General features: G+C 36.4%; 1 pseudogene; it reads left to right on the top strand.

Moving 5' to 3' along the window:
- The first annotated feature begins 37,255 nt into the window (after positions 1 to 37,255).
- LOC119253670 (U4 spliceosomal RNA) lies at positions 37,256 to 37,364 on the top strand (annotated as a pseudogene).
- Positions 37,365 to 72,089: the final 34,725 nt, after the last annotated feature.

Below are 72,089 nucleotides of genomic sequence, written 5' to 3'. Positions count from 1 at the left end.
GTAGAGTGATCCAATCCTCACTGAGCACTCAAAGGGACAGGCTAAAATCAGGCAGGCTAAAATCAGTATGCTAGAAGCTAGAAGCTAGTATGCTAAAAGCTAGAAGCTAGAAGGCATGTCATTACAGGCATGTCATTACACAGTCCCATGGATGCATTCCCCTATAAATGAGTTTGTGTGTGTGTGTGTGTGTGTGTGTGTGTGTGTATAAGTGTTAGCACTATTTTATGGCAAACGACCAGAGTAGAGAAATGTTTTTTGACAAATTTTTTACCCACCCTATTTGAATATGTTCATTATGTCACTTTCCCTTTGAAATTCTAATTTCATTTACTTAAAACTAACAGTAATTATTTCAAAGTATCTTTGCCTAAATTGTGATTTCACTCAGGAATTTAATCACAACTAGATGTTGCCTAACATAATATATGTAACATTCAAAAATATCTTTATCATTTTCCTTTTTTTCTCATTATTTCTGGGAAGAGACATAAGAATAAAGAATAGATCCCATCACCTCTTATAGAAAAACTTTGATCTTGGTCTCAGAATGACTGGCAAATGTACCATTTTATATAAGGTATCAGTCACCTGAAGAATAACAAGTCCTGAATCAGGAAAGAAAAGACACATTAGCTCAACTAACACATTAAGAATTTTTTTTAAAGATTTATTTATTTATGCATACAAGAACCAGGGTACAGGCCAGATGTGTGGGAGAGTGAGAGGATTCACCAGAGACAGAGTGGGGAAGAGAACGGGCAGATTGACTAAAATACACTGCTGAGGGGAGCAGCCGGGAGACAGGAGAGGTCTGCCACAACATGTGGGTGTTTCCCTGGCCGGCAGGAATTGAACCCGTGCTGCAGAGGCTGCAGACAGCTTCACTGCTCTGCATTCAACTCCCTGTGCCACCAGGGGAGGCCCAACACATTAAGAAATTTTAACATGTCAAGTAATGGGTAGGCATTAATTCATGGGGGTGTTTTCACTACAATTAATACTTCTGAGTCACACTAAATTAAGACACAAAGGAACAGAATGCAACTGCATCTTTTGATTAATTAGCTGAATATACCTGAACAATCACTAAACTTTTTAATCTGCTATTTTCTTCATTCATTAAAGGAAGGTTCATTGAGATCTGCTACATGTTATGACACCAGAAATTCAGAGAACAACAGAAAAACAAAGTCCCTGCCCTCATGAAACTTATATGCAAGTATATAAAACTTGGCTTGCCCATCTCAAAGTGCCATGACAATTAAAATGTTAATTCATGTGATATGTTTTTTTTTTTTTATAAATTTTATTGTTATATTCCCCATACAATTGCAGCCCCCCCATTCTGACCCCAATCCCTCCCCTCCCGCCCCTGCCCCCCTAAAAGTGTCTCTGGTTCATAGTTTTTTGTTGATTTTGATTTTCACTTTCTTATAGTTATTCATTTTCCTGGTCCCTTATTTAAGTTTTCTAGATTCCTGCTATGAGTGAGACCATCCGGTATTTTTCTTTTTCTTTTTGGCTTATTTCGCTGAGCATGATCCCTTCCAGCGCCATCCATGTTGCTGCAAATTGCATGTGTTTATCTTTTTTGAATTCTGAGTAATATTCCATGGTATATATGTACCACATCTTCTTGATCCAGTCATCTACTTTTGGGCATTTGGGTTGTTTCCAAAGCTTAGCTATTGTAAACAGTGCTGCTATAAACATAGGGGTGCAGGTGCTCTTTGGAATTGATGTTTCTGTGTCCTTTGGGTAAATACCTAGGAGTGGAATTGCTGGATCCTATGGAAGCTCTATGTTTAGTAGGTCCAGAAATCTCCACACAGCTTTCCACAGTGGTTGGACCAGTTTGCACTCCCACCAACAGTGCAGAAGAGTTCCTTTTTCTCCACACCCTCGCCAACATTTGTTGTTGCTAGTTTTTTTAATATGTGCCATTCTCACTGGTGTGAGATGGTATCTCATGGTAGTTTTGATTTGCATTTCCCTGATTACAAGTGATGTTGAACATTTTTTCATATGCCTGTTGGCCATATGCAATTCCTCTTCAGAGAAGTTTCTTTTTAGCTCTTCTGCCCATTTTTGACTGGATTATTTTCTTTGTTGTTGTTGAGTCTCATCAGCTCTTTGCAGATTTTTGTGATCAGTCCTTTATCATTAGTGTTGGGTGCAAAAATGTTCTCCCAGTTGGTGGGGTTTCTCTTTGTTTTTGTTATTGTCTCTTTTGCTGTGCAGAAGCTCTTTAATTTGATGTAGTCCCAGCTGTTTATCTTCGCCTTCACTATCACTGCTTTGGGTGATGTGTCTGTAAAGATGTCTTTGATGTGCAAATCACGTAGTGTTTCACCTATATTTCCTTCTATATATTTTATGGTTTCAGGTCTTATGTCTAATTCTTTAATCCATTTTGAGTTGATTTTTGTGTATGGTGTGAGGTAGTGGTCAAGCTTCATTCTTTTGCATGTAGCGACCCAGTTTTCCCAGCACCATTTATTGAACAAACTTTCTTTGCTCCAATGCATAGTCTTTGCTCCTTTGTCAAAGATTAGTTGACCATAAATCTGTGGGTTTATTTCTGGATTTTCTATTCGATTCCATTGGTCTGTATGTCTGTTCTTGTTCCAATACCATGCAGTTTTGATGATTATGGCTTTGTAGTATAGTTTGAAGTCTGGGAGTGTGATGCCTCCATTCCCTTCTTTTTTTTTCAGGAGAGCTTTGGCTATTCGGGGTTTTTTGTGATTCCATATGAATTTCATCAATAATTGTTCTATTTCTTTGAAGAATGACATTGAAATTTTGATTGGAATAGCATTGAATCTGTATATTGCTTTTGGAAGGATGGCCATTTTAATAATGTTTATTCTTCCAATCCATGAGCAGGGGATATCTCTCCATTTCTTTGTGTCTTCTTCTATTTCTTTTAACAGTGTTTTATAGTTTTCTTTGTATAGGTCCTTTACCTCTTTTGTTAGATTTATTCCCAAATATTTGATTTTTTTTTGTTTCAATAACGAAAGGGATGGTTTTTTTGATTTCTTCTTCTTCAGATTTATTGTTTGTGTATAGGAAGGCTACTGACTTTTGCGTGTTGATTTTGTATCCTGCCACTTTACTGAACTGATTGATGAGTTGAATTAGCTTTTCTGTGGAGTTTTTGGGGTTCTCTATGTATAATATCATATCGTCTGCAAATAGTGATAGTTTGACTTCTTCTTTTCCTATTTGGATTCCTTGGATGTCTTTCTCTTGTCTTATTGCCCTGGCTAGGACTTCCAGTATTATATTGAAAAGCAGTGGTGAGAGTGGACATCCTTGTCTTGTTCCAGATCTTAATGGAATTGCTTTCAGCTTTTCACCATTGAGAATGATACTGGCTGTTGGCTTGTCATAGATGGCCTTTATGATGTTAAGGTATGTTCCATGATATGTTTTTTTTTAAATATTAAGGACCACAGGGCTATAATAATAGTAAATATATCATTAATAATATTGTGAAATGGTGGATAAGGAATCAGGTTTTTGAATAATAAATAGGAGATTTCTGGCATGAGACAAAATAGGGAAAGAAAATAAGGAAAAGGAAAGAGCCAAAGAAAAGACCTTTTAAATATTCCAGGGTTTTCTGAGAGCAAGAAATAGTTTTCTGTTTTTCTTATGTGTTAAATGCAAAGGTTTTGAGGTTGTGATAAATAAGAGAGCATGACATCAGCACAATGATAGAATAGGAAATTCTAGCCTGTGTGCCTCAACAGAAATACTGCTTTAACAACCAACCAAGGATGAAAAGTCCCTATGAGAGTTTCAGAGTCCAACCAAGAGAGTCTATACCAACCCAGTGGAGCACAAAATCTGAGAACAACCACAGTGAAAAGACTAAAAGGAGTTTTACTTTACCAGCATTACCTCTCACCCAACCAGCAAAGTTCAAATGCCCATGGCCCATGATTTCTCCACAGATACAAATACACATGAATACATCAGACCAAAATCCAGCAGAGAAATTAAGACTAATGGCAAAGAATTAGGCATCAACAACAATAAAGCATTAATTGAAACTTTAAGAATTAATGGCATTGCCCAAGCAAGCATAGAGATTACCAAAAAAAGAGTTTCATGTGAAATATGTGGCAAGTATGATTTGAACCACTATGTATAGTGTAGTCTGCTCTTGTCTGGTAAACCAAGTTCTTAGTATTGTCACCTTTTACCTCACTTGGTATAGCTCCTTTCTCTGCTATAGTGAAGAGGGTAAGTTTAAGATTGTCTTAAAAAGGGATAATGGAGAAGATAATGAGAGAAGGCCTCAACTAGATTTTAAATTGTATACGTAGGTGATTATGTCTCTTCTCTCCTCCAGTCTGAGGCTATAGAAAACAGTCCTGAAATTATACATACTAATCATTTTGTGTTGACTAGTTCTTGAGTCTGTTTTGAAAATGGAGGAAGTACATAAATGAAAGAATAGCAATGAAATATACAATTACAGTCTGTGTACATGATCTTGGGGGAAAAAGCAATAATAATGATAATTTATTCATTTGTTATCCAACAATAATCTTTACTCATTAAACAAGTGTTTATTGAGAACCTACCTCATGTTAAATGCTTAGCACTACAGAAGGAAATATAACCTGACTTTGGCCTTTGAGGAATTAACATCTAGAAGGAAGGGATTATTAACAATAGACTGTTCTACTAAATACATCAAATTCAAGAGACAAGAGAATCTGAAGATTTTGGTAAAAGAAAGGGCAGAAAAGACAGTTACACTTTCAAATAATTTTGTCTATATTTACTCTAATCAGAAAAATTAAACATGTCAAGATAATTTATTTAATGCACATGAAAGAATGTGCTGTTTAAGTAGCATCCACTTCAAACATGGGTTGGTTGGATGAGGTGAATTTTAAACCTCTTCAAACAAGTAAACTCATCGTGGAGTTCTTGATGACAAGATACTCAGTCCATTTTCCAAAAAGTGAAATCTTTTCCTTCACTTTGAATGTATACATTTTTCTCATGCTATTATTTTGAATCAAATAATCCATAACAAATGACTGTTGCTAATTTTTGTTTTTTTAATGACAAGTCTTAATTCTTTTATTTATGAAGTCTTCTTCCAGCATCCTAGATTAGTAATTTCAAACTCTGTCTTTAAATAAAAGCATCTCTTTCCTTTCTGTCCTCTAGCATCTCCTAAAAAGAAATCTTTTTAAAGTCTCATGATATTTAATTTCTCATTAATTTTCAATTCCTCACTATTAAGTGTTATGTGTATGATATTCAAGCTCATAGTATTCGACTGAACTTTTAATAAATCCTTTCTAGTAGTCCCACTTAAAAAAATAATTACAAGCTTTAGAAATATCTGCATAGTCATTTACATATCATTTAATCATTGTTTTCAATTTTCTGGGATTTTTCACCCTTACTTCCTTATGTCCTTCTCCTTTTAAGTATTTATAAAGTTTCATTGCTTAGATATGAAGTCATTTAAGATTTATTTTTCTTTTCAACTTACTCTTTTTCTATATCCACATGTTTGCCATATTTTAGAAATCCATAATAATGGACCAAACATTGACGGTGAGCATAGTTTTATGGTTCAGCAAAACTAAATATTTGCCAATTTCATGAGAGTTGAGCTAACTCATTGTTTTCAGCATGATCAGGGAAGAGCAGCTGCAAGTGAAATATTTTATCTGAAAGAAAACAGAAGGATTTGTCAAGGTGCAATAATTTCATGTCTAGTGCTTCATTAGACATATGCACTCAGAGTAAATGTGCCCTTCTTTGGCCAAAACATCATTAAAGAAAATATAAAACATACAAAATACTGTCAACCTTAGTACTTACAATAATATCAACACAAACAAGAAAACAAAATTAAAAAAAAAAAAACTAATTTTGAATAACCATTATTGAGATTGTCCATCTGAGCTCTGGTTGCTAAAAGATCAACATCTATATTAAAAGGATACTATAAACAAAAGTTAATTGTCAATGCTTAAAACATCTCTTTTTTATATCTTTCTGTTTCAGTTGTAAGTTCTGTCACTATATAAGCAGATGATTCATTGCAATTGTGACACTGTTTTATTTGAACAATCAACAGTAATGATGTGCTGTGAATAATACAACTGAAAATTGTTTTGGTGTAAATTCTTAACAAGATATTTTTGCCATGTTCCAAAAGGATCAAATTTTGTGTCAAATTATACTGCTTTTCTGCAAAATCTCTTCAAGGGTGGAGGCTATTTGAATATCACCATAGTTAACACTTTCCAATTCAGCACAAAACACAATCCCTTCATCTTTTTATAGGTAGCATGTAACTGTCTTTGTAAATGTAACTGTCTTTCAACGTATGTATCAGATAAAATTGATTCCTCAGAGAGGGGGTTCTAGCTGTGTGTAACTCCACAATTGGAGAACGTATCAACCTAAGTCTAAAGTTTTTGTGGAAGGACATGTCTCAAAAAGTGGTTTTAACACAATGCAAGGACTCTATACTTAGTGTTAGGAAACCTGATTTTTAGTCTCAACTTTGTTAGTGTCTTCCTTATATGACATTTGATATGTCAACTCCATTCTGAATTTCTTTTTTCATCTGATAGAGAGATTTGACCAGTGGTTCCCAACTTGGCTGGAGATTAAAATTACTTGGAAAGATTTTTAAAATATAGATGCTCCCAATCTCCCCCAGACAAGTTAAATCAGAATTTTTGTAGGTGGGGCTGAAGCATTAGTATTCCTGTGCTGCTCATGTGATTATAATATGCATCCAACAATCATTTTCAACTTTAAAATGCTCTGACATTTTAGAAAACTTGCCATTTGAGAACCCAAGCATGTGTTTCAAATGAGTTCTGGAGAGAGAATTTCCAATGTTAGGTGTTGGTGTTTGTTCTATCAGTTGCATTCATAATGTAGGCTGACAAGGGGAAAAAAAAAACACCAAGAAAAAAATTAACAGGGAAGGTAGACAGGCCATGCAAACGAGAGCTCAATTACAGAAGAGCTGTCTCCAGGAGACCAAAGTCATGCTCTTTAACATTCTAAGTGATTGGTTTGTGCAGTGAACCAAATCTGAGCAGTTCCAATGTTTGAAAATGTAATGACTTAAATAGAAATACTAATATACCCTTCAAGGTCATGAAACAGTTCCTTGGCCTTAGGAAACATGTAACTTCTGTGAGCTCATGTAGGTCAATTTGATGAAACCCTTATAACCTTAAGATGCATCTTGCTCTTTCCTCTGCATTAAAATATGTTAATACCAACTTTAGAATCAAATTGATATATTTTTTAAAATCTGCCTTTTTCAAAATTTCTTTTCATTTGCAGAATTACCAAGAAATTGTTCAAATTACCATATTTTCTAACTCTGAATAAAATTAAGCAAAGGGCTGAAGTACGAAAAGGTCATCAAAACAAGAGACTATAAAAGAAATCTGAGAATTGCTATGCACTGCTAATGATAGCCTAAAATTTAATTTAAAGTGAGCCCTGAAATTGTGTACTGGTTAGGAATTGAGTTTCAATCCTCGTTCACACATTGAAAGAATTTTCTGTATTGGCTATCTCTAAACAAATTTGTGGAAGGGGAGGAATCAAGGAACAACCCACTAAGAATTTGCTCATGTCAAGTTCTTTTTTCACTTAAAAGGGCAGGCTGTTAAATATCACATACAAATGTGGTTTATGAAACATGGCCAATACGGCATATCACATACAAAGTGTACAGTAGATTATAGATCTAAAGACATAGGTCAGACTAGCAAAATTAATATTAATAAAATTCCAAACAATTGTTGCTAAATTATGCCCATTATTTCAAATCTAAAACCCATTTTTAAAAAGATAAATATTCTCTAAAATCCCTTGTCACCCAAGTATGAAATACACATCATATTCATTCACAATATCTCAATTTGGATGCTTATTTTTCTGTTGGGAGAATTAAAAAATTCTCTACTGAAGTAACATTTCATTGAGCCTTATAATGCTGTATATGATTCAGAGGTATGGGATCACACTTCTTCAGATGTATATTACCACACCATACCCTCCACCAAGTATTCACAATTCCCCCACCACAGAATTAAATAGTACAGTGAATCAGTTTTCTTCTGAATTCTTTGAGAGCCATCTTTTCTTCTCTAAGATGAGATAGTCAAACTCTTATTTGGAGTGTAATCTGCATGAAATAATCAATTGCTCTAAGATTTATTATTAATCTCTCACTAGCACTGTTAACAACATCCATTGACTTGTGAAACTTTTCATAAAAATCCTTGTGGACTACATGTAATAATGCAAAAAACTGCTAAAATGCCTGGTGCAATTTTTAAAGTTAGCTGTAAACCTACACTGCCAACAAACCATAGCTGGCATTCCCATCTGTAGCAGAAGCAGTGACCTCAAAAGAGAGAATATCTTTTTCCATAAAATCATTTTTAGGGGTTTTAAATATGGATAAACCCTTCGTACATTATAAGTAATTTTTAAAATAACATTTCCTCAGAGGGTTTTTCATTCCACATGAACCTTTCAAATGCAGGCAGTAAAGCCTCATTATCCAAAGGAAGCTTCATCCACTTGTAATGAAAATTCATTTTGACTACAGTTCATTTCACAGCTAATTTTTGACACCTTTTGCCAGCTCATAGATTATTCCTCAAACAGTATCTTTGCTCAGTAGAAGAGAAAAACTTATTTCAGCTGAATTACTTTGGTCAGCATACCAAGAACATCTTGTATAGTTGGTAAAATTAATTTTTGCTCAATACTGTGAAGGCTATCATTTGTGATCATGTATGCACATGTATGAAACAAGTAGAAAATTGAATTTTTATTAGAAGAATATTTTAAATCATTTCCAGGGACAATGATGGCTTTTTCAAACTTTTGGGATAAATTGGGAAATAGTATTATATATGCTTGCTATGGTTGTCAACATCCTTCTTTGTAAAATACTTATTTCATTTTACTTTTTTAAAGATTAATTTATTTTGCATACAAGAACTGAGGTTTAGACCACAGGTGGCGGGGGGAGTGAAAGGATTCACCAAAGAGAATGGGGAGCAGAACAGGCATATCCACTGAAAATACACTGCTCAGGGGAGCAGCAGGTGAGACAGGAGAGGTCTGCTGTGCCATGTGGGTTAGCTCCCTGGCTGGCCAGGATCCAAGTGCAGTGGCTGCTGATAGCTTCATAGTTCTGAGACTTAACCCCTAAGCACCACCAGAGAGGCCCCTTATTCAATTTTAAACAATATAATTGTTTCATTAGGAAATAATATGAGGAGCCCAGTGGTCAAGTGTTCGTTTGTACACCAGTCTACAATATTCCATTTCAAACAATGTGATACTATTCTCATTAAAAATCAATATCCTTGACACCCCACCCCTCGTTTGCTAAAAAGTGCTCTTTCAATAGACCTCTTGTTTTCAAGCATAACAGTCTCCAAATACTTCTTCATCTATATCCAGGCTGCTCCTCTGGTACTCTAAATTAAAAAAAAAAAAAAATCCTTAAGTCAGGGGCCTCCCCAGTGGCGCAGCGGGTTGAGCACAGTGCTGTGCAGCTGTCCGCAGCCTCTGCAGCATGGGTTGGATCCCGGCCGGCCAGGGAGATTCCCACATGGCAAGGCCGACCTCTCCTGTCGTGCCCCTTGCTCCCCTCAGTGGTGTATTTCGGTCTATCTGCCTGTTCTGCTCCCCACTCTGTCTCTGGTGAATCCTCTCACCCCCCGCCACACCTCTGACCTGTACCCCAGCTCTTGTATAAAAATAAATAAATCTTAAAAAAAAAAATCCTCAAGTTAGGATCTCAGATTCCTTTACCCTAACATCTTTACATTCCTAACATCCTTTTGTTGACCTATTCAAATCTTCCCTTCTTTCCCCTTTTATATCCAGTCACATCATACTCTGTAACACATAAAAAGCTCTTATTTCTGTTGTGTGGCACTGCTAGTTAACCCTGGTTAAAGTTCACCCAACCAGGCAGAATAGTCTCAGCTCATGTGCTCACTTGTGAATCTGAAAGAAAAACTTCAGACTCCTCCTAAGGAACTCTGCTAATTTTCTTAGTCTACTCACTGTTATTTCTCTAGACCATAACTGTCTTTATTCCAACATCTACCCCTGAACCTCAGTCCTCATATTTGCTAATTGCTTTGTTTCTAGTTTCACTGGGACAAGGAAGCAATCAGAAGATAAATTCAATTTCACCCAATAGTGAATCTCTCTACCTGTTCACTCCTGTCTTCCCTGCTCTCCCTCCTGCCAATCAAAAGGAACTGTCACAGCTCTGGACCCCAGCTAAAGTCACTAGTCTCACTAATCAATAACTTTGTTCCCTGTCTTGCCCCTACATTCTGCTTATCATAAATTTTTTAACTTTAGGTGGGATCATTTTTTTTATTTTTGGTCAGCATTTGAATGAAGTGTAACATTTCATGGCTCTTTTTAAAAAACAAAACTGAACTTCATTTCCCCTCTAGTTTGGTTCCCACTTCTCTGTTCCAATTTACAGCCAATTTTCTGAATTTTTAAAATAATTTCTGTCTTCTTTTCCCCCCAGTCTTTCTTCTTTTTTCTCTTGTGATCACTTCAACCAGACTTGCCACAGGAACTACTCTTATCACACTCAACAAAAATCTCTATATTGTCAAATTCAGTACTCATTTCTCATTTCTGTTTTCTTGGCCTATTAATATAGTTGCTTAGTCACTCTTGAGATTCTTTGTTTTCACTCTGCTTCTCTCTCAATTTTTTGCATCTCTAACTTAAGCCTAATTCTCAGTTTCCTGCACAAGATGTTCCTCATTTTCCCAAGATCCAAATATTAAAGAACTAGACTCAATCATTGATCCTCTCCCCTTCACTACACTTCTAGTTTCCACTTCAAGGCTTTAAATGTCAGTTATAAAGCTACTTATTTCCACATTTAAGAATCCTGCCCAGATTTTATTCCTGAACTCTATCTATATCCAGTTGTGTACCTGACGTCTTAATTTGGATGCCAAATAAATATCTTTAAACACATGCAGAATTTTCTCTAATTTCTCCTCCCATAGAGCTACTTCTTCAGTTAATGCTTTAGCAATGACAGCACCATTCCTTCAGTTGTTATGGATAAAATATTAGAATCATTCTTATCTTCTCTAGTTCCTTCACATTTCATTCATTAGAGAAAATGCTTGTGGTCCTAATATCAAATATATATTCAAACAGAGTCACTTTTTATCACCTCTGAACATGTACTTCATCCCACAAAGCTGAAAAACTATACATTAGCATTTAGAAAACTTTGGGTCCATAGGAAAGAATTTTAAAATTTGGTGACCTAAAATAATCACCATTTCCTATTAAAATTCTATAGTCAGGGCCTCCCTGGTGGCACAAGGGATTAAGACACAACCTATGAAGCTATCCACAGCCACTGCAGTACCAGTTTGATCCCCAGCCAGGGAGCTACCCATATGGCACAGCAGACCTCTCCTGATTCGCCTACTGCTGCCCTCAGCAGTTTATTTCAGTTGATCTACCTGTTCTGTTCCCCACTCTGTCTCTGGTGAATCCTCTCACCATCCTCTCCACACCTCTGGCCTGTACCCCAGTTCTTGTATGCATAAATAAATAAATCTCTAGAAAAAAAATTAAAAAAAATAAAATTCTACAGTCACCTGAGAAAATGTCTTCTGGTTAAGTAAGAGTCAGTTGAAATCAGCTGGTCTCATGAACATCTCTGGAGCCTCATCTGGGACAACCAAGTGGACTAACTCTGGTGCATATGATTTCTAATCATCTAGCCAGCTAGTCTGGTGGCCACCGGCAAGGTAACCAGAGAATAGAACTAGCTGATGTGTAATGAGCCCTACAGATAGGGATGAGAACGCACAGAATTTAATTTTGCTACATTCTGTTGTTCAAAACATGCCATAAAGTCCAGCTAGATTCATGTGAGGAAGAAGCACAGAGTCACACTACAGAGCACGCAGGTACTTGGAAGGGAATTACTGCATTTTTGTATTCTATCTACCACACGATTCAGAATAAGATTCAAAAGTCACAACAGGTCAGGAAAGGCCTTTTGTAATGTAAGAATGCCCCAGATTCCCAACCTCACTGCTCTCACATCCACCCTGATTACACTGCAGCTCTCCTGACCATGCGCCCACCTTCAGGTCAGCTTGTTCATAGTCTTTCTCTTCTCCCAAGTCTGCTTAGCTCTCTTCCTCTCTCTGTATTTATGTCTCTGTTTCCATTAGAGATGTAAACTGAGTCAATTATTCAAAATATCATCCATATTCCCTCTACCCTGTAACTGTGCTTTATCATCCTTTATCATTGTTCGTGTGCTCTTAACTTATTATTTATTTTCACTAGAGGAACATGAGCATCAGGAGAGCAGGGACTTCTTTGGATGTTTTGCTTTTACCTCACTGCCAGTAGCTAGGCCAGTGCTAGCTAGACAATAAAAATATAAGTCAGGGCCTCCCTTGTGGCGCAAGTGTTTAAGCACAGCACTATGAAGCTGTCCGCAGCCTCTGCAGCACAAGTTCAATCCCCCAGCCTGCCAGGGAGCTACACATGGCACGGCAGACCACTCCGGTCTCGCTCAGTGCTCCCCTCAGCAGTGTATTTCAGTCACTCTCCCTGTTCTGTTTCCCATTCTCTCTGGTGAATCCTCTCACCCCCACCCCACCTCTGGCCTGTACCCCAGTTCTTGTATGCATAAATAAATAAATCTTAAAAAAAATAAATATAAGGCAACGCACACATGTCATTTTAAATTTCCTAGTGATTGGGCCTCCCCTGGTGGTGCAGGGGGTTGAGCGCAGCGCTGTGAAGCTGTCAGCAGCCTCTACAGTGTGGGTTTGATCCCTGCGGGCAGGCGAGAATCCCACCTGGTGCAGCAGACCTCTCCTGTCTTGCCTGCTGCTCCCCTCCACAGTGTATTTCAGTCAGTCTGCCTGTTCTGTTCCCCGTTCAGTCTCTGGTGAATCCTCTCACCCTCCTACACATCTGGCCTGTACCCCAGTTCTTGTATGCATGAATAAATAAATCCTTAAAAAAATAAATTTCCTAGTAATCACGTGAAAAAAGGTAAAAAGAGTACATGAAATTTATGTTAAGAAATTAGTTTTAATAATATTTTTACTTAACCCTATATATCAAAAATAGTACCAGTTTGAAATGTACTAAATGTTGGATAACATTAGGATATTTTACTTCACATTCTTTAAACAAATCAACTGTCTGAAATCTGGTATATATTTCACCTTATACACACCTCAAATCTGAGGAGTGCTCAGTAGTAGCATGTGATTAGGCGCTACCATTTTGGGCAACACAAGTGCAATTTGCCATTAGCACTAGTGTTAGTCATTATTATTTTAGCTCAAGCAAAGCACAGGTAGCCCACACTGCAATGAAAGTTGCAAAACTGAAACTACAAGCTCTATAGCTCTATCAGTTTAAGGCACTTCTTACTACTTTCTTCACTTCTTTATCACATTGTCCGTGAAAGTTTTAAAGCCTGTTTCCCCAACTTTATCTCAACGTTGTTGAATGTTTTACTATTTCTCTACTTCTCTTGATCTCATTGTTCTTAACTCCTTAAAGTAAAGAGTAAAACATTCAAGACCCATAAGATAAACAAACAAAAAAATACAAAACAAGCACCTGAAGTCAATTCTCATCCTTGTTTCTCTGTTCACAGAAGCAATATTTTCTCCTCAACATTCCAGTAAGTGGTTTTGTCCAGATATCACTATACTTAGTTCTCTTCCCCTTCTCCCTTCCATTGTGAGATTCTTATTGTCAAAAGCCTGGTTGTAGGTCACTATAGTCACACCAGCAGCTAACAAACCAAATTTTCTCCGACTCCATGCAATTATACTTGCATTTCATTCAGCTTGGAAAGCTTACCTCCCCTCTCTCCATCTAGCTTCATCCTTCAGTTGTCAGATTAAATAACACCTCCTCAGAGAGGTCTAAATTAGACCATCCTCCCTGTTAAATATTCTCATAGCACTCACTTCCCTCCATAGCACTTACCATGATTATACATAGATAATCATTTGAGTAATTATATGTGAAGCACAGATTCATGCTGTATCCCCAGTATATAGTATAGTTACTGACACAAAACAGATGCTCAAAAATACTGAGTAATGAGTATAATAAATGTTGTTGTTGAATACATGGAATGGGAAAATGTAGAGCTAGAATATATTGCTAATGTCAATTAATGCCAAACTCTTTCATTTAAGACAAAAATCCTTATTGTGGCACTGGAAAATTCTGTAAACAAAGAGTGAATTGGTGAATGAGTGAATAGTGTGTATGTGTCTATGCATGTGCCTGCACACACACACACATATACACACACACACACATGCATACATACATACACAGGTATATACATACGCACAAGGGTAATTGAGTTTAACTTGGCTGCATATTGTACTTGAAAAGTTTACTAACTTTTGAGGAAGAATAGTATAAGTGGGGAAATGCCATAGGGCAAGGTACAGGGCATCATAAAAAAATGCTGAGCAGATGGCCAGGGGATCTAGCCATGCCTCATTATTAAGCAATGGTGTAACCTTCAGACATTCTGAACTTTAAGTTCATTCTTTGTAAAATGACTTAACTGGATTTGATCTCTAGGAGACCCTATTTTATCAATTCTAAAATGAACTTTTTTAACAATTTTAAACTCTGAAATCAAGATTCATCTTATAATCAATGGCATTTTACATTGCTGTCAAGTAGTTGTGAGTGGCATAAACAAACAAATAAACAAAAAATGGCCCCTTGATACCTCTGGAAAGATCAAGCAATCACTGCTTCCAAAACATTTTAGATTTTCTGAAATCAGTCATAAAATTTAGGGAGTTTGGTTTATTTCATTCACTAATCATTTCCTAACATTTTAGGTTAAGAAAACAAACACAGAGTAGTGCTTCCTTGCCTGGATCACTGATTTGATTCCTGTTAACCATTTTACAGGTTAACATACCCAGGGTGTTTAGCTCATAACTGACATAGAAATCTTTACAGTATGTTTTCAGACATGGCTAACCGAAATGCCACTAGAACTTGTATATTCACCTGAAGACATTCTTTCCCAGTTGAACAAATAGCCTTCACCTAGGAATTCTCCAAATCAGAAGCTTTATTTCTCTGCTTGGCATAAGAAGAATATACAGTGTGAAAACCTAGAAATAAATAATTTGCATATCACAACCTTTCATACCATGGAAGTTTTTTTTATTTTTTATTAGTTGGTTGTCATGTATTTATCTAAACCATTATGAAAAATAAACATTATAGTTATTAGGTCCCTTCCTCTTCCTCAGAAATATTTGAGAAGACTGCCACTGCTCTATCATTTTTTTAAAATATTTTGTGTTTTAAAATTCCACACACAGGACCTCCCCTGGTGGCGCAGCGGTGGAACTCTGGGCTTTGAAGCTGCCAGCAGTCCCTGCAGCACCGGTTCGATCCCCGGCCGCCAGTGAGGGTCCCACATGGCGCAGAGACCTCTCCTGCTGCGCCCGCTGCTCCCCTCAGCAGTGTCTTCAGTCACTCTGCCTGTTCTGTTCCCCTCTCTGGCTCTGGTGAATTCTCTCACCCTCCCACGCTTCTGACTGTACCCAGTGCTTGCATAAATAAACAAATAAATCTAAAAAAAAAATGCTACCCCCAATATGCCTTTAAAAAAAAATATTCCACACACAATTTTAGTTAATTACCCTAAGAAACTCTCTAGGAAAAGAAAAGATGGGTGCACACATCCACCCAGACACAGACCTGCCTACATTCAGCTAATATCTGGACACGTCTGTATATACCACTGCTGCTACTACCATGACTCCTCCCCACAACCACAAAATCTTTCTTCATTTGGTTTTCATTGTTTTGGTTTTAAGTTACTAAGTTTTCTATAAATAGATCAAATTCCCCATCTTAGGTTGAAAATAGCATGATTTTTAATCTTCCCCTTTATTCTTAGCTTCAGTTTATTCTTAAACATATTGATTAAATGTCAAATCTTCACTTAAAACTGCTTTTGCTAATTTTTGTTATGCAGCTACTATTGTTTAAGCAGAGGTGTTTGCACTTAATGCCAAGTGAAAGCAGCGTGCGCTGTCTAGATTGTGCATTAGGGAGAACAACTGATGGATTACAAATCTCCACATTTCACCAACAGAAATGAATTTGAATCCATCAATTTTATTCCCTTATGCCAAATTTAGGAAGTTCAGTTTATGCAGATCTGTCAAAATATTACATTAAACACCTAGATGAATGAGTTAAATTAATTTAATTTTGCAGTTTTCCTTGATTGGGTTAGGCTAGTTCTATGCACAAAGCAAAAACTCCGAGGGAAATTGAGCCGAGTCAGGGAAGCTACCACATCATGGCTGTGGTAGCTGTGCTCAGCTGAATGGTCGACAAAAGTGTTGGAAATCAGTGACAAGGAAAGGGAGGTGCCCAGACTTTCCTTGTGACACCCATCCCTGTCTTTTACTTAACACCTATCTGATGTCCCCAAAGAAAGTAACCACAGCAGTGAATAAAATTAAGATGAAAAAAGGCCACTGTGCTTGCAATGCAGAGCAGATCAGTCAGGGCGACCAAAATGAAAGAGAAAAGGGAACAATAATCCTGCTGTGTGGTTATATAGCACCTTTCATGGAAACAATGTGAGAATTCTCTATTTTTGCAGGCCAGCTCCCTAGAGGGCTTTGAAAGCAATTCAGGAGGGAAATAAAAGGATTGCAGAACAGATTTCAGGCTTGAATGATAAAATGGACATTCTGCAAGACAGATTTTACTGAATTGATAACTGGATGATTGAGGCTGTCACACATAAATAAATTGAAAAGGAGTAAAATCAAAAAGAAAGCAGAAAATTTTGAAAGGATATAAAAGTACAGAGAAAACCTGATGACCTTGAAAAAAGGTCAGAGAACCAGCCTCTATATTCAGAGATAGTCAAGAGGATTCAAACCTGGAAATCTAGGGGGCTCCTGACAGGTATGATCAGTACTAAAACATGAGACCCATACATTTTCAAAACACCTTGGTACTAACACTGCACAATGGACAAGGCGTAGGCAGTTATCATATCATGGAATCAGTCAGGCGATTTAAGCAATAGTTATTCTGAAGTCTACTTTTTTCCCTTTCCTTTTATGGAAGAATGGGGGACTATGGAAAGATCCCTAGTAATTGGCCCATTTTGTAGAATCTCAGCTTCTGCTAGAGTTTTTCCTGATTGTCTTTTATGGATAACACTATGTGCCACAAGATACTCCTTACCCGGACTGCATCCCATTCCCTAGGTATATAGAAGAGATACTCCTTGGCCAACTCTGAGGGTCACAACATGAACTCTAATAGAGGATGGGGGATTTGTTATATCAAGAGAACTTGGAAAAAAGTTGCACTAGAGGTTTTCTCTCTGCCTGCTGTTAGAAAATTTTCATCCAGCTTACTTTCCAACCATGGGAGATGCTAGTAGGACATCTTTGGGGCATTCCTTTCCCAGGCCAATTGAGAGTAAAAGGAGTTGGAGGGTGTTGGAGAACTGCCCAAAGCAGCTGCTTACTATGGGCAACAAGTGCCCTGTCCCATGTGCCTCTACAAGACCCCCAGGTTTCATGTCAGTTTCTTTTGAAAGAGGCAGCCACAATCCTTCCTGTGCCCAAGGACACTCTGGAGGGGTCCTCTTGTCAGCTTTCTCAGGGGATTCTCTTTCTCTGCTGGTAAAGATACTAATGAAAAGAAAATGCAATAGTCACAAAAAGCAAAAACAAATGAGACTTTCAACAGCCTTCTAACATCACACTCTCCCATTCTTCTGCAAATTAAAAGATCAATGGATCAAAAGTGCCACATTAAATTTGCACGCATTAATAACAAAGATCATTGTTTCACCTTAGGGCTGAATCTGATTTTTACACTGAAGGAGAACCACAGGAAAATGTCTAAAACAGGTTTTGATTTAGCACTATCTGGCACAGAGTAATGATTTGTTAGTGCAAGTGATATCTTACACTTTCCTTAGAAATTAGTTCTATGAATATTACCTGTACATATGTATGTGTGTGTGAGCATAGGCAGACATACAGATTATCATGCTGCAATAAGTATATGCTTATACCCAAGAATAATGAAATGATGATATTGTGATGAACTACCTACAACAAAATTGTAGGGTCGATTACAATAAAAACGATGTGTCCTAAGTAAAAGAACACAATTTTTATTTAGAAAAAGTAGGCAGAATATAGTGAAAAGATGTTGGACATAGCTCAAAAACAAATTTTGCTCAAATATTTACCAACAACCTTGGCTAACATTCTTAGTTTAGCTTCTCTAGCCCTATCCTCATCTCTGAAATGAACATAGCAATACCCACCTTTCTAGATTAATGGGAAGATTAAAAATTATTAAATAAAGTACCCTCACACAGTAGGCATTCAATAAAATATAACTCCTGTTATAACCGAGAAGCAGCACAAGTAGAATAAAGGGTAGGGTATTTCAAAAGAAAGAAATTGATTTCAAGTCCAGTTTGATATTTATTAGCTGCATAACTTTGGGAAAGACACTTAATAACTATAACCCTCTGTTGCCATACACATCAGATGAACATAATGATTATTTCATAAGATTGTTATAAGTAATAAGCAAGATGAAGTAAGTAAAGTGCTTATGTGGAATAGAGTAGCTGCTCAAAGAATGTTAATCCCCTTGTTCTCCCTGCCCTGCCACCAAACACATCTACTTTTGCTTAGGTTTGCTCATCAACAATAAAAAATTAAAAGCATTTCTAATCCGACACGCAGAAAACCTTCCTGCATTTATTCCCAGTATTTCCATGTTATGTAACCAGGATGTTCGATTACACAGAAAACCAATTTTGTGGATAGTAGCTTCCAGACTACTCAGGAAATTTCTACCACTGATGAATCATTCTTTTCTTTTTCTGTCCGCCTATTTGTTCACTTCCCTCCAATATTGATAAACTCTCTGCCATGGTTAAGGTGTAAGCTGGAAGCTGCAGATGAAGGAAAGAAAAAAACTTCATTCAATAAACAAGCCCTCCCCTTAAAGTGAGACTCTAAGTGTTTCCTTTCCATGCTTCATAAAACATCTATTTTGTTGCCTTCTCTGCCAAGAATGTCCTGTGCTCCTCTAGCCTCCATTTACTGTGTTTCCATTGTCCTGGCCTGGTGGCCGGATATCCTGCTAAGCCAGGCATTGGTGCCAAAAGGGAGAGGGCCAGCAAGGATGATTCATGCCCAGAGACCCTTGCAATCTGTCTCTTGAGATCTTCCCGACAGCCTGGCTAGGGTAGAACAAAATTTCACTAGCAGCTGCAGCAGTTGTTCACGGGCCTGTGAGAATGTGACATCTCACTCTTTCATTCAGAATGCTTCTCTGCTCTCTGCTTCTCTTAGATTTTTAGTTTGCCTGCCTCCAGGACTCAGATGCTTTCATAGAATTGATGCAAACCCCTGGGAAATTTATTTGTCCTCTGATATCATCCTTGCTAATGCTCCCCTCCATTAGCTCAGATAATCAAGAGTTGACTATACATAGAACTGTGGGGGATTACAAAAGCACTTATAATCTAATGAGAGTGGGAAAATACTGGAGGAATTCAGCAGGAGAGAGAACAGAAGAAAGTCACAAACACATACATAAAGCACCTACAATGCCCTCGCATAGACAAGAAGGGGTCTGTTATGGGGTTACGCTATGAAATAACTGGAATAAGTACAGCTAAGACTGGGACAATGCCCCAGTGCCATCAAGGAAGAGCAAGCCAGAATGTTATGAAAGTGGGTCGCAGTTTAGAAAAGAAGTCCTATGGTGTTTACAGGAAGGGAAGTCAGGCAACTGTAATTCTTGTTGATTCTGAATCCTCTGAAATTAAATCCTTACTTACAAAGATGGGTTTAGGCTGCAGCTCATTTTGAGTCCACATGAACTAGATAGAAGGCAAAGCCAGTTGTCAATATCAGCAGTAACATTTAAGAATTTAAAAGGTAATGCCAGTCTACAACATGAGGACACAAACCCACATCATATCAGTAACTTGGGACTCAGGAAATGCCAGATTTGTCACCATTGTTCTTGGAGTTAAACCTCTTCAATAGTTCTTAATAGTATAATAGGGCATCCTTTGTGGCACAGAGGTTAAAGTCTCAGAACTATCTAGTTATTGCCAGCCACTATACCTGAGTTCGATCCCGCGCCAGGGAGCTACCCACATGGCACGGTGCAGCAGACCTCTCCTGTCTCTCCCGCTGCCCCCCTCAGCAGTGTATTTTAGTCAGTCTGCCTGTTCTGCTCCCCTCTCTGTCTCTGGTGAATCCTCTCACATCCTCCCTACCCCACACCTCTGGCCTAGACCCCAGTTTTTATATGCATAAATAAATAAAATAATTTTTTTAAATAGCACAATAGAAGAAATCGCGGTTCTGCTGATACTATACAAGAGAAGGAATTTTGCAAATTCCAATTCCCCCTATATATCTGTTATTTTATATTTTTATCTAACAGCATAATTCAAATATCTCTCTCCAGTCATGAATACAAGACTTGCATCCACTAGGAAGTTTGTAAAGCATACTTTGATAATATTGCCTCCAAAGTATATTATATATCTATTAATTTTCATATTCAAACCTTAGAGAAGTAAACCATACCCAACAAACAATCCATCCCTGTAGCAATAACCCTCCAGTCACTGGGGTAACAGAGAGAGTCACTGGGGTAACAGAGAGAAATAAAGTCTACAGATATTATTAAAATATTTGCAACAAAATTGCATTGGTATTTCTATGGTAGAATTCTTGTTGACCTATTGCAAGAAAACCATAGTGTCAACAACAACTGTTAAAATCTGTAATTCACTAAAACAGATCAAAAATCATCAGATTAGGCGAATAATTAGCAGCTGATCTTAGATGATACACTCCATCTACCAGAAGGAGGCAAAAAAAAAAATACTAGGATTCTCTGGATATAGGAAAATACATATCTGGAATTTCTACTGTAGTTCACATGTCAAAGAACAGAAAAGAAAATTAATTTCTAGAATAAATTAATTCCACAAACATATCTCTTCCAAGATGGTTTAAGAAATCCTTTCAAAATCCAAGCTCATTAGACAAAAAGTGGCATCAGTATAAGAGGAGGGCTATGTGGATAATCAGAGGGAGCTCATTATGATTTTACATATACAGGAAGGTGTTCTCCTTAAGAAAGAGAAAGAAAAAGAAGTTTTATTCTGTGTCTTAGTCCCTGAGTAAGTGTGAAATGACAAAATATTCAAAGGCCCAGAGAAATGTGTTTCAGTTCCACAGTCTACCACATAAGTAGTGGTCTGAGATTAGCATGGCAGAATAGGAGAGATGATTAGGGTGGATTTGACAAATGCAAAATGAGTGGCAAAGAGATAGTGATTTATTTAGGAGCTTGCAACAAAAGGAGTATAATCCTTTGGCAAACTTCACACCAGGAGACCGGACACTGGTGTCATGAGAAGAAAGGCTGTCATGGTCTTCTGGATGTTGAATGTGATCCCTTTATAGTGGTGTTGACTCCATACAGTCACAAAAGGTGACTTGTGATGACCTCTTTAAGTGACGCACTGTTAGTAATAACATGCCCACTAAAGGGAAGCTGACAACAAACATTTGAATCACAGTTTTGTGGGAAGAGAGTAAATAAAGGCAGTGTTGTAAGCTGAGGAGTGTAAACTGTACTAGCCATATACATCAACAGCCTCAAGAACTGAAAGATAAGCCATGATAGTTTCTAGACTAAAATGCTAGATACTTTCAAAACACAGAATATAGAAAGAAGGTTGCTTTCCTGGGATATTATTTCCACTAAATCTCATGTTGCAATATTAAAAAAAAGATTTTGGGGTGGGGTTGCATGGTAATCAATAATACTTTTTGTGTTAATATTCTTTTCAGTAATTTGGTTGTTAGACAAATTTAATAATTTGTATTTTGCAATAGTTGAAAAGTAACATGCAGCTGTACAAAATGAGGCAAAATCTCCCTTTACCCAGATTCCCTTAGTGGTAACTTCTTGCAAAACTGTATCAAAGTGGCAAAATCAAGACATTGGCATGGAAGGCAAAATGTATAATATTCCCATTATCAAAAGGAGCCCTCACCTCTTTTAAAATATATCCACCACTATTGTCCTTTCTGTCCCTGGTCCCTGGCAACCATTTATCTGTTGTTCATTTCTATAATTTCAGTCTTTCAAGAATGCTCTATGATTAGAAGACTACAACATGTACCCTTTTAAAATTGACCTTTTTTTTGTCAGCAAAATTATCAACAGACTCATTAAAGTTGTTGCTTATATCAGTGTTTTGTTTTGTTTTGTTTTGTTTTGTTTTTTTGTATTTACTTCTGAGTAGTATTACAGGACGTGGAAGTACCTCAGTCTGTGTAATCATTTAACCATTCTAGCCATTTAAGCATTGAAAGATATCAGGACTTTTTCCATTTTTGTATATTACTAAAAATGTTTCTATGAACATTCATGTATTAGTTTCTTGCAGATGTACAAGTTTCTTTTTGGTGAATAAATTTTCAAATGTGAAATTGCTAAGTAATAGGTCAACTGCATGTTGAGTTTTATAAGGAACTACTCTTTTCCAGAATGGCTGTGCCATTTTACATTTCCACCAGCAATATATGAGCCACCAGGTTTTCTGCATCTTCATCAGTATTTTTGTTAGCCATTCTGTTAATTGGATAGAATACATCATTGTTTTAATTTGCTTTACTTAATTGCTAATGATCTTGAACCTCTTTACACTTGTTATTTATCTCCTGTATATCTTCTTTATTTCAATGTCTGCTCAAGATTTTCCCATAGGTCTTTGAGACACTATTAATTTTGTAGTCCTTTTTCTCTTTGTTTAAAATATATAGATATATTGATCTGTCTTCAGATTAAGTGATTATGCTTACTGTCAGCTCCTAGTCATTCCATTCACCATGTTTTTAATTTTAGTTCTTATAGTTTTAGTTCCACAGTTTCCATTTGCCTCTTTTTTATAACTTACATTTCTTTGCTGAGGTTTTCTACTTTTTTCATTTGTTTCAGGAAAATGTTTCTTTGTTTATGGAAGCATTTGTATTATGACTGCTTTAAAATCCTTTTCAGGTTATTCTAACACCTGCATCATCTTGGAGGTGTCATCTGTTCATTGTCTTTTCTCATTTGTGTGGTGATTTTCCCAGTTCCTGGTATAATGAATGATTTTTTATTATAGCCTAGACACTTGGATATTATGATTTTCTCGTTTCTATTTAGCCATTGTTTTGTTGTTTAGTAAGCATTCCAATTTTGATGTGCAGCTCCAGGGCTGAATAAGTGTCTATGTTCAGCTTCTCATTTGGCCCACCCACACCGCCCTAGCAAACGGCAGGCGCTGCCTCACCATCACACTGCCTCTTAGCTCTCGCTGGAAATATAGATCAACTCCTGCTGGGTTCCACTGAAGGATAAAATTATAATGTTGGGTTAAATAAAATTTATCATTAAACTTTTGAAAGGAAAACAACTTCAGTCAAATTTGTTGCATTCTTGCCTGCTCTTGAACTCAAAACAAAACTGCTGTGTGACTTTGCCCAAGTACTAGGATCTGACCCGGGCATGGATTTTGATCAAGTATTAATGGTCATCATGTTTCTATGGTTCTATAGCTACACATTTTGGTTATAAAAGAAATTTCTAGGAGTCCTATGATCAGATATCTAGCACTTAATATTCCTTTGAGTCAGAACATTCTGATTATTACACTAGCTCTGTTGAATACCATGGGAAAATGTTTACTTTCTCAATTCAAGTAATCCAATTCAGGTTAGATATAGGGCCTCCCTGATGGCACAAGGCGTTAAGACGCAACCTATGAATCTGTCTGTAGCCGTTGTAGCGTAAGTTCGATTCCTGGCCAGGGAGCTACCCACATGGCACAGCAGACCTCTCCTGTCTTGCCTGCTGCTCCCCTCAGCAGTGTATTTCAGTCAATCTGCCTGTTCTGATCCCCACTCTGTCTTTGGTGGAGCCTCTCAGCCCTCCCCCCACTTCTGGCCTGTACCCCAGCTCTTGTATGCATAAATAAATGTCTTTTAAAAAATAAAAGGTTTGGAGCTTCCCAGTGGCACAGTGGGTTGGGCACAGTGGGTTGAGCACAGCGCTGTGAAGCTGTCCGCAGCCTCTGCAGCTGAGGGTTCAATTCCTGGCGTGCCAGGGAGATACCCACATGGCATGGCAAACCTCTCCTGTCTCTCCTGCTGCTCCCCTCAGCAGTGTATCTCAGTCGAGCTGCCTGTTCTGTTACCTAATGTGTCTCTAGTGAATCCTCTCACCACCACCCCACACACATACCCTGGCCTGTACCCCAGTTCTTGTATTCATAAATAAATAAATCTTTTGTGGTATATATACACAATGGAATATTACTCAGCAACCAAAAAAGATAAACACATACAATTTGCAGCAACATGGATGGAGCTGGAAGGGATCATGCTCAGCGAAATAAGCCAGAAAGAAAAAAAAAAATACCAGATGGTCTCACTCATAGCAAGAATCTAGAAAACTTAAATAAGGAACCAGGAAAAAGAATAACTATAAGAAAGAAAAAATCAAAATCAACAAACAACTATGAACCAGAGAAACACTATGAGGGGGGGAGGGAAAAGGAGGTGTGGGGTTAAAATAAGGGGGTGTAATTATATAGGGAATATAAAAATAAAATTTAAATAAATAAATAAATAAATCTTTTAGAGAATTAAATAAATAAATAAATCTTTTAAAAAATAAAAAAATAAAAGGTTTGATATAACCACTGAAATATGAGAATCCTTTTCAATTGCATTTGTATTTACTGGCAACCACAGTTCATTATAATACTTTACAAGATTCTGTTGCTTCTTAACCTATAAAATTCTGTCAATGTCTTGGTAACATAAATATATTTTGAACCCTTAAGAAAATATAATTGGGAGGTTGTTCAGGTTCAATTCAATTCAATGTATATTTTTTTCTGCTGAAGTCTTTAGACTCCTTCTTTGTGTCATATCAAGGAAGTTATGATAACAAAAATAGTTGCTATTTTTATGTACTTAATCAAGTGTATATCACTATACTCACATAAGCATCATACTGAAGGAGAAGGGATACAAAGGACATATGTGTCAGGTCATAGAAATCTTAGTCATACCAGACTCCTATCACACCCCTCTAATACCTTCTCTGCATGTAATCACACATAGAAAGACATTTAAAAATAAACAAAACATATCATTTTATAGAAACAAGCATGAAATAACTAAACTTTTGAGTTTTATTATAAAGTTGACATTTGTTAGATGATAAATGCCTTTCAGTTCTTGGCAATTCCAGATAGTATTGAAGAAACACTAAACAAAGTATTTTGTTTTTATAATAAGTGCTTCAAATATATTTTTTCTTTATTTTTTTATTAATGGAGTATATTGTTTTACATCCTTGTTAATATTTTGACAATATAAGATTTCTCCCTCAGGTGTGGCCACTTTAGCTCTTCCATCATGAAAACATCCATTAAAAGAAGTATTAAGGACTTTTTGATGTCTGCTCTGTCCAGGAAATTTTCTCTCACTTTAACATGAAGGCTTGAAATTTTTCAACTTATGTTCAAAGACTTAACATCCCTTTTTAATGTCTTGTATATATTCATCTTGAGAGAAATGCATTTGTGTCCATCTAAATTTAATATATTATCAGATACTATATACCTACCTACAAAGATAACGTCAACATCTATTAATTAAAAGCCAATAGAAACGGGACTCCCTGGTGGCACAAGGGGTTAAGTGCAGCTCTGTGAAGTTGTCCGCAGCCTCTGCAGCATGAGTTCCATCCCCCGCTGGCCAGGGAGCTACCCACGTGGCACAGCAGACCTCTCCTGGCTTGCCTTCTGCTCCCATCAGCAGTGTATTTCAGTCAGTCTGCCTATTCTGTTCCCCACTCTGTCTCTGGTGAATCCTCTTAGCCCCCGCACCTCTGGCCTGTACCCCAATTCTTGTATGCATAAAAAAATAATTAAAAATAAAAGCCAGTAGAACAAAGAGGAGCAACAGGAAAAGCTGCAATTAAAGGTGACTTCCACACCTCTCTCTCAGGAATTGGTAGGGCAAATACATCAGTAATATGAACAACCTAGCTAACTCTTTTAGTAAACTTGACCACCTAGCGAACTCTTTCAGTAAACTTGACCACTTTATCATAACACAGTAGATAAACATTTTTTTTCAAGTACACGTGAAACATTCACCAAACAGACCATATTCTGGGCCACAAACAAAACTTAAAAGGTAGAAATTCATAGAGACATTAAATTTGGAATAAAAACAAAAAGATTTCAAATTTTAATATTTAGAAATTAAACAATGTCTATTGAAATAATATATTTCAAGAGGAAAACCTCAAATGAAATTAAAAATTATTTTGAACAGCATTAAAAGTGAAAATACAACTTGCCAAAAATTTTGGTATACAATTAGACTCATATTTAGACGGAAATTTATATCATTAAATGCTTATTTTGGAAAATAAGACTTGAAACTTGTATTGTAGCTTAAGAAACGAGACAGAGAAGGAAAAACTAAACCTATAGCAAGCAGAAGAAATTAAATAGTAAGTCTAACTGCAGACATGAAAGAAATTTTAAATGAGAACAGCAATGAAAATGAAACTGATCTTATAAAAATAGAAATAAAATCGCTATTTATGTCTACAAATACAAAAGCTCCAATGAACTAATTCCTTGCATCATATAAACTACCAAAACCCATTCAAGAATGAATAGACAGGTATTCTTATATGTAATAATGAAATTAAATTAATAATTAAAGACACTGCACCTATGAATGCCAGGCCCCAACCCATTCAGGTGATTTCTGCCAAACATTGGGGAAGTTATACTGCCAAATCTATACAAACTTCTAGGAAATTGAAAAAAAAAAGATGATTCCTAACTCCTTTTTATAAGATCAGCATTACACATAACAAACAGAGGAAGATATTACAAGAAAGGAAAACTACAGACCAGTATCCCTTAAAAACATTGATGCAAAATCATCAAAAAAGATATTAGCAAATAAAATCCAGCAACATATACATAGAGTAATAGATTACAACTAGGTAGGATTCATTTGAAGAATACAGACCTGATCCAATATTAGACAATAAACTAAAATAGTTCACTGTATTAGAAAGTTATTAAAGAAAGTCACTTAATCATTGTATAGATGCAAATATCTAGCTTTTGACAAAATTCAACATTAATTCATGATAAAAACACTGGAAATTAAGAATAGAAGGAAGCTTCTTCAACATGATAAAGAGACATATATATATAGAGAGAGAAATAAAAGACACAGATGAAAACAGAGAAAAATATGTCTATATTCATAAATTGCATATCTATATAGAGAATTTTAAACATCTTTTAAGACTCTAAAATAGACATCAATTTGAACAGTTCACAAATATCACTTGTATTTTTATATATTAGCAATGAATAATTGGAAATTGAAATTTTAATATACAGTAACATTTACATTACATTTTTAATATACAGTAACATTTACACTAACACAAGGAAATTATATACTTAAGTATAAATTAACAAATGTCCATAGGTGTAAGATAAGTATACTGAAAACTACAAAAGACTGATGAAATAAATCATGGAATATTTAATAAATGGACAGATATACAGTGTTCATAGATTAGAAGCCTTAATACCATTAAGATAAAAATTACTTCCAAAATGATCAACATGACTTTTAAACAATAGGTGCTAGGAAAGATGTACATACACTTGTCTAGTAAGTAATGAGCCCTAAACCACATTTTAATAATTCAAAAAAGACCATAGAGAAAAATGTAAAATATAAAACCATGAAGTCTCTGGGAGAAGACTTTTGTGATATCAGGCTAGGCGAAAAGTTTTTTTTTTAATCATTTGTAGAGTCTTTAGATAGAAAATAGTCAACCAGGATGAGAGAGGAAAGCAAAATGAAAAACAAACTGTAACAACTGGACTCAACTATATTACAAATTAATAAAATAGCCATTATAAAGTGAGCAAGGAAGAAAATAACTAGCCTAAGTTGCTTTGAGAATCAATACTTTGACTGGATACTGTAATTCAAAGGCAAGAAGAACTATAAGAAAATACTTTTCCTATAGTTAGCAGATATGTTTTCTCATGGGGGTATAGGTCAGCAATTCTGAAACTAATATTTTTTGTGTGTTAAGAGGTGTATTGCATGTAATGAATCAAGTTTTGTAGTATCAGAGAAAGAGGTTACAATTAAAGAATATCAGAAAGCTAGTGAGAACATGTGGTGTTGGATTTGAATTAGAGGTCTCATATGATCTCATGGTTTTTACTATAAATGCTGATAGATAAACACGTACAGAAGTAACTTAAGATATATGTTTGATTAGGTTACTGTATGTTAATGAGCATTTCCATGTTCTATCCACTTAGCAGACCCAGGTTCAACTATGTTTTAGCAGCCATAAACACATCTAACACCCAATCTTGATTTCGAAATATTATTCTCTACTTAAAGGAATCAGTACTCTTGTAGAAATGATTGTTTCCATGGCTAGAGGAAGAAAATGCAAGATAAACCTGAAGAACCACATAGCTGCAGAAAGGAAGTAAGTAGTCAAGTTGGAAGATCACAAGAACCAGCTTGAAAGTGCTCCACTTGATCAAAACTGCAAAATTTTCAGGGATAAATTTAACAAAGATAGCATTAGATTATAACATCTAGAATAACATAAATGCTAAGCATGGCATACTAATATAAGTAAGTATAGAATATTTGAATAATTGAGGGAAATGAGGAAAATTTCTATGCAAAATATATCCAATTAATAAATGTAGAGGAAACAGAAAACCATCATTAGAAAAATCAAAGTAATAATTTTTAAAAACAAGTTCTAGAAATAAATGCTTAAAAGCCACACACTTAATTTGGAGGACAAAAGCATGCTTTTCTCCCCAAAGATATTTATTAATTCAAAAGTGGAAAAGTAGCATTACAATGAAGAAGCACAGAAGATACCACTTTGACCAGATAGTCAAGGTTAAGTAAGACATTTCATTGTCATATACACTTTGATACGATACACTTAAAACACATTATTTCCATGGCATTTTTTGCCAAAAACACATACCCTTAATCTAATCATTAGTAGAGATGAAACAAATGCAAATTATAATTCATTCTCAAGATAACTAACAAGCACTATTCAATTAATTATTTTGTTTTGAGATTATACTATGGCTATGCAAGGTATTGGGAAGCTGGGTGAATTTTATATGGAAACTATAAATTAATGTTGTAAATATTCTGTAAGCCTAGAATTATTTCAAAATAAAATTTTAAAAGTTATGTATTATATGTCTCAATATTAGCATTGTACTGTTATTCCAAATAACACTAATTATTAAACTCCTTTCTTGATCCTTAGGATAGTACAGTATTATTCTAGCCATTGGGATAATTTTGAAAGTTGTTATCCTAGGGATGACGATGATGATTCTATGTGAGAGAATTAATCAGCTCAAATCTACTTTTACTTTAAAATGACATTTAGGAAAATATCTTCTAAACTAAAAGTAAGAAAATAATTGCCCACCTATCTCTGATTTGTCCATCCTTCTGATAGGTTAGTCAATGCTGCCAGCTGTTGGGGGAAAATCTGATTTTTGATATATTCTGTAAGATGATATGTCATGCAATCCAGAATGAAATTCAAGGACAGGCCCAGGGTCACAGAACTAGTGAGTGGCAAAGCCTGGCTTACCAAACTCCCAGTCTAGGACTTTTTGGACCATCCTTTCTTGCATCCCACATAGCAAATTTTATACAGCATGTTAAGTGTTTCAGTTGGACTATTTTAATGAAAGTAATAAAATTTGTAATTAATTTTATATTTAGTAATTGGAGAACAAGTGAAATGTTCATTCAATAAAATTTCCTTGCATGATTTCTCAGATGGTTTTGCCATCACCATTTCCCATCACTGAGAACATCACCCTGTTGGAAGCTGCAATCTGTACAGATGAAGCACCTTTCAACCTGAGTAATTACCTCCCAGAGCTATAACCCCTCTGTGTCCAACACATAACCAAGCCTTGTCATTAAAATATAAATTACCTTTCCCTTTTTGATCTATTTTAAAAGAGAATTACAGGTCCAACAGCTGAATAGGAGGCAGGGGGTAGAGGAAATTGGAGTAGAAAAGAATGCTAGCCTGTAAAGAAGCTTCTCTGAAAAGCTCTGCTTTGAGGATTGGGTTAGGAAAATGCTGGGGATTAAAGCAATAGGTAGGGCTGGGCCTAGGAAATGAAGAAACAATTAAAGCAACAGCTACTTTCCATCCCTTCCTCCCTTGAGCTTTTCCTTATCTACTCTTAATGATGAGTTTTGTAGCCTCAGTTGACTTCAGAGCAAGGAAAAGAAAATGGTCAACATGGAGTTTTGTTTTGTTTTGCTTTTCCAGAACACTTTCTGTACAAATACTTTCAGGACACACACATCTCAAACATGAAATTAACTGCCTTTTATCCTTTGCTGCCACCAAAATCCCCCAGTTGTATAGAAATGAAGATTGGAAAATATTGCCTAGTGGACTCTTGAGCAACCTGAACTTCTGAAAAACAATAGCTCCAACAGATGTTTCTTTCATACGATCTGTGTTTGATCTCCTCAATACTGTTTCACTACCAGGGGTTTGGCAAAGGGTCAGGAAATGTGTATAATTTAAGGGGAAAATATGGAAACAAAGAAAAATCCCATGATACTCTGAAACAACTGCTACAAATGCCAAATATTGAAATACAGCTTTATGTTACAGCAGATCATCTTTATTTTAAGTGTCTAACTTCCAAAGATACTTAAGTTTTCGGACAAAGACAGGCAGTGGTTTGCTACAAACCACACCCTTTCATTTCGCAGACAATAGTGAAGAAGCCCTAAGACAAGACACATATGGATGTCAAAAGTCAGATTTATCCCCACATTGTCAACAACTTTTTAGAGCTAGGTTTTGGAATTTCAGTCTATGACTCCTCTAACTTGACTTTAGAAGTTTGTTTAAATGCCTTATCTTTCTTCTTATTTACTGCAGGTAATTATATTCTTTTGAGATAAGGGCATCATTCTCTAATGATGTCCGACATGCTTGCAGAATAGCAGTGAGGCACTTTCTCCCCAAAACCCTCCCACCTCACACACAAAAGTTACTTCTCCCAACTTTCTAAACTTTATTCAAGGATCCTTACTGGCCCTTGTGGTCACTGTAGTAAAACCTGTGTTTCAGTCTTGGAAACATAGTAAAATATTTTCTATTCTTAAAAAAGTTGTCTCTAATCAGTATGGTCAAAGATGTTTAACTTAAAAAGTCTGAATTATATTTTTTGTTCCATTTTAAGTACTGTTAGTAAAATAATTCTCTTTGTCATAAGTCAACTGAATTACACCTTCATTTGGTATCACTCAAAAAGCTGCAAGCATTAAAACACAGACACTGAAGGATCAGATTTCTGGAAAAAAAATGCATGTCCCAGCGGTGTGAGTTGACTTACAGTGATGCCACACTTACCTTAGCAAAGGAATACACATGGAATCAATGTGGGCTGTCATACAGAGCATTTACACATATAAAATACAAAAATCATGATCATAATTTGGAAGAATTTCAAGCCTATGAAATAGTATCTTACCTATCTTTGTACTGATCATTCATTGTCAAAAAAACATGCAGTAAAAATCTGAAAAGTGAAACAAATTTTTAAGACCAACAAGAGAGACACAAATTTATTTCCGTTTAGAATGAGGCAAATCTGCCCATGTTCAAAAGTCACAGTTAAGTCTGAATATGTGATGTTATTCCTTTCAAGAGTACTAGAGATGATTTTCCCATCCACCGTATTTCTTTCAGGGGCCTACTCCTGATCTCATAGCTATAGATTTGCTCTTTTAATTCCAACTCCTCAAAAGAACCTGTGCTTCCCTTAGGTGTCCCTTTAAAACACGATCTATTGCACTTCTAAACTATGGAACATAGTAATTCTTTAGCCATATGGCTTTTAGTAACTGAAATGAGATCCCAGGAGTGAAATATCTTATATTCAAGATCAGTTTTCTTCTCAAAATTAAGGCACAATAAAATTTGAACTTCAACTGATGAGAGTAAATGCAATTGTGAGAAAATGAATTTTTTTTAAGTAGTGAGAAATTGCTCATAAAATAAACTCCCATAAGAATCGCTAAACTCTAAATGGGAATTGCTACTTTTCAAGGAATTCATCCATCTATCTACAACTAAGTAAAAAATGGTTCCACCTTAAAAGATGCAAATGCTTGTTAATTATATTTGTCATTATATGTCACTGCCTTGTATGCACCATCTGTTTTTTTTTTTATTATTATTTTGAATTAAGTTGGAAGAGGTATATTTTGAATATGGCTAAGTTTGACAGAAAGTCTTTACCTAGGTTATCTTTGGTTTTTGGAGCATTTTTGTATTTAATAATAAACAGAAATCTTTGGTCATATTTAAATACCTAGTTTTTAAAGAAAAAAGAATTCATACACCTTTACTGTTTGATCTAACAAAAACTATAGTGGATAAGTTACAACATTTAGTAAGTTTCCCCTTAGGTGTCAATTATTTTAAATTGAGATTTCACTTATTTTTATAAGAATGTGGTGGTTATTTAGACCATAAATACCTTTAAAGAGATCAAAGGCATTTAGAATACTGATATATGAAGTAGAAATAAACTTTTCTCTTTTTCTGAGAAAATCCTTTTCAAATCAAAGACAAAGGAGTCCACTACCGGCATAGTTGTTGAAACTTTTCTCTACTCAAATAATTGGATGTTGCTTGTAGCTAAACTTTTTAAAACTGGGATTAAAAAAAAAAAAAGTCTACTATGTGAAAAACGCAAAATTTTCAGCTAGTTTTCAAAACCTAGTGATGTATTACAGTAGTATGTCGTGGTCTATTTAAAGATCAACATTAAAATGCCTCTATCACATAATAACATTTTTTTTTTTTAAGATTCATTTTATTTATGCTTACAAGAACTGGGATACAGGCCGGAGGTATGGGGGGGGGGAGGGCGGGATGGTGAGAGGATTCACCAGAGACAGAGTGGGGAACAGAACAGGCATAATGACTGAAATACACTCTTGAGGGGAGCAGCGGGTGAATCAGGAGAGGTCTGCTGCCCCACGTGAGTAGCTACCTGGTGGGCTGGGGATCAAACACGTGTTTCAATGGCTGCGGACAGCCTCATCGGTTGCGTCTTAACTCCTTGCGCAACCAGGGAGGCCCACATAATAACATTTTAAAGACATAGTTTTAGAAATCTGTGATTACTCTGGCGAATGAAGGACAAACTGTAACATAAGTCATCAGTTGCTAGATCACATGGAAGAAAACTGAAGATGAATGTTTAGGACCCATGTGATTCTATCAGAATTCCATGGACCACGGACTATGTTTTACAAGTGGAGTGATGAACATGAATTTAATTCATATATATTTATTATTTATTATTATTCCACAAAGAAAAATGGCAGAAGGATGTGTCTTAGCTTTGACATAGAGGGTATCTTTGTTCCCTGAGGTGATTAAAAATACCATAAACTTGGTATCTAAAAACAACAAACTTGGGCCTCCCCTGGTGGCGCAGGTGGCTGAGCGCAGCACTGTGGGGCTGTCCGCAGCCTCTGCAGCGCTGAATCGATCCCGGCAGGCTGGTGAGGGTCCCACATGGCACAGCAGACCTCTCCTGCCCCACCCACTGTTCCCTTCAGCAGTGTATTTCGTCAATCTGCCTGTTCTGTTCCTTGCTCTATCTCTGGTGAATCCTCTCACCCTCCTGCACATCTGGCCTGTACCCCGGTTCTTGTGTAAATAAATAAATCTTAAAAAAAAATATAAAAAATTAAAATGACAAACCACAAATATTTATTCTCTCTCGCTCTCTTTTTTTTTTTTTGCATAGAAGAACTGGGGTGCAGGCCAGAATTGTGGGGAGTGAGAAAATTCACCAGAGACAGAGTGGGCAGCAGAACAGGCAGATATACTGAAATACACTGTTGAGAGAAGCAGCGGGTGAGACAGGAGAGATCTGCTGTGCCATGTGGTTTATCTCCCTGGCCAGGGATTGAAATCAGGTGATAGTGCTGAGACTTAACCCCTAGGCCACCAGGGAGGCATTCATATGTTTATTTTTTTTTATAGTTCTGGAAGTTAGAAGACTGAAACAAGTGTCACTGGGTCAAAATCAGAGTCAGTAGGGCTATGGTCCCCCTCCAGAGGCTTTAGGGGAGAATCCATTGTTTTGTCTCCATGAACTTTTGGTTACCTCTGATATTCCTAAACTTGTGACTACCTCTCTCTAATCTCTGTGGTCACACTGTCTCCTCCTCAGTTATCTTTGTTTAAATCCCACTTTACCTCAGAATTAATACATGTAATTGTGCATAATTGTACACATAATATACAATAATCTAAAGGTTCTTAACTTAATCTCTGTTTCAAGACCTTTCTCCAACAAGGTAACATTCACAGGTTCTGACGATTAGGATGTGAACAACTTTGGGGGGAAGTTTTACAGTATACCACAGAGAAATAAAATACATCTCAAAAATTCATAATTATAAATTGATATATGATCTAATTTTAGAACCTGAAAAATTTCCCAAGCCAAGATTTAATTTCAAATTATTGTAAGGCAGCACATTTAGATTTATCTTATAGGTAAATATAAATCATTCCTAAGGACATATACCATTTCACCAGGATCCACAAGAGAGAAACAAATTTGAATGAAAATAGGCTCTTAAGAAAGAAAAAAAAAAAAATGCACATGATGATTGGGTCTCAAAACCCCAAGACACAGCAGACAAGTTACATTGGCTCAACTCAATACTTTCATTAACTTTCTAGTAATATAAATCCATAACATACATGATAGATTTTTTTTGAATATTGTTCATAGTTTCATGATGAGATTCTAGTCAGTTCCAACTTCTGTACATGAAATAAAAAGAATAAGTTGACTGTAGTTAAAGAAAAAAAATTGAGATTCAAAGTCATGAGAAGAAAAAGTTAAATATAAAAAGTTATAAATAATTTGAATAAATATAAGATTGAGAAAAAAGAATATGATCTTTGAAATTTAAAAGTAAATGGACAGAATTATATATTAATGAACAATTATAGTTCATTCTTTTTTATATATATTGTTAATTCTTAATGGGGATTTACTATGTAGCAGGTACTCTACGAAGTACTATCATTGGATGACAAAATTAATCTTTATTTGTATGTATTTTTGTATATTTGTACTCTTTTTAATCTTTAAGAAGTATATATTATAATCATTTTACAGATAAAGAAAATGAAGACAAGAGATTAAGACATTTGCTAAAATTGTATGACTATTAGTTAGCACAACTAAGATTAAAACCTCAGCAGTCTACTTGCAAAGGCCACTCTTCACTAAAATAGTCTATCAACTTGATTAGTCACAGCTGACAATAGAATTCCAAACTGGGAGGCAATCCAGAATAAATTAGCCAAAATGTAGAAACAAAGAGAAAGAAAATATGAATTTAAAATGAGAAACAGAAGACAGAGTAAGAAGTTTAACATATATCTAACTTGATTTCTATCGGAAAGACTGAAAAATGAAGTAACGATCATATTCAGATAAACAATTTTGGAGAATTTCCTCAAACGCACATGAGTTCATGTACTCAAGGGTCAAAATCATTTCTTAAAAAAACAAATAAATGAAACCCACATATAGATACACACTAGTAAAAATGCAAAGCACCAAAGAAAAAAATAAGGTGAAATAAAGACATGTTCAGACAAAAAAGAAACTTAAACAACTTGACAGCAGTAGAAATTCAGCGAAGGAAACTGCAGAGATTAATATTCTAGGAGATGAAATGTTCTTAGAAATAGCTCTGAAAAACAAGTGGGTAATAAAAATGGAAAATAATAAAAAAGATGAAGTACATAAAACAAAAATAAACTTTTGGACTAAAACACCAATTAGTTATCAGAAAGAAAAGGAGAGGGCCTCCCTGGTGGCACAGTGACTAAAGACACAGCACTATTTTTTTTTTTTCCTTAAAGATTTATTTATTTATTTATACAAGCACTGGGTACAGTCAGAAGCACAGGAGGGTGAGAGATTTCACCAGAGCCAGAGCGGGGAGCAGAGGAGGCAGAAGGAGCGAAGTACACTGCTGAGGGGAGCAGCGGGTGGCAGGAGAGGTCTGCACACCATGTGGGACCCTTGCAGGCAGCCGGGGATCGAACCGGCGCTGCAGAGGCTGCGGGCAGTTTCGCAACCCAGAGCTCAACCGCTGAGCCACCAGGGAGGCCCAAGACACAGCACTAGTAACCTATCCCAGCCACTGCAGCACGAATTCTATCCTCAGCCTGTGAGGGAGCTAACCCACATGGTGCAGCAGACCTCTCCTGTCTAACCCGCTGCTTTCCTCAGAAGTTTATTTCAGTAGATCTGCCTGTTCTGCTCCCCCTTCTCTCCGGTGAATCCTCTCGTCCCCTTCACCTCTGACTTACACCCCAGTTCTTGTATGCATAAATATATAAATCTTTAAAAAAAGAAAGAAAAGGACAAAGAGGTAGGTAAGTTGGGCAAAAAAGGGACAATGATGTGATGAAATATAGATTTGTATATTTAATGTAGTATATACACATTGATTCTCAAGGATGAGCATCTGAAACTTATGCAATGTTATAATGAAACTTTACTTCAGTAAGAATGAAGAAATTGAAAACATACATGGAAACAAATAAAATAAAGAAACAACCTACCAGAATCTATGGGACACATCAAGAGCAGTTCTAATAGGGAAGTATATAGCAATACAGAGCCACATCAATAAAAAAGAAAGAGATCAAATAAATAATCTTACCACTTACATTTAGGAACTAGAAAACAATAACAAACAAAGCCAAAGTCAATAGAAGGGAGGGGGGAAAATTAGAGCATAAATAAATAAATGAAAATGAATTTAAAATCCAAAATATCAGCTTTGCGCAGTGGCAGTATCGTAGCCAATGAGGTTTATCCGAGGCGCGATTATTGCTAATTGAAAACTTTTCCTAAAATCCAAAATATCAATGGAATCCAAAGCTGGTTCCTTGAAAAAATAAACAATATAGAAAAATCTCTAAGTAACCTCACAAAGAAAAACAGGTAGAAAACTCTAATAAACATCGAATATAAAAGAAGTTACAACACATCTCAGAGATAGAGTATCATAAGAGAGTACTATAAACGTGTGTTTGCCAGTAAGTTGAATAAGCTAGAAGAAATAGAAATTGTCAGAAATATACAACTTTCTAAGACTGTATTAGGAAGAAACAGAAAAATCAAACAAACCAATGACAAACCAGAAAGTTTAAACAGTAATCAAAATGTCACAAAAATAAGTGTGCAGGACAAGTTTCACAAATAAGCTCTGCATAACCTTCAAAGACATACTAATACTTATCTTTCTCAAATTCTTCAAAAAAATGAGGGAATGCTTCAATTATACTTTATGAGGCCCTTTCATAAAATGTTACATTACTCTGATATCAAGGAAAATTACAGACCAAAATCCCTAATGAACATAGATGCAAAAATCCTCAATAAAATCTTATCAAACTAAATTCAGCAATGCTTTAAAAGGATTATACATCAAGATCAAGTGGGATTTATACCAGGGACACAAGGATAGTTCAATATTCAGAATCTGATCAATGTAATTCATCACATTAGCAAAAGAAAAGATAAAAATGATATGATCATGTAAATACATGCAGAGAAAACATTTAATAAGATTCAACATCCTTCTATGATTAAAACCTTTTAAAAATGGGCATAGATGGAAGATACCTGAACTTAATAAAAGCTATACATGAAAAATTCAAAGCTAAACATCATACTTAATGATGAAGAATTGAAAGCTTTTCCTGTAAGATCAGGTGCAAAACAACAACTACTTTCACAACTACTATTCAACAGAGCATTGGAAGAGAAAGATAAGTAAACTGAAAGTTGCAGTAGATTGACAACATATGTTTTGTTAGGTAAAAGCAGTCATTATTGCAGTTACAGAGAGAATGCATGTCTAACAAACATGAGAATGTTGAAAGACAAATCTCGGTGGACCTGGAAGAGTTATGCTAGCATCAAGAAGATGATCCAAGAAGAGGACACTGCTTATTCAAAGACTGTAGGTGTTTCTTTTCAAAAGCCATAGAAAGTGGTTGTTAAGGGGCAGGTAGATTTGTGAGACTGGAAGGTAAAATATGCAGAGAGATTGGAAGGTGAATGAAGGGTGTGTCAGCTCCTGGCTTAGACTAGTGTGGGGTGTGCTTGTAAACAGACATTCCAATACAGGCTAATGTCCACCCAGTAAATTACAATGTAGCATTAATATGGGTACAGAAATTCCCACTATCTAGGAAGAATGAGAAGAGGCAGGAGTAACTTCGTAACTTCCAATTCTTCTTCCACACCCTTGCAGGGGCAGCCTGGCAGTTTCAAGAAGACCAGGGTTGAATTGGGGAAATCTTTGAGAACCACTGGACATACCAGAGTAAAAGCAGAATACAGGGGAAAAGAACAAATGAAAATTCAAGAAGACTAAAAGGAAAGTCTGACCAGAAAGTTTCTAAATTAAAGAGTAGAGAAACTATAGAGCAAGGGAGTCACCTTAGAACTAGACTACTAGAGTTGTCTGAATGAATGGATATAAAATGTCTCATTTAGTTTGGATCCAAACTCATCAATTTATTGGGATGACTCAAGGAAGAAGTACATGGGGAGAATAAAGCTATAAATAACCTTTGTAGTTGTTACTCCCAAATGCACATGGCCATGGGTTATTTCACTAATATTTTATTTCCTTTTGGTAATAAATTTAGTGCCAAAAAGACAAATATCTTTGGATGATATGTGGATTCTATTGGAAAGTCACGGCTATATGGAAAATCATAGATATCTTTTGTTAACTCTTGTAACATTTAGAGCAGAAAGTGCAAGTTAGTAAAAGCTAGCATGCTTTCCTTCAGTGATTGAAGAAACATTCATGGGATGGCCAGGTAGTGACTGTGCCAAAGCAGTAATACCTGTGCCTTGGTATTCAACACCTTAATGCGTTGCTTTGAAGTGATGGACATATATAGGCATTCTATTAGGACATATGGTGATTTTCCTATGCACAGTTAGCACAATATAAACATGTGAAATAACAAGATAAGCTCCAAATAGGGCAAAAATCCAAAACATATCAGCATCCCTGAAATAAAGCCCATTATGATGTCAGCACTGTTCCCTGAGGAAATATGCCTCCTGAATAGAGAGTGTTAAAATCCCATAAAGAATTCTGAAGGTAGCAACATGGTTTCATTACTGAGCTCATGATATAGCTATGGGCATTTTCACATAAGAATGTGGAAGGAACCCATTCTATGATAGCATTTCCAGGTATTTTCCTCAATAAATGTCCTTTAACCACAGCATTGTATCATATATGCTATACTATTGTTGTATATTTTGGATACCATAAAGAAACAGAGAACTAATTTACATAATGATATATTTTGTATGCAACTTACTGAGAGGTGACTTCACAAGGATCACTGCATTTCTAAATCAATATTACAAGTTCATAAAATTAGATAAAGCTAGTATTACATTATGTTACAGAGATGGAAATTGTGACCTAGTAGTTACCTATTATAAAAGTAACCAGTAAAGATTTTATCCAAATCCTTTTACTCAAAACTACAATTTCTTTGATTTATAAAATATCACAGAGGCAGAAAAATATATTTATAGCATAAAAATTTAAATCATAAACTATTCTGCATGTGTTGAGTGTTTTATTTATGACATTAAAATATGACTTAATGTTTGTCTGCAATTTTGCAATTTGTTTGCAAAATCAGTTCAGGGCCTCCCCCTGGTGGTGCAGGCAGTTGCATGCAGTGCTGTGGATCTGTCGCAGCCTCTGCAGTGACGGTTAGATTCCGGCCCGCTGGTGAGGGTCCCACATGACACTGCAGACCTCTCCTTTCACGCCCTCTGCTCCCCTCAGCAGTGTATTTCGTCAGTCTGCCTGTTCTGTTCCCTGCTCTGTCTCTGGTGAATCCTCTCACCCTCCCATGCGTCTTGCCTGTACCCCAGTTCTTGTATAAATAAATAAATAAATCTTTAAAAAAAAAAAGAAACAAAATTAGTTCAAACTGCCAATAGTTTTCCATTAAAATGACATTTGAGAAATTGTAATAAAAAATAAAGAAATTAGTCTAATAGATTTTGATAACAGAAAGTAAAGACTTCATTGATTCAAAATCACCATAGAAATATCACAAACTTTTTATAAGACAGAAATAAAACAAACAATACTGAAGTTTATATGGATCCACAAAAGACTTTGACTATTTGATCAAAGCAATCCTAACAGAAAAGAAGAAAAAGGGTGATATCACACTCCCAGATTTCAAACTATACTACAAAGCTATACAGTAATCAAAGCAATGTGGTACTAAAATAAAAATGGACAAACACAGTAATGAAATAGAATTGAGAATTCAGAAATAAACCCACACTTATATCAATAGTTAATCTAACACAAAGTGGGTAAGTGTATACATTGGAGAAGGGGAAGCCTCTTCAACTAATGGTTTTGGAAAAACTGGACAGCCACATGCAAAAGAATGAAACTAGACCACTACCTCTCACCATATACAAATCTAACTTAAAATGAATTAAAGACTTGGGTTTCTGAAGCCATATGATAGGATATAACAAAACTCCTAAAGAAAACAGGCAAATCATTTCACAACATTGGCTTCAATATTTTCATAGATTCAGCTCCAACAACCAGAGAAACAAAATAATATAAACAAAATAAAAAGGTTTTGCACAACAAAAGGAGCTAGCACTAAAAGGAAGAAACTTCTGAAAAGGAGAAAGTATTTACACACTTTACACTTGACAAAGGGTTAATACTCAACATCTACGAAGAACTCATACACCTCAACAAAAACAAAACACTCATTCACAAAATGGGCAAAAGAACTGAATAGACACTTTTCCCAAAAAAGACATACAGATGGTCAACAGGCACCTGAAATAATGGTCATCATCACTTATTGTCAGACAAATGCAAGTCAAAATTGTAATGAGAAACCACTTCAATCCCATGTGAGTGACCCATATCACAAGTGCTGGCAGGTATGTGAAGACAAAGAAACCATTGAACATTTTTTATGGGCATGTAGACTGGTCCAGCTCCTGTGAAAAACAGCAGGAAGTACTCTTTAAAGTATTAGTACTTTAAATACTCTTTAAAGTATTTAAAAGAGCCATTCCATATGATGCAGCAATTCCTCTCCTGGGTATCTACTGAAAAATATGCAAAAACAATAATTTGAAGGGATATATGCACTCTCGTGTTCGTTGCAGCACTATTTACAATAGACAATTTACGGAAAAACCAAAGTGGCCAAAGATGAATGAGTGGATTAAGAAGATGTAGTATATACTGTTCCTCCCTGGTGGCACAAGGAGTTAAGTCTCAGCACTATCAAGCTATTGGCAGCCACTGCAGCATAGTTTGATCCCCGGCCAGGGAGCTGACCCACATGGCACAGAATCTCACCCACTAGACCCCTCAGCAGTGTAATTCAGTCATTCCACCTGTTCTGTATAAGTACCGCGCGCTAACCGATTGCGCCACTGGAGCATGCTTCATTCCACCTGTTCTGCCCCCAACTCTGTCTCTTTGAAAAAAAATGTAGTATATGTACACAATGAAATACTACCTAGTTTGGGCCTCCCCGGTGGCAAAGCGATTGAGCGCTGGGCTGCGAAGCTGCCTGCAGCCTCTGCAGCGCCGGTTCAATCCCAGGCCACTGGCGAGGTCCCACATGGCACGCAGACCTCTCCTGCCGCCCGTTGCTCCCCTCAGCAGTGTCTTTGGGCCATCTCCCTGTTCTGCTCCCTGCTCTGGCTCTGGTGAATTCTCTCACCCTCCCGCGTTTCTGACTGCACCCAGTGCTTGAATAAATAAATAAATAAATCTTATAGAAACACTACTCAGCTATTAAAAAGAGATAAAATGTTGCCCTTTGTGGAAGCATGACTACAATTAGAGGGGATAATGCTAAGCAAATAAGTCAGAAGGAGAAGACAAATAGTATGTTGTTTCACTTATATGTGGAATATTGAGAAACAAAACATAGAAAAAAAGAAAACAATCCAGTAACAAACTCTAGAAATCTGAGTATGAAATTGAAGCTACCAGAGAGGGACAGGGAAGAGGGTGGAGAACAAAGTGGGGGGGGCACAGTGGAATATGATGGTGGACTATATGTGTTTCAGTGGTCGGTGTGGCATGGTAACATACATCAGAAGAGGTGTGATCCTCTTCCTCTGAATCATATACAGCGATGTTACCCCAAAATAAGTGCAGAGTTTACTAGGGCAGATGGACTTGGAATATAATTGAAATTGATAAAAATTAAGAGAGGGATGAGGTATGGGCAAAGGGAGCAGAAGGGAAAGGCCAATCACCATGATTTTTATGGTGTATGTGGTGTGAGCCTCTACCTCTGAACCAGTACCTCATATACAGTGCTGTAAACCAACAGCACCACAATAAAAATAATACAAAAAAAAAAAAACCCTGCCCAGCAAGGTTGTTAAGAAAAAGATAATATTCAGATTATGTCTTAAGAAATTAATAAAACAGGGCCTCCCTGGTGGCGCAAGGGGTTAAACACAGCACTGTGAAGCTGTCTGCAGCCTATGCAGCATGAGTTCGATCCCCCAGTCAGCCACATGGCGCAGCCGACCTCTCCTGTCTCTCCAGCTGCTCCCGTCAGCAGTGTATTTCAGTCAATCTGCCTATTCTGTTCCCCACTCTCTCTGGTGGATTCTCTCACCTCCCACACCTCTGGCCTGTACCCCAGTTCTTGTATGCATAAATAAATAAATCTTTTAAAGAGAGAGAGAGAGAGAGAGAGTACAAAAATGTCTTTAGAAGAAAATCAGGAAATTCTATTCTAGCATCAAACAAAATCCATACAATAAACAAAAATACCTACTGTGTTTCAACCAGTGATTTACGCCCTGGAAATAGTAGTGAGCAAGCCACACTAAGTCTAGACTTTTCATTACAATAAGGGGCAGATTCTGAACAAACAAATGGGGAAAAAATTAGTTTTGAGTGTTTTGCAGATACTTAAAATGAGAGGATATGATAGAAATTGGTTACTTTAGTGTGAGTGGTCATTGGCCCCATGGAAAAACTACCATTTATGGCCAGTAGCATCTAGTCATCAGAGAAAGAAATGAGGGGGAAACTTGCATCACTAGATCACGTAATTTGTATAATGAGAGAAATGAGAGCAGCTCAGTTAAATAGATATTTAGAGACATTTATCCTGAATGTAAGCCTAAAAAGGTAGTGAGCATTTTATGGATATGAGAAGGAAAGGGACTCAAAAGGGCTTCCTTAGCGGTAGTGTAGTCTGCAGCTACATGAGAAGGACCTGGAAACAGAGACAATGGAGAAGATGATGCAATAGCCAGCCAGTTAAAAGAAGATGAAAACCTGAATTACAGACAGAGGCAGGAGTTATACTAATAGAAGATTTTTTTTAAGATTTATTTTTATTTATTTATGCATATAAGAAATGGGGTGTAGGCCAGAGGTGTAGGGATGAGAGGATTCACCAGAGACAGAGTGGGGAGCAGAACAGAAGATCTACTGAAATACACTGCTGAGGGGAGCAGCAGGCATGAGACAGGAAAAGTCTGAGCACCATGTGGGTCAGCAGCCTGACCTGGGGTCAAACTCATGCCTCAGTGGCTGGTGATAGCTTGATAGCACTGAGACTTAACCCCTGTGCCACCAGGGAGGTCTCTAGATATTTCTTAACGAAGACAAAGCTGTAAGATACAATGAATGAAAAGTGAAACCTGGATATTCTCTGTAAATGATGATGTCACTCACCCAAAACACTAAAATTCAAGTACAAGAAAAGTGTTTCTTTTCACAGTGGAAGGTAAGTGAGGGCAGAAAGTCACTTTAGTTTGAAGCATGTTGATTTTGTGGTTCTGGCATGATACCATGCAGTTAATATATAGTTAACAATAGAAATCTGAAGCTTAATTAAAAACAGCAGATTTAAAACTCCTTAATAGCAACGAAGGAAAGTCATGCCAAATAATGTTAAGGATTGTTAGGATTTTATGTATAAATTCAACACTTAATCACCAATCTCAAACTCTTCCAAACATAATTCAGAAAGCTCTGTCATATATAGTTCTGTCATCTGAGATGAGAATTCTCTGAAGAAATCATTCCCATCTAAAGCTGCAAGAAAAACTCCCTCCATGAAATAGAAAATCCCCCAATCATTTGATATTCTTTTGAAGTTACCAATAATGGATCTAGCAAATAGGCTTTAAACTTGGAAATTCTCAACCTGCTTTAATTCTGTTAATCTCCAAAGTGAATTTCATGGGTACTTAGATTCCAAATTCAAATCCTAATTTGTTCTCTACATTGTGTCTTACATATTTTGGTATTCTGCATGCAGTAGAGTTACTTCTCATGTCATAAAATCAGAAGATGTAATAGAATACTTATTATTGATAAAGAAAAAAAGTTTCCTCTACTATGGGGGAAAATATGTCATTATGCAATGAAATATACAGTAAATGATTTCTGATTTTTTTTTTCATAAAATATCAAAATGTTGTAAAATGTATGTTAGTGTGAAAAAAAAGTCACCGCATGACCTAATAGAAAATCACTGGACCTGGGTGTAGAGTACCATATCCAGTTCCAATGCTACCATTTGTTAACTGTGAGAATTTAGATAAGAAATGTAATTTCTCTAAACTCCACTCTTTTTTGAAAATGAAAAGAATATGCCTAACTTGTAGGGTTGTCATAGCAACTAAATGAAAATCCATGTAAAAGTAATGTATAACCATATACATTATGCCTTGTAAATTTCGGCTAAAGATGGATCATTTAACCATATGTTAATTAAAGAGAAAATAGGAGAAATATTGGACAGAAATTAAGTTCTGGGCATGACTTGAGAACAACATAGGTTTGGGCCTATGGCGAGATCCAGTTTTGTTCTTACCCCAAACATATGATTCAAAAGTCCTGGAAATAATAGAAAGCTAAGGATAGTTCTTTCTTATAGCCTTTCAAGTTAGATGGGATGCTGAAACAAAAATTGTGAAAAAAAAGAGGACTGTGAAGTCGACAATCTCATTACCTGAATTACAATTGAGTAAGGACAACTCAATTCAAATGGCTTAAGTACCAATTAGTTAAATGACAAATTTAAGCTGTGATTTCTTGCTTAAGGGCAAGGTGAAGCTCTAAAAGTAGAGGCATGAAGTCCAGTATACAGTGACTTTCTGAAATGCCTGATCTGATGAAGTTCATAAGCTGTTATTAATTACTAAGAAAAATCAGATAATTAAAGGAATGCTCATTTAATATAAATGTTAGATTATATTTTATAATTTGGAAAAATTGTATATGTTAATATTATATTGTTTTATAGTGCATTTACCACTAAGTATGTGCAACATTAAAGTTATTTTAAAGAATTTAAATGTTGGGCCTCCTGGTGGCGCAGGTGGTTGAGTGCCGCACTGTGAAGCTGTCTGCAGCCTCTGCAGCACAAGTTTGATCCCCGGCCAGCCAGGGAGCAACCCATATGGCACAGCAGACCTCTCCTGTCTCACTCGCTGCTCCCCTCAGCAGTTTATTTCTTCAGTCTGCCTGTTCTGTTCCCTGCTCTGTCTCTGGTGAATCCTCTCACCCTCCCGCGCCTTTGGCCTATACCCCGGTTTTTGTATAAAAATAAATAAATCTTAAAAAAAAGAATTTAAATATTTTGGTAGATGAAATGTAATAGAATGGCATGTAATAGAAACATGAAAAGTTAAAAAAAATTTTTTTAAACCTTTTAATCCAAGTCAGAAGTTCTGAACTCTAGCGATCATTAGAATCCCCAGGTAGTTTTGTAAAAGTCCCAATTTATAGACTTCATCACTTGAGCTTCTGATTTGATATGTGCAGGTAAGAACTGGGCAACATAGTTTTAAAATCGCCACAGGTAATTCTAATATGAAATTCATGCTGAGCAATTCTGATCTCAAGATACAATATAGGGCCTTCCCATAGATTCCAGATTTTTAACAAGTTTAGATGCTTTAAGCATTACCAGTAGAAGTCACAGAATAGACATAAGCAGAACTGTGACATTTTATTTAGACACATGAAAACATGCTATGACCTAATTACTCTACGACTATTCTTATTTACACATTTTTAACAAACAAGAATAACGTCTCCTATTTTGTTGACCTCTGGCCAAATCTTACCATAAACTATAGTTTTGTTTTTTTTTTTAAAGATTTATTTATTTATACAAGAACCGGGGTACAGGCCAGATGCGAGGGAGGGTGAGAGGATTCACCAGAGACAGAGCGGGGAACAGAACAGACTGACGATGAAATACACTGCTGAGGGGAGCAGCGGGTGAGACAGGAGAGGGCTGCTTCTCCATGTGGTATTCTCGCCGGCCGGCCTGGATCGAACCATCGCTGCAGAAGCTGCGGACAGCCTCACAGTGCGGCGCTCAGCCGCCTGCGCCACCACGGAGGCCGGTAAACAATAGCTTTACATTAACTTTGTCCAAATCATCACCGCTCAGGACAAATTTCAACTGAGGAGGTTAACACATTTATTTATCTAGAAGTATATTTTGAAGAATATTTATCTTAAGAGACCATCAGAAAGCAACCTTCCTCAAAGATTCTTGATTTTTTATGAATCAAGTTAAAGTTTTTATGTCAGTGTTGGACAATTTATTGTTGTCTTCCTCAAACTTTTCCAGAACTCTTGTCCTTCTATTAAATATTTTTTAAAAGACCACACCATTAGTACTATGTTTTATAAATATTGGTACTTTTGCCTTTAGGCTGTTTTACATTCTGCAACATGAAGACAGTCTGTGGCCATCCATGGATGATATGAATCCAGTTCTTTATCCTTTATGACCCAGCACTGATTTTACCATGTGTGCACCTGTTAGCTAAACACAAGCACCACCCTCAGCCAAGGCCACCACTTGAGAGCGGCTAAACTGAGGTTCCGCTTCTACTAGGAACAGAGCTAGCATGGTGCTCTTTATGTTATCTCAATTCCAATTCACCGGCTACTTATTTATTTAGATTTTAAGCTCTATTCCTATAATGAATATTTTATGAAAAAGCTAAAAACCGGGACATTTTTTAAGGTGATCTTATTATAAACTCTGATTTGAAAACATTACCAAAAAATTAAAACTCGGGCCTCCCCACTGGCACAGCAGGTTGAGCGCAGTGCCGTGAAGCTGTCCACAGCTACGCAGCGCGGGTTCGATTCCCAGCCAGACAGGGAGATACCCACATGGCACAACAGTCTATCCTGTCTTGCCTGCCGCACCCCTCAGCAGTGTATTTCAGTATTCTGCCTGTTCTGCTCCCCACACTGTCTCTGGTGAATTCTCTCACCCTCCCATGCCTCTGGCCTGTACCCCAGTTCCTAAATAAATAAAATCTTAAAAAAAAATTAAATCTCTCCTTATGAAAACATTTAATATTTTTTTCCTTTCATGTCTCCTTCTATAATACATCTAAAATATTACATCTGTTTTTATACCATATCTGTAGGTATGCTATTTTAGTTACAGATAAGTATAATAATGGGATTATTACAATATTTCTTATGAAAAAAGAGCTAATACATCAGACAAGGCTTAAAAATACTGGTTTAAACCAGTTCAGTAAAGTAGCAGGATACAAAATCAACACAAAAACATCAGTGGCTTTCCTATACACAATCAATCTGAAGAAATCAAGAAAATTATCCTTTTTATTATTGAAACAAAAAAAATAAAATATTTGGGAATAAACCTAACAAAAGAGGTGAAAGGCCTATACAAAGAAAATTATAAAACACTGGAAAAAGAAATAGAGGAAGACACAAAGAAATGGAAAGACATCCCCTGCTCATGGATTGGAAGAATTAACATTATTAAAATGTCCATCCTACCAAAAGCAATGTATACAGATTCAATGGTATTCCAATAAAAATCTCAATGATATTCTTCAAAGAAATAGAACAAATACTGATGAAATTCATATGGAACCACAAAAAAACATGAATAGCCAAAGCCCTACTGACAAAAACAAATGAGAAAGGAGGTATCACACTTCCAAACTTCAAGCTATACTAAAAAGCCATTATAATTAAAACAGTAAGGTATTGGAACAAAAACAGACACACAGACCAATGGAACTAAATAGAGAGCCCAAAAATAAAACCACACTTATATGGACAACTGATCTTTGATAAAATTGCAAAGAACATGCAATGGAACATGGACAGTTTGTTCAATAAATGGTGCTGGGAAAACTGGACCACCACATGCAAAAAAATGAAACTAGACCACTACCTCTCACTATGCACAAAAATCAACTCTAAATGGATAAGAGAACTGAACATACGACCAGAAACCATAAAAAATACATAGAAGAAAATATAGGTAAAACACTATAAGACATACATTGCAATAATATCTTTAAAGACTCATCACCCAGGGCCTTCCCTGGTGGCGCAGCAGTTGAGCACTGGGTTGCGAAGCTGCCCACAGCCTCTGCAGCGCCAGTTAGCTCCCCAGCCACCAGTGAGGGTCCCACATGGCATGGCAGATCTCTCCTGTCTCGCCCCTGCTCCCCTCAGCAGTGTACTTCGTCAGTCTGCCTGTTTGCCTGTTCTGTTCCCCGCTCTGGCTCTGGTGAATTCTCTCACTCTCCCACGCTTCTGACTGTACCCAGTGCTTATATAAATAAATAAATAATTCTTAAAAAAACAAACAAACAAACAAACAAACAAACATTGAGATACCACCTTACACCAGTAAGAACAGCACATATCAAAAAAAAAAAAAAAAAACTAAGCAACAACAAATGTTGGTGAGGATGTGGTGAAAAAGGAACTCTCCTACATTCCTGGTTTGAGTGCAAACTGGTCCAACCACAAGCTGTCTGGAGTTTCCTCAGTCTACTAAAAATGGAGCTACCATATGACCTGGCAATTCGACTCCCAGGGATCTACCCAAAGGACACAAAAACATTGATTCAAAAGAACACCTTTTGGGGCCTCCCCAGTGGCGCAGCGGTTGAGCGCTGGATTGCGAAGCTGCCCGCAGCCTCTGAAGCGCCGGTTCCATCCCCAGCTGCTCCCCGGCCACCAGAGGAAGGTCCCGCATGGCGCGCAGACCTCTCCTGCCGCCCGCTGCTCCCCTCAGCAGTGTACTTCGGTCCTTCTGCCTGCTCTGTTCCCCGCTCTGGCTCTGGTGAGTTCTCTCACCCTCCCGCGCTTCTGACTGTACCCAGTGCTTGTATAAATAATAAATAAATATTTGAAAAAAAAAAACAACAATATACTAAAAAAAAAAAAAGAACACCTGTACACCTATGTTTATTGCAGCACTATTTAGAATAGGTAAAACCTGGATACAATCCAAATGCCCAAAAATAGATGACTGGATCAAGAAGATGTGGTCTATATATACAATGGAATATTATTCGGTAATCAAAAAAGATAAACATGTCATTCGCAGCAACGTGGATGGAGCTAGAAGAAATTATACTCAGTGAAATAAGCCAGAAAGAAAAAGAAAAATATCAGATGGTTTCACTTATGGCAGGACTATAGGGGAACCAAATAAGACATCAGTGTAAAAAAATAAATAACACTGCAAAACACAATAAAGCAGGGCCTCCCTGGTGGCGCAGGGGTTAAAGACAGCACTATCAAGCTACTGCTAGCCACTGCAGCACAAGTTCAATCCCGGGTTGGCCAGGGAGCAACCCACATGGTGCAGCAGACCTCTCCTCTCTCACCCGCTACTTCCCTCAGCAGTGTATTTTAGTAAATTTGCCTGTTCTGTTCCCCACTTTCTCTGGTGAATCTTCTCATGCCCCCATACCTCTGGCCTGTACCCCAGTTCTTATATGCATAAATAAATAAATCTTTTAAAAAAACACACACAACAAAGCAAGAACAGACAACTATAAATCAGAGACATACTGCAGGGGAGGAGGCAGGAGAGGGATCAGAGGGAAGGAGAGAGGAGCACAGGGGACTGAGGTGATGGTCACGGGTGCATTGGTGAAGGAAACTCAATGGGGACTACACCTGAGGGTGTGGGGGAAAGCAAATATTGTTTCAAAATGAACAATGATGTAAAAAAATAAAAAAATTAATAAAAAAAATCTAAAAAAAATACTGGTTTAAATAATCAGGAAAGAAGGAAAGTATATTCATTTTATTGAGAAAGACAATTTTTGTTTTTTTTAATTTTATTATTTTTTTTTTTTTTTTTTTTTTTTTTTTTGCAATGCCATGACTCGTAAGAATCTTTATTTTGAAACACTACTAGTCCAAAGAGTTCTTTAAGGGCAAGTGCCAAATCTTCCTTGTTTCTGCAGTCTAAAACAGCTGAGTGTTAGGAAATGTTTGTTGAGTGATCGAGTCAATCAATCTAATTCTTGGGAATGATTGCCAACCTCTTTCCCCACTTTCCTTGACCTATATCCTCTGAGTCTTTGACCACAACCAACCCCTGCCTCAGATTCTCTTCTTTTCCATAAGCAGTTAAAGTTATTTTTTATTTTTTATTTTTTTTTTTTTTTAAATATTAAATTTTATTTTTATATTCCCCCATACAATTGCAAACGCCCCATTCTGACCCCAATCCTTCCCCTCCCGCCCCCCCACCCCCCAAAAAGTGTCTCTGGTTCATAGTTTTTTTGTTGATTTTGATTTTCACTTTCTTATATTCATTTTCCTGGTCCCTTATTTAAGTTTTCTAGATCCCTGCTATGAGTGAGACCATCCGGTATTTTTCTTTTTCTTTTTGGCTTATTTCGCTGAGCATGATCCCTTCCAGTGCCATCCATGTTGCTGCAAATTGCATGTGTTTATCTTTTTTGAATGCTGAGTAATATTCCATGGTATATATGTACCACATCTTCTTGATCCAGTCATCTATTTTTGGGCATTTGGGTTGTTTCCAAAGCTTAGCTATTGTAAACAGTGCTGCTATAAACATAGGAGTGCAGGTGCTCTTTGGAATTGATGTTTCTGTGTCCTTTGGGTAAATACCTAGGAGTGGAATTGCTGGATCATATGGAAGCTCTATGAATCTATGTCTCTAAATCATGTACAGTATTATAAACCAATGTTACTTCAATAAAAAAATAATAAAATACTAATTTTATTATTTTTTTATTGAAGTAACATTGGTTTATAATACTGTACATGATTTAGAGACATAGATTCACACCTCTTAAAATGTGTTGCCACAGCACACCAAGAAGAAAACACCCATAATCCTCCACCACAATCCATTTCGTTTCTCCCAATAGTTGGCTATAGATGGAAGAGTTATTTTTGTAACCATTTGGCCTTTCTCTGGTGATGGTAAGGGGTGGCTGGTGATATAGGAAGGTTGATTAGTCATTGGTAAATTCTAGATCATATCTGTGGTAGGTAATTAATTTTGTTTCTTCTTCCCTCAAACAGAACTTTATTAAAAATCTTCCACAACCCAGGCATTTTTCTCTCTAAATTCTCTAGGAAAATTATAATTTCAATGAATTGTACAGTTTGCAGGAGAATTTGAAGAAATGATCTGGTCTACCTACATATGAGGAAAAAGACTCATTATTTAATGCCTTTCTTAAGAATAGACAGCTTTCAGGCCTCCCCTGGTGGCGCAGGCGGTTGAACACCGCGCTGTGAAGCTTCCCGCAGCCTCTGCAGTGCTGCTTCAATCCCGGCTGGCGAGGGTCCCACATGGCATGGCAGACCTCTCCTGTCTCGCCCGCTGCTCCCCTCAGCAATGTATTTCATCAGTCTGCCTGTTCTGTTCCTTGCTCTGTCTCTGGTGAATCCTCTCACCCTCCCACACATCTGGCCTGTACCCTGGTTCTTGTATAAATAAATAAATCAATCTTTAAAAAAAAGAATATACAGCTTTCAAGGAGCAAAACCTTGATGATTCAAACTCAGAAACCCTATTTTCACATCTGCTTCTATTTCCACTCCACTGGACAGTCTCATGATTACAACAAAGAAAAAATTCAAAATACAGTACAGATGACAAATATGAAATAAGTTTAATATCTCTGTGTGTGTGCACATGCAAGCACTTAAGAAAAGTTTTCCTTATAGAAATAAAGAAGTGCCACAGAGCAAAAAAGCAAGGCTGGCTGGGGCAACCCTTTAACAAACTTTTCTTCACTAATTGGAAATTTTGTTTCTTTTTCAGTTTCTTGGTAATATGTTGGTTTATATTAATGGTGGCTTCCTGTTTTATTTTATCATTCATATCAAATATTAAAATCAGTCATAAAATTTAAGTGAACAGCTCTTGAAAATCTGTTCCACATCTAATTCTCAACTTTTATGGAAATTAAAATTCAACACATTTTTGTTCTAATATCTAAAAAAGACTCAATTATGTATAATTTTATTTAAATTTTAGAATGGCTACTATTTACTGGAAACCACATAAAATCCAGGAAGAATTTTTGAATGTAACTTAATTATCAGCAGTAATTACACATGGAAAAAAATGTTTCTAGTTTATTTTGAGAGGTAGCTCAGTACAGCACATGTTGCTGATTGCACTCATTGTCTTTGCTTAACTGAACATGAGCAATCTCATCTCTACATTTTACATCATAAAGCAACCTCAATTTAGAGTTACTGATATATTTTCTGTTTTCATACTCTCTCCATTTAAAGGACCCTCTTGGAACATGTATTTCCAACATATAAAAAATTTATAACTTTGTTGAAATGAGTAGAATAAAAATATGGGATCTTAAGAATGTTTTTAAATGGAACTAAAATATTACATTTTATTCCTCCTTTCTCACACTAACCTAACCCTACATGGGATGACTGTGATTAATAAGAAAAAAAGTGATTGTTACTTTTACATATTGTAAGGAGAAATGGACACGTATTATTTTTCCTAACTGAATTATTTTAGATGATTTTATGAATTTTTGTAAAGCATCGTAAAATCAGCACTCCAAAGAAACTTTGAAACTTTAACGATATGTTTATACAAATTCTTCTCGTAGATGAAACCATTGAAGCTTTTGCAAATATTTTTCTCCAATGAATAGTTAATTGTTTTTCCCTGTTTGGGGAAGGTCAAGAAAAGTATGACTTTGTGTGTCTGCAGGTGAGTTTATTGACTTTTAGACTAGTCACAGCTACTTCATAAAAACAAGAAGAAAGGGCATCATAGCTTTGTTACAAAATAACTTTCCATATATGACTTTAAAAGTAACTTTCTTGGATTGTATCTTAATTCTAGTGCATTTTTCACATGGGTAACTTAAGTTTTGGGGTTGGAGTTTTATTGGTACTATGGTATGTGTAATAACTCTTGAGCCCCCCAAAAAGAGCAGTTCATATACTAGCTAGAAAAAATTTTAACAAACACACAAAATAGCTACATTAAAATTGAAGCAGAGATTTACTTGTTGCTTTTTGAAATGTGGAGATATTTACTTCCACTACTCACATACATATATTTTAAATATATGTTTGTGTGTGTGCATAAACATGAAATCTTTGTACAGACTATATGCAAATAAAATTAATAAAAGTATGAGATTTGTACTATTCTTCCCCCAAATTCAGTTAATTGTCTTAAGAGGTCTAGGTAGAAACTTTGGTTGATCCAATTAAATAACTGGTCATGTTTCTGGAATGGAGTATTTAATGACGACTTCCACTGAGTTTACTATAAATCTAAGTGCAGGTAATTTGTAAATAACTCTCCCTATCACACAACAATCTCAGGCACACAGTCAAAAGATATTTTCAAAATAACATAACCTTTGCATTTCTCACTTTCTATTCACAGGGTACTTTTCTCATTTTATTTCAATCACATTTGGGAAAAACAGAAAACATCATAGAAAAATGAAATTTTCTCCTTTCAAGCAAAAAAGGTTATTGTCACAGACCCAATCTGAGATGCAGATGTGTGTGTGAGTGTTTGATCAAGGAGTGCTCTCAATTACAACCTTTGGAGACTAAACAGGAGTAAAAGATGAACTGGGATGCAGTTTTGAAAGTGGCCTCAGCAAATTTCATGTCTTGCTCTAGAGCTGGTATGACTGTGCAGAATTGAGTCAGTGGGACCCTGAATTGTAGCTCCCACATGTCCTGTCCTTGAATGCACGCTGCCCCAATAAGAAGGGATAAGCTTGGGAAAAGCAGCTCAGCTTGACCAAGGACCATCCCTGGAGAGAGACACATCTGTAAGCTGACTGCAGCCTCACTGCCATCAGCTGGGGAAATGAGTGCTTGGGTACCGAAGAGAGATCTGGGTGGCACACCTCAGCAGCCAATATAGTTATTTAGTAGAATTTAGTAGAAATGTTTCAATAAAAAACTGGATGCCAATACTAAATTGAAAAATGATAGATTAGTTTGAGACAGGAAGGTCCCAGGACAAGGACAGGACTGGACTCAAGGACAATGTCAAATATGTTGCTTTTCCCATGGCCTGGAAAGTAAGAAGTTAAAAACTTGATGCACTAGGCCCAGATACCTGTTGCCATAAATTTCCATGGCCTGTTGTTTCTCTTGCTAATTTTTTCCCCATTCCTGAGCTATCTTTCCACACCTTATCAAGTTAACTGCTATGGGAAAAAAAGAAGTAACAGGGCCTCCCCGTTGGCGCGGCGGTTGAGCGTTGGGTTGTGAAGATGCCCGCAGCCTCTGCAGCTCCGGTTCAATCCCCGGCCGCCCGCTGGCGAGGGTCCCACATGGCGCACAGACCTCTCCTGCCGCCCGCTGCTCCCCTCAGCAGTGTATTTCGTCAGTCTGCCTGTTCTGCTCTCCGCTCTGGCTCTGGTGAATTCTCTCACCCTCCCGCGCTTCTGACTGTACCCAGTGCTTGTATAAATAAATAAATAAATCTTAAAAAAAAAAAAATAGGAGTAACAGTCCCAGAAGAAAGGAATCATGGACCTAGAAACCCAACCAGTTCAACCTGAAGCTCAGGCACCCAGCCTCCCTGAAATACTCACCTTGGAGGTGGTCACAAGCCCTTCATTACCTCGGAACTGCAGCTGATTGTAACAACCAATAAATGGAGTTAGTCAAGGCCACTCTCCTAGATTTCTCAGCCAATAGAGATTGATTCTTTTTTTTTCAAACCTCATCCTGACCTATATAGGTTCCTAGCTCAGGCATCTTGGAGTGTCTTTCATGCCCAGAGAGGTCTCTCAGAGCTCGCTCTCCTTCTTCTTTTGTTACTGGAGAGCCCTTTTCCAGGCTTGGAATCAGGGCACTTGGTCCACCTTTGACTGCTGGCAGGTGGACCAGAGGACTGCGGCTGGTTCCCTCAGCTTATCTGCCTGTATTGTTGGAGATTGTAATCTGGATGCGGGGCTGAGGGCCTGCTCCCTTGTCTGGTGACAAATTCAAGGAGAAGTCAAAGCCTATCAAAAAGCATCCATCTCCTTGTAGCCTAGTGTCTTTATCATTTCTGTCCTGGGAAGTGGTGGGAAAATGGGCAGGGAGAGATGTTTGGACCAATTCTGGAGCTACTATCAGTTAGGGCCACATTCTCTCTAACTTATGCATTGCAGTGCACACCAAATGTTATTTAGTGGCTAGTGGTCTTGCCATTTTTTTAATCTATGGACTATTAATAAATTCAGAACCAGGAGGGTTAAATTAATAACATCTATAACTGAGGAAAAAATAAATGTACTAATATGAAGCTGTTCTAAAAGTATGTTGTAAAGTAAATTGTTCAGTTTTTAAGAGTTCATTTTTTAAGGAATGCAGATACATACCGTATATATATATATGTATATATATATATATATAAAATCCATATTCACATATATTGGAGAGATATTAGTTATCTATACAAATGTGTGTCTATTATGAAATAAATATAACAACCATAGTAATAAAACTGTGGGTTCAAAATAAGAAACAGACAATAAGGAGTTTTCATTTAGCATAGCACACCTATAACATGTTGACCTATTGCATTCAGAACAAACTACTTAGGAAAAAAGTCACTGTCTTCTTATATCACAGATGTTATTCAAATGATTAAATGATAATCAGTTGTTGCACATAAATTTAGATTCATATTAATCTAAAGCAGACAAATCAAGGAAAAATTGTTTTTAAGCTAAGCTAACCCTTCATCTATGAGTAAATTACCTAGAGTGATGAGGACAATTTAAAAAATGATGAAAACCACATAACTCTGAGTTTCATAGACATCACACTGGAGCTCTTGTATCTCTTCTTCGATTCCTTTCTCTATTATCTGATCAGAAACACTTGACTTTAGATTCTTTCCGTTTGTTTCCTCATTCTATTTATTGGTTTTTGATACTTTCCGGAATATTGAATATCAGGGTTTGATTTGCTATCAAACAACTAGTGTTAGAAATTAGGCAAATAGAAGACGCAATTTCCTTATGAAGAAAGTGATATTAGATCATTTCACTCATTTGCAGACTATAAGTAGCCAAAGAAAACAAAGTAGCAAAACACAACAAAAATAACTATCAGGGCTTTCCCGGTGGTGCAGCGGTTGAGCGCTGGGTTGGGAAGCTGCAACAGCCCTCTGCAGCGCGGGTTCTATCCCCAGCCACCGGGCGAGGGTCCCACGTGGCGCGCAGACCTCTCTTGCCTCCCGCTGCTCCCATCAGCAGTGTACTTCGGTCCTTCTGCCTGCTCTGCTCCCCGCTCTGGCTCTGGTGAATTCTCTCACCCTACCGCGCTTCTGACTGTACCCAGTGCTTGTATAAATAAATAAATAAATCTTTAAAAAAAAATAACTATCAGACCCTGTGAAGGTATAATGGTTACCAGACAGGGTGTGGGGGAGAGGAAAAGGGAGGAGATGGTGAGGGAATGTGGTGGGGCATTGGCAATAGAAATGTTTTTTAAGATTTATTTATTTATATAAGAGCTGGGGTACAGGCCAGAGGCGTGGGAGGGTAAAAGAATTCACCAGAGACAGAGTGAGGAGTAGAACAGGCAGACAGACCAAAAACACTGCTGAGGGGAGCAGCGGGCGAGACAGGAGAGGTCTGCCACACCATGTGGGTATCTCCCTGGTCAGCGGGAATCAAACCTGCGCTGCAGAGGCTGTGGATAGCTTCACAGCACTGCACTCAACCTGCTGTGCCCCAGGGGATGCCCTTGGCAATAGAAATTTAATGGAGGGTGAGTGAAGCATGTGCACATATGGAGGTGTAAAATAGTGTCAAAATTATATAGTTATGGAAGCTATTGGCTAATCAATACAATTTGACAAGGAAGAAAGATATGACATATACATACAGCCTGCCCTTTCTAACAAGAAGAGAATAATCTTACATTTTTGGAAACATAAAGTCTGTTGTTATTATGGCCTGTCATATAACCTGTGAAGTCAGGTGTAAAGTATATTCTTTTCAATAATAAATAAATATTTTCATCATGGTTACAAAATGGTCTCTGATGAGAAATAATGTCCTATGTTAAGTCTAGCAAAATACTCAGATGTTTTGAAACCACAAGCTGTAGAATTCATTATGACTCCTTCCTCTCCTTCTGCCTATAAACCTGAACATCACACTCATCTGTTGCAAAAATCCTGTGAGTTTTTAATCTTCAATATAGTTTATAACTGCTCCTTTATTTCCATCTTTATAACTATTTATTTATTTGAATCTTTGTCATTTCTTTCCTGGCCTTTGCAATGGTTGACTCTACCACTTAGTTCTCTTTTCCACGTTTGCCATCATAACTTAGTAAATCAGAGGTCAGATGTTTTCTGTTCCTGTTTTTCAAAATCTCTTAATATTTTTTGAATAAAGTCCAAAATCTTTAACATGAAATTCAAGGCACTTCCTCAGTTCTGTGAATCTACCTTATATGAATCTCTTCATTCTGTCATCATGTTCACTCTCAGCACACTCTCTCTATCCTGATCACTCCAGAAAATCTATGCATCTATGACTCTGTGTATGTGATCTGAGAGCTCATCTTGCCATTCCTTGCGTATTTGTGTTTGATCCTAATGAAAGCTCAGTTTAATGCCCCCTTCTCCATAGTTCTCCTTTATAACCAAAAGCGTAATTGTGAAGCTATTTCACTATCCACTGAGCACAGCTTGTTTGCTTTTCACTATTTAATCATTCTGTCTTGGCATATCGATTATAAATGCTTTAGAACAAATGTTTATCCTAATATGGGTGTCCTTTTTTTTCTCTGGATCACATATTTTCCCTTATGTATGAGATGCACTGCATCAAAATAGTAAAGAACACAGGCTGTGGAATCATGAACCCGGGTTCAAATCCTGAATCTCATATTTATTAGATTCAGATCTCCAGGATATGAATTTTTGCTCACTTTAATCCTAAGTGTGATCCTAAAAAATGGGCATATTCATGGTGCTTATATTAAAGGATTCTCATGTGTATATTATGATAACTCTAGTAATATTTATTGAGACATCCCTTTGGTCCAACATAGACTGAATATACATTGGAGTAAAAAAGGTAGCTGGCCTGCCTCTATCCAAGAGCTATTATTTTTTTTTAAGATTTATTAATTTATTTGTACAAGCACTGGGTACAGTCAGAAGCGTGGGAGGGTGAGAGAATTCACCAAAGCCAGAGCAGGGAACAGAATTGGCAGACTGACAAAATACACTGTTGAGGGGAGCAGCAGGTGTGGCAGGAGAGGTCTGTCACGCCATGTGGGACCCTCGCCCCGTGGACAGGGATCGAACTGGTGCTGCAGAGGCTGTGGGCAGCTTCTCAGCCCAGTGCTCAACTGCTGTGCCAGCAGAGGAGGCCCTATCCAAGAGCTGAATGATTATAAAAGCTGAATGTTACAGTACATGGCCTAAGCACTTTGTCCTTACATTGACAAAAAAGACACGCAATTAAAAACATTGTTGATACAATGTTTATTCATAAAGTGTTACCAAACATTTATCAAACAATTTAAATGCCAGGCTCTGTAGTTACTCTAGACAAAAAAAAAAAAAAAAAGTAAAGCATGGTTCTTATCCTCCAAAATTTAAAGCATAACAGGATAGTAAACAAGTAAGCAAGGAATGTGGTGCACGGAGGATGCTGATATATTGAGTATTGTGAGAACAGAGGGGATTGGAAAATCTAGAACCAGTGGAAAGGAAGAGATTGGAGGAGAAATTTTTATCAACCCTTTATGGTCTAAGAGGGTTTTTTTCAGAGGAAAAAGAGAGAAGTACATTCTAGGCAGAGAGAAGAGATTGCAGAGGAAGGAGGTATGAGAGACATAACAAAAGTAAAAGTATCATGTGTGGCTGGTTGAAAAAAGAAAAGATATAGGCTAGGGCTGCCTATAGTAGCCAGACAATATGAACCATGAATGTCATGCCAACCAGTTTATGCTTTATTTTTAAATAAATAATAATTAAATATTTAAATAATATATTATTAAAGTATTATTTTTTAAAAAATATTAAATTGTTTGATAATAATTGAAATATTTTTAAAATATTTTAATCCAGTTGGTGATATGAATGGATTTACATTATTGAAGGATCACTCACTTTAGTTGCAATATGACGAATGAACTGAGTAAGAAATGGGAAGACACAAAGAGAATTTGAGGAATATCACAATCATCCAGGCAAGGTGACCATGCTCGGAAGGCTTTCAAAAAATGCTAATTGCATAAAGCATCAATTTTAAGAATTTATATCCTTCAAATCCAAGAGCAGAGTCTCTGTGATCATTGTGTACTTTAGAATTGACCCACAATACAGTTGTCAATCACAAAACATTTAAGATATAATCACCAAAGATTGGCCATTACTCAGTAGTTTACATGATAATGTGAACAAGGAGAGTTATAAAATACAGTTCTAGCCTTCCAGAAGCATATTATTTAGCCAATAAAGTAACAAAAATTTTATGTTAATAAATATAAAAATAAAATATATTAATATTAATAGATATATTAATAGATAATTATATTAATAGATATTTATATTAATATAGATAATAGTATATTAATAGATATTATAGTATAGTATAGCATAATAATAGTATATTAATAGATAATTATAATAAATTTTAAAATGCTAGATGGACTTTGAATCACCTTTTTTTTTTTCCTGAGGTAATATTGGTTTGCAGCTCTGTATCTGATGCAGATGAATAGGATCACACCTCTTTATGCTTACATTGTTACTACACCACCCACCACCAAGGCACCAATATTCCTCCACCATAACCCACTGGGTCCCCTCCACACCTCTGCTTTCCACTTTATAACATCTTTTAAGTTATAAAGTGATTGTTATGGTGAGGGAGTCCACATGAAAGAATTTGAATAAGCAGATTTAACCTATAAAACAAAAAGATTTTTTTTTTATGTTCCCTGATCATTAAACAGAGAATTTGGTCAGGTGGACCGTGTAATATTAATAGTTTAAGGTAATATTAAGTCACTGCAGCTATATCTGGCAATTTTAGGCAGACCTCATGATAAACATAGTTGGGTGTTTCTTGATCAATCATCTTAGTCACTTCAAAATACCAATTAGCCCTTGTAAATGTTAATAATACAAGCAATAAAGAACAGATGGCCGCATGATCAGAAAACAGCTGCTGTTTTCCTGTCAAACCTAAAGATGTGAGCAATGTTTTTAAACAAGGGCCCAGCAGAGGAATTGTGGTGATGAAATTCTCTGCTCCAGGCCCATGCCATATATCTACTATCTAAAGCTGCTTAAAGGCATTTACGGAGGGAAGGGCCATAATGGCGGTGATGATCTCCGCTGTGTGGAGCGCTCTGAGATAACAGGCGGGTCACCTTCCGCAGGCCTGCTAGCGAACTTGGGGGATAATCTCTTCAAAGCTCAGGATAAGCTCCCTGGCATCATTCAGTTCTCTGCTCTTAGAATCTTCAAGAGCTTAGGAACCAGGCTGGAGAGACTCTTAATCTAAATGCACTCCAGTGTTCCACACCAATGGGATCATCGCCATCAATGAAGACAAAAGGAGGATTTTCCGGAGTTTACATGGAATGGCCATTTGTGCGCTGTAGGCTCTGCAAGTTCATTTCCATTTGCTTGATCGTCTTTCATTCTTCTCTCTTGCCATTTACCATCTTGCTCCTGTGCCTATAGAAGCAAAACAGAGACAGGTTGTGTCAAATTCTTTAGCGATAAACTCAAACGATTATGTTAAAAGAATCTATTATGCATGGATGCCTTCTGAAATGTTTTTCTTTATATTTATCTGCAATAGATATGCCTATTATTTATTCTGAATAATTCATATAAGTTTATGGACGAAATCCTCAAATGACCATAAATATGATTGTTAAGCATCTAAAGTACCTTTATATGATGCATCATGCATTTGGATGGGCAAGGATTATAGGGACACATTTGCAGTCAGAGAAAAAAGGCAAACTTTCAGATGCCTGGCCTCTTCTTACAGCAGGGACTGAGATCCTACAGGAATGTTTTGTTGTTGTTGTTGTTGTTCTATTTATCTGGACCTACGGCCAATTTAAACCAAAGCAATTTGGGGAAATGAGCTTACTAGGACCAGCGTAGTGTTGTCCATAGTGAAACTGTTTAACATAGGTTCACACAATTTTGAAGATTTTCTCTCTGAGGACGGAAGGGAAAGGGTTCAGTGGGATTTGACTGCTGCTGCATACAAGAAAAGATGAATCCAGAGTGGATCTTGTTTTCACGTTGTGGAAGCCTTCCAGCCTCTCTCTCTTCCCAAGCTATCAATAGGCTCTCCACTCATCAGTATGCAAAGCAGTTGTTTCAGAGATTACACAACAAACTTAATTCCATTTCTTACTGGCTCATAGTCAGACCATATTCCCCAGCTTTGTAGGCAGTTTGGCATGGACATGAACCAGAGTTCTAAGTAGTGGAAAATGAACACAAACAATATGGACTTATTTCATGGCTGGCCCTTAAAAATTGACTATATGCAAGCCTCATGTTTTTATTTTTCCAGTTGCTGGAATCAAGCAAACTTGATGATCTTGAAACCTAATTGCTCAAAATGAAAGAGACACAAGATGTGAAAAGCTTAGCTCCCTGGTGATTCAGTTTTATTCTTTGTCAGCACAGTTTTAAGTTCAGTCTGATTCTCCTTCCTGGACCATGGCCCTTATTCTAGGAATGGACTTTGCCCTAAAGTTTGGATTTTTTGAAGTCCCAACTGAATGCCTGAGTGTTTAGTCAAGTGCTTCCACTCCGCTAGGCCAGAACTCTAGCATCTCCTAGAACCTTGCAACCTGTGGTAGCTTTCATCCCTGTAGAAGGCTTTCTCCAGTAAGTCATGGAAAGATTCTTTATTCATGTGTAGCCCAATGTTTGGATGAAAACCTGCAATGAAGTACTGAACATAACCATAGATAACTAACTGCTTGTCTCCCCATGCCCCAGACAAAACTTTCTGCTTCCTTTATGTCCTACCCCTGCAAATTCCTACCACTTCAGCAACCCTGAATTACAATGCCTGCTGTTTAGAATTCAGTAAAATTGTTAGTGTGTCTGGACTCCACCTCAATGCACTAAAATACTCACCAGATACTCTGAATATTACGGAAGCATAACAGTTTACATTATTCTTTACTTCTACATCGCTAAAAGTAATTCATTTGTGTGATTCCAATCCTTTATTATTTTGCAAGATATATCCTTTTGCAATTTATGTGCATCTATTTTGCAGGCGAGTTATAAGAATCACTTGAGGGTGTTCGTAATTTCAGTGGAAAATAATAGTTGTTATAAAATAACTGTTGTTTAAAATGTGGGGAAAGTGTGGTATAAACAATATGTTCAATTGGAAATCAAAAGAAAGTGGTTGGTTAAAGATGCTTCCCATAAAAGCAGGAACTATAGTGTCATTTCCTGGCATGATTTAACTTTAGTGTAATGGGAAAGAAAATAGTATTTCTGATATTTACAAAAGAATAAATAAAACACCACAAATGAAATCTTGCAAGTTGATTTAAAAAAAAAAAATTTAAGTGATCATTCTGAATCAAAAGGAACAAAATGTGACTATTGATATGAGCAAGTTTTTTTTGAGTAATACATTAATGTTATTTCTCAGGCATATTTTTATAAAAATGTGTATCATTTACATAATGAAAATGATTTTTATAGTCATATATTGATACTAAAAAACCTTTACAATAAAAACAAAAGAAAAACTACCTAACATGTAAAATATACAATATAAGATTCCTTGAACAAATTTTATAAACTTGAAATTTTGTAAACTCTTTTTCCAATAAAAGTATTAGCAATGGGTAGGTGTGTAGTTACTTACACACTACAGTAGATCTTCAGACTATTTGGCACATGTTGGGTAAAAGATGTATAGTACATATATTGATTATATGATTAAATCATATTAAAGGTACATTTAATATATAGTATTTAAATTAAAAATAAAAACTGGTTTAAAAAACTTAAAAAATTACCCTAATTTTTATGATCTCTTTCTTTCTTTATTCTTGTAATAACCATGGTTCAATTAGCTGATGAATTCCATAGAAATTTTATTCTTATATTTCAGAAATTGAACAAGATATTAGAACAGAAAAAGCAAGATTAGTAAAACTTGCATTTTAGGTGTCTTAAAGATTAGTTTGAGAAAACTCAGCTAAATTGTATACTTTTGATGTCTCAGCTTTCAAGTCAGCCCAGACTCTGAGCTCTGGTCTAAATGCAAGGACATCGGATACCTCCATTTCAAAGCTTTTCATTTCTCAGGATGAGGTGTTCAATTTTGAAATGTAGCATTCCAATTCTCTCATGATCAAATGGTTTTTGAAAAAGAACAGAAGCTTCTGAAACATTGTTATAACCAAAAAAAAAAAGGAAAAATAACTACAAAAGAATAGATTCTTGCTTAACCAAAACTAAAAGGCAAAAGGACATATTCCAAATAGTTCCATCCAAGGACAAAACCAACAACAACAAAAAGAAACCCCAGAAACATTGCAAATAAAAGAAGTGTCCCAAACGTGTGTGTCTAAAAGAGCTAATGGTTCTGTAAATTTTATAACACAGCCACCTAAATATAAAGAAATAGAATCACTTGGTAATGGTAATTGAGCAGAGTAGGTATGAACTGTTAAAAGACTATTATTATTCTTGTAAATGTGTTAATAAGGAAAGGGAATATCTAATTCCAGTTAAAACACTGCAAAATTTATAGCAAGAAACAGTGAATCAGAGATGCTTTGTGTATTGTTCATATACCAACTCAAATATCCACATATATTTAGTAGTTATATATGTATATAGGTATTAGTAAATGAATATAGCATGTTTGTGTAAACATATAAATGTGCATATACCTATAGATTTAAATAAATAGCATAAAATTAGTCAGAGTAGAGCTCATTGTTCATTTATTCCTCATTCATCCAGGAAAGGCTTCCTCTTCTGAACTAGGTTCTGTGTAAGGCACTAAGGATGCCATGAACAACGCAAGATGGGATTCCTTACTTGCATCTTAGCAATCCATTAGGAAGGTAGGCAACATTTAAATTAAAAAAGTACAATAAGTTTTCAGATAATTAAAAGAAAGTATAGTGACAAATAAAAAAGGTTGAAAAGATGGCGCAGCGGTTGATAAGCTGCTGCAGCCTCTGCAGCGCGGTTCGAAACAAGGAGGGTCCACATGGCGCGCAGACCTCTCCTGCCGCCGCTGAGCAGTGTAAAAAACTGTAAGTGCTTGAAAAGGTTGAAAAGAAAGGCATATATGGAAGCAGTCTCTGGGTTAGTTATTGCTGAACCTAAGTCCAAGTGCATTTTCTGTACCAGCTATAAAAAAGCAACTATATAAAGGAAGATCAACATCAAAATTTCCTGTCAAAGTATTGTAACTTTTAATCTGCACATTGAACTGAAGTACAAATGAACTTAAATTAGTTCATATAATTTATAAAGCATTTTATAAGCAAGTATACCCAATATTCCACAGAGATATATGTCCAAGAATCACTAAGAAGGTTACTACAGCTGTTATTCTAATCTTCTTAAGGAATATAAATATTTCAGCGACAAAGAGCAGTGGTGTCAATAGGCTCAGTGTGATTGTCAGAACAAGAATGCATTTTAAAAAGCTCATATTCTGAATACTGAAATAGAAATTTTAGATTTATTGGCAGAAAGTCCATGAAGCCACTAGGTAACTCAGCATTTGCATAAGCCATGACTCTTAATTTACCATTGTGTATGGGTTCTAAATAGTCTATATTTGATAAACAGAAAGACAATAAAGTCAAAGTATATATATAAAGGCTTTCTGCTCCAATTTCTCTATCTCCTTTATTCTTGAGTTAATATGGTAGAGTCCCTTCTCTCAAGGCCAAAATCCAGAGTAATTTTCCCTTTTTTCTTTTTACTTGAAGACAAAATGCTGACTCAATTGTTTAATATTTATGTGAAAGCAATATTATTTTATTATAATGAAGAGAATGTTTAGGGTCAAATTTTAACCAGAACTAATAAATAACAGATGCATAGTTTCACATCTTTCCATTCATTTTGGCATAGATTTGTGAAGACTTGGCTTTTCAAAACTGGAGAGTCTTCTTTTATCTCCACATGCAACATCCAGTGCACAGTTAGAGTGGTCTTTTCAGTCTGGCTGCCAGCTCCTTTGGTGAGTGGTAGGTCAAACTCTTCCCTACAAAACTGCCTAAAGTCCAAGTTGGAAAATATTCCAAGTCACCCTAGACTCTAGAGCCATTCTCAAAGTGCAGCCCCAAATAACCAACAACAGCAGCATCGCCAGAAATCTTATTTGTAGAGCAAATTCTAAGGCTTCACCCTGGACCTACCAAATCAGAAACTCTGAGGGTGAGGTCCAGCAACTTGTGTTTTAACAGACTTTACTAGTGATTTTTTTATACACTCAAGTTTGAGGAGCTCTGCTCCACAGTATGAAATTAGTTTCTCCTAAGTTTTGACACAAAGTTGCTCACTAGTTCCCCTATCTTCCTTCACATGCTCTTCCAACTCAACTTTTCCTCTAAAAAGTTTTATCTCTTCCATGAATTAGTCTTAGCTACTCTTTTCCAGATTGATACTCTATTGGAAAGAACCAGTTTCTTGCTTTGGGCTTTGTGTGTGTGTGTGTGTGTGTGTGTGTGTGTGTGATGAATATATCACATAGAATAAAATTACTCTGAAGCTTGCTTCTCCATGGACTTATCCTGAGTCCCTTTATAGAAGTAAAGCTAGTAGCCATGAAGGAGATCGACAAATACAGTGTCCTTACCTTAAATAATAATAGTAATAACTTTTATGTATGTGTCTTTAGGATTCTCAGGACAAAAGTGATTCAGAATCTCTAGTTCCTTCAATCCTAAGACCCCCACCATCTTTATGACCTTTTCTTTACCTGCACAGCTGCAGCTGAATGTAGACACCTCCCTGATCCAAATCAAGAAAAAGAAAAAATGAGTAAGACCAAAGTTGGGGATTTTATTTTTGGCAAGTAACCTAAAAGTCACACATTCACTCTCCTTCACATTCATACTTTCCTTCTACAGCTGGTCAACTACGTGCCCAGGAAGAATGGAAAAGAGACTTGAATAGACAATCATCAGTCAATACCACACCTGTCCTCTGATATTCTTTCCAGAATTATTCCTTCCCAATATCCACTTTGTGCCCTATCTATCTTTCTCAGACAAATTGCACCATGAATGACCATAATGATATTAATCAATAATGTTCTAAAACTTAATTATTTGGGTATCTTCTCTCTATGATTCCAAATCATCACATGATCATTGGCAGGTAGACAGACTCTCCCTGTATAGATGCAACAGGTCTGTGTATGAACTATAGAAGATAATAAGTATAAAGTTAAAAGTTAGGATACTGGGCCTCCCCAGCGGCGCAGCGGTTGAGCGCTGGGTTACGAAGCTGACCGCAGCCTCTGCAGTGCCGGTTCGATCCCGGCCACCGGAGAGGGTCCCACATGACGCGCAGACCTCTCCTGCCGCCCACTGCTCCCCTCAGCAGAGTATTTCGTCAGTCTGCCTTCTCTTCTCCCAGATCTGGCTCTGGTGAATTCTCTCACCCTCCCGTGCTTCTGACTGTACCCAGTGCTTGTATAAAATAAATAAATTAATTAAAAAAAAAGAATAAAAAATTGTATTTATATATTAAAAAAAAGTTAGGATACTAATCCTCAGAGAATCCAAATGTCTCCTCACTCTTTCATAAACCATCTTCAATTGAAATGCACATGGATGTGTATGTGTGTGTATACTCATACATATAGGCTGTAACCAGTCTATAATTTTTTTTCTTAATGCAATTAATTTTAAAATCCTCTCTTAAAGTTTAGGAAATGTTTCTCTTTAGGAAAAAAATTATTATAAATAGGAAAAAAATCCTAAATTACCACAAAAAGACTTCTTTAATATGAATAAAGAACTTCCTCATCTCTCTTCTTATAACCCCCTCCCCATAAAGTGAATGGAAATGCTCCTTGTTCTTACTAAACTTTTAATCTGCCCACTTGTCAAAACAGGGACAAACTAAGTTCCTGGGGTGTCATTGGATTTGGAAAGAAATCTCCATGGACTTTGAGCAGTAAAAGGGTTGAGATTACTCCACTTTGTTCCCCAAACTGCTAGTTCATCTTTTTCACTGCTGTATAGTACTTCACTGAACATATGTTCCATAATTTCTTTATACATCCATCTCTTGAAGGACAATTAGGTTGGTTCTAGGATATGGCAATTGTGTACAGTGCCGCTATGACATAGCATACATAAAATCTTTTGATATTAGATTTTTTATATTTTAGGGTAATTAACTATTTAAGTAAAATAAGTCAGAAGATGAAAGATAGGTATTAAATGGCTTCAGTCATCTGTAAAATGCAAATAACAGAACATGCACAGGCAAAATAGAATAGGAATAAATCTTGGACTTAGTGAAGAAATTTTATGGTTACCAGAGGGAATAGCAATGAAGGGGGAGATGAGGAAGAGAGGGAGAGGGGATATTGGCAGTGGTGCTTTGGTGGAGAATGAGTGGAATATGAGCATATAGTAAGGGCAAAAATGTAACCCCAAAAAGAAAAAGAAAAAGAAAAAGAAAAAAAAGATGGCAAGTTACAGATTGCTCTCTAGTGAATTTCAATTAGATCTTGAAAATCAGGATTTCTAGATATATAATATTATGGAGAAACTTTTCAGACTCCAGTGACTTCTCATTCACATTTTATTTCTCCTTCTGAGAGTACACAGGGATTGACCCATTTGTATCTGTTTTAAATTTAATCCACATATTGATTGCAACAAGAGTTTTGGTCTCTTCTGTCCTATAGGTGAATGCATTCAAGCGTCGTGACATTTATAAGATGTAGCCCTTTAGGGGATAACAGTAGTGAATCAATGAGGGGAGAAGCTTTCTTACGTTTCATACTCTTCATTTTCTCAGTTATACTCTAAGGATAAAGCCCTGTGTTGTTCTGGTGAAGTCTGGGGGTACATAATAGATTGAGAAAAGTCTGCACGCATCATAAAAATAATCAAACTGGGATTATCCTAGATATTTTGCTACAAGTGTTAGTGTTAAGAAAAAAAGCCTGTGACACTTAAGTGGGATAAGGTAGGGGAAGGGAATGAGAAAGTTATAGTAATATGTAAGCAAGTATTTAACTAAGACTAGAAAATGTTTAAAAGTACAGTTATAGGAATAGGCTATAATTTTGTAAACCAGGAATATGCATAACATTATACAAGTACAAATATAGTTTAATTTTTATATTCATATACTTAAGAGTCAATCCAGTTTTGCACTGATATCAAATCTATGTATTTGTGGTAGCTGTTAGAAACAATTAACAAAAATTTATATAAAATCCTGTTTTTCAAAGTGGGGCAAATGTTGAAAATAAAAGAAACTATTTTTAGTTCATTTAAAAGGCTCTGATGAAAAGAATATTTAATATCCAATATATAGTTATAATTATTATATAGGTGTTTTATATACTGATATATACATTTCAATACAATTGGAACCATAATTTAAGTATCTTTTTTAATTAAACCCCACTAGTTGGGAGGTTTTAATTATTTATTTAGGTGTATGTATATCTTAGTGTGATCTTTTCAAATGAAATTGTTAAGCAAGAAATAACTAAAGGCTGTCTGAAAATGTCCTTACCCAATAGAATAAAGTATTATTATGTAGTGTATGATTACCTATTTGCATGGAATCCACAAATGCATTTATATTGAATAATCCTTTCTGAGAATCATTAAAAAACATTGCTCAAAATATGTACTGGGAAGTAAGCCCTAATTGTTTTTTTAGCATTATTTAAAAAAAAATCATCAATTAAATTTTTTCTGTGAATATATTTACTGATCAATATTAGAAACTATAGACCAACATTTTTCTGGTAAGCGCCTAAAAACTGATTTAAGAAAATCAATTTCCAGAGGGCTCCCTGGTGGTGCAAGGGGTTCAGGAGCAGTTTATGAAGCTAGCCACAGCCACTGTAGCATGAGTTCAATCCCTGGCCTGGGAGCTGGCCGCATGGCACAGCAGACCACTTCTGGCTCGCCTGCTGCTCCCCTCTGAAAAGTATTTTAGTCAGTCTGCCTGTTTTGTTCCCCACTCTGTTTCTGGTAAATCATCTCATCCCCCCAACACCTCTGGCCTGTGTCCCAGTTCTTGTATGCATGGAAAAATAAATCTTTAAAAAAAAATAGAAAAGAAAACCAATTTCCAGATATTCAAATATGTTCTCTTTCCAAAAACTATTGTGCCTGAGAAAGGGTCAGCACTCAAGTTCTCCTTCTCTACTCCTCTTTCAAAATCATATTTCTTTCCGGCATTTTACTACCATGCAAAAACCTCTAGAATGCCAAACAAAGGAATAATTTTTACAGCATCATTAAAAGAAATGTCATAAAAGTATACGCCAATAATTTTCATTAAGAGATAAATTCTCAATACATTTGCTTTTTATTATCAAAATTTCTATTTATTATGCCTTGATCAAGTGTATACTACTAATAATGGTTATAATACAAACATGAGCTTTAAAAAACATTTAGAGTTAATGGCCACAGGAAGCTAATAGAAACAATTAAATTTTCAATTCACATATTTCTTGATGCATAGAAAAATGATAGATGAGCTATAAAAATGTGCAAGCAAAGGGATATTACTTTAGGATAAAAGTCTGAAGGAATTTGGAATCAAAATAAAAGTTCAGGAGAAAAAGACAAGTAAAACATCCCAACTCTTAAGAAACACTTAGTCAGGTATTGTGTAAATGAATAGTGGGAGATATCAAATCACTAAGGTGTTTGTGTTCTATTTGATGCACTTCAATTAATGCAAAGGCTTTATTTTTACACCTCAATATTTAGTGTCTTCTGACAATTATACTATTTGAAATTATCTAAACTTAAAAATTTAATGTATCAACTTAATAAACAAGGAGATAAAAAAATTTCAACATTCCTCTAGGAAGTAAGCAAACACAAAATTATTTAAGGACATTTTCCCTACATTATTCTAAATTATTTAGGTTCTTACTTATTCACCATTTGTTCACTCATCCAATTAAACATATACAAGAACTGGTAAATATCAGTTTTAGGCTAAATGTGAGAGTTTGGGAGTATGAGGTGACCTAGATAAAAAGTAAGTGTCCTTTAAATTCAAAGAGTTCACAGTTTGGTGAGGAAAATAACAAGAAATGATGTTAATACATTAGTGTTACGGTGATAATAAATCCAAGCTGCTAAGGAAACCACAAGAAGCACAACAAAGTCAGGCTGTGGTCAGTCAGCAGTCAGGAAAGAAATCCAGATTTCACAGGTTATATGAAGTTCCCTTAGCTAAATATTAAAAGATTATTAAAAAATAGCCAGGTGAAATGCACATATATATGGATGTTGCAAGGGATAATAGAAACTGATTCAGCTAGAAAAAGTAAGCAGGAGATGAATGTGGTAAAAGAATAGAAATTTGGGAGATTTACTTGTCAGTTACCACCAGTTCTCCACGCCCTGTCCCAGCAGCATCTTCCATTCAAAACATGAAGACTAAGTCACCCAGAAGGGAACTGTTAGGCTGAATTCAGAAAAAAAAAAATGTGCTGCCAACCTCCAATAACCGTGATAAGAATATAAAATAGAATAGGCTGGAAGCCATCCTCAAAGAGCCACCTCAAAAACCATGAACAGCTTCCAACTTGGGAGATGAGCATATCTGGAAAGAGGGAAAGGAGTTGGATGTACTGTAGGATCCACAATTTTCCGCCTCACTCTGAGACAACCAAGAACCATGCAGAAATATGTTGAAGTCATATATGTTGACTTCTTCATATATGTTGATATGGCAGAATGTGGGTGCAAGTAGTGATATTCCTTTACAACTCTGCTCACCAATACACTGCTTGACACAGCATGCACGGTAAGGAGTTGTAGGAAGGGTGATGTGATAAATTCAGGAAAAACACAGTCAGAGAAAGACCAGCCAAATTCTCTCTGCACCCAGTGAAGTGGACAGTGCACTCACTGAATTTCCTGGATATGATGATGCTAGTAGAGAAAAAATTTTTCTGAGACTTGCTAACGGTCACCACAGCTGAAATAAAGGCATTGCACAGC

Source organism: Talpa occidentalis, unplaced genomic scaffold (assembly GCF_014898055.3).
Source record: "Talpa occidentalis isolate TD23 unplaced genomic scaffold, MPIMG_talOcc4v2.1 talOcc4.2, whole genome shotgun sequence".
Taxonomy (NCBI): Eukaryota; Metazoa; Chordata; class Mammalia; order Eulipotyphla; family Talpidae; genus Talpa; species Talpa occidentalis.
This window is presented reverse-complemented; position numbering and strand designations above follow the sequence as displayed.